The 72,089-nt window shown below is 43.3% G+C and overlaps 1 long non-coding RNA gene across 1 annotated transcript; it reads right to left on the bottom strand.

Annotated features, from left to right (window-relative positions):
• Positions 1–21,418: 21,418 nt before the first annotated feature.
• On the bottom strand, positions 21,419–63,498 carry LOC132395073 (uncharacterized). Its single transcript, XR_009512514.1, has 3 exons — positions 63,354–63,498; positions 58,169–58,227; positions 21,419–21,505 (listed from the first exon to the last, which is right to left on the bottom strand). It is a non-coding gene; the product is annotated as an uncharacterized LOC132395073 (long non-coding RNA).
• Between the last annotated feature and the right edge of the window lie 8,591 nt (positions 63,499–72,089).

The following is a 72,089-nucleotide window of genomic DNA, read 5'->3' as shown; positions in this document are numbered from 1 at the left end:
TGTTTTGAGAAAGGAGTATTAATGAGAAAGTGGAGATCGTCTACGATTTCTGCATGTAATGAATGGAAGGTTATTCACCAGATAGTAGTTCCTAAAGTTTATAGAAATAAGATTTTAACTTTAGCTCATAGTGTGCCATTGGGTGGATATCAAGGACTGAGGGAAACTGTAGATAACGTTTTTAAACATTTCTACTCTCCTGGTTTGAGAAAGGATGTGGCGAAGTTTTGCAGAAAGTGTCATACTTGCCAAATTGTTGGTAAACCTAGTCAAGTTACTCCAGTGGTCCCACTGCAATCTATTGTCGCATTCGGTGAACAGTTTCCCAAAATTATTGTAGATTTTGTAGGCCTATTACTAAAAACAAAAACTGCCCATCAACACTTGCTGGCTATCAGGAGCACTGCGTCTAGGTTTCCAGAGGCAGGACCACATATGAATGTAACGACTAAAACTGTAACAAAGTCTGTTATAAAATTTGTTACATATTTTGGGTTGCCTAAGGAAATACAATCTGATCAAGGTAGTCATTTTATGTCTGGATTGGTTCAACTGATAGTTTATAAGTTGTGAGTTAAGCAGATTACCTCGTCTGCATACCATCCAGAATCGCAAGGCGCCTTGGAAAGGTTTCATTCGACCCTCAAGACTATGAATAGGACGTATTGTGTGGAAAATGAAGATGATTGGGATGAGGGTATACACTATTTGCAGTAAGTGAGTCCGTACAGAATTAATTAGGTTTTAGTCCATTTAAACTTTTATTTGGGCATAGAGTGAAAGGACCTTTCGCCTTATTAAAAGAACAATTGATTAGTAAAGAGGTACACACTAATTTGCTGGAATATGTTTTAAAATTTAAAGACAGATTACATAATGTTTGTAGTTGAGCTAGAGAAAATTTAAAATCGGCTGAGGAGAATATTGAAACCTGGTATAATAAGGAAGCTAGGATGAGAACGTTTAAGCCTGGAGATGAGGTGCTGGTTCTTTTCTGGGTGCAAACGAATCCTTTACAAGCTAAATTGCATGGTCCTTATGAAATTATGTCTAAAATTAAATATGTGGATTATGCGATAAAAACTCCAGATTGAAGGAGGCCAACACAACGTGCCATATAAATATGATTAAACCAGATTATGAGAAAAGGTATGATACTATAACTGTTATGGCCAGCAATAATGAGTCTGATCTCACTAGGAATTTAATGGGTGATTCGTCTGAAACTCATTCTAAACCCAACATTGTTTCTGTCAGTGTACCAAGCTCAAACATTCTGGAAAATATTGATGAGAAACTAGCTCATTTACAGCCAGAGCAGAAGCAGCAGATGAAGCAAATAATTTTTAAATATAGGGATTTATTTTTAGCCTGTCCGAGAAGAACCACAGTAGCTTCACATGATGTAGATGTTGGAGTTGCCAACCCCATAAAAGGACGTCCATACAGGATGAACATGAAAAAAATGTGAACTTGCTGAGAAAGAAATTAAGTATATGTTAGGGAATAATATTATTAGATCTTCTAATTCGAATTGGAGTTCACCTTGGGTCATGGTGCCTATTCGGTTTTGTACTGACTACACAAAGGTGAATGTTGTAACAAAAAGAAATACGTATCCAATTCCTAGATTGGAGTGTTGTGTACATAAAGTTGGAAAAGCAAAGTTCCTTACAATGATTGATTTATTGAAAGGCTATTGGTGTGTTCCATTGACGGATAGAGGTAGAGCGATTTCTGCATTTGTAACCACATCTGTGTTATATGAATATAATGCTGTTCCATCTGGGATGAAAAATGCCCCAGGTAATTTCCAGCGGATGATTAACTCTGTGATTCAGGGGTTAAAAGATACCGATGCTTATATTGACGATTTAGTTACAGGAAATGATACTTGGGAAGCACATATTACTGCCGTGGAGAAACTATTTGAAAGGCTTTGAAAAGCTAACTTAACTATTAACTTAGTTGAAAGTGAATTTTATCATGCCAATGTGACTTACCTTGTTTATGTTGTAGGTTCGGGCTTGGTTAAACAAAATGGTTAACGAAATACATCAGACTCCAATTTGGCAACAAAACTCTGATGTTACAGGAGTACAATATTTGATAACTCATATTAAAGGCATAGATAATGTGATTGCTGATTGCCTATCTATCTGTTGAATGCACAATGTACTTTTTATGGAGTGATATTTTAACATTTGTAGAACTCCTGCTGTATAGTAAATTGTAAGGTTCTGTATGACAAGAGTATGTATACTGTGTATGCTGTAACTGTAGTAAGTTTGTATTTTTTGTAAATAGTTAATTGTTAAAATTTTGTTAATGACAGACCAATTTTTAGATATCCAGTCGGTATCTTGTGACTGCCACATGACCATTATGTAATTGAGTCTCTGTTGGGAATGACATCATGGTCTTCTGATGGTGGAGTAATGTAATTTTCCCGTCAGTGAGAGGTCATGTGATGGTCTTTTTCAACAGGTATATAAGAGGAAATCCTTGCTATAATGCAGGGCAGTTCGTGGTTTAATTAGTCCGTGACGCGGTTTTGCTGCATATTCGTCTCATAATGCAGCTTTGATTATAGGGTAATTATACTTTCTGTCTTAAGTCTCAAAGGTAATTGCCGGCAGTCACGCACGCCGCTGCCAGTTTAGTCCAGTCGGAGAGTAAAGAACTTATCGAAGTACGGAAAACCCGAAGTATTGATTAAAGTTGGTGTCTTCAGCGGTAATACAGGATCGACATTATTGAATCTTCATTCAGAAGAAATAGTAAACTGCATCCAAGATAGCCTCTGCTCTATGAACAGAAAGGGCTGGAGCAGGGTTATTCGCCAAGGAAATGTCAGTGCCTTTAAGCCGTTCGTACTTCCTCCGTCGTAAATCGTTCGGCAAGGCATACTTTGCCTGGAATTAGCAGTAAACGTCACGTCGTCGAGGAATTTGTTACCTCAGGAAAGTTTCTCCTACTTCACTGTGTAAATCATTTGGACTTTTGCACTTATCACTTTTAAGAACTGTGTTCGCATTTATCGCTTTAAGAACAGTTCAAATTGCCGTATTACAGTTAACTTCCGATTAAGTTAGTCGTTTGTTTACTTTTGTTTTTTTTAATGAGCAGTGTTTAATAAATATTTTATTTGTATATAAAAACAACCTGTCTCAATTCTATATTCATTGTTGCCGTATCGTAACAAGTGAAAAATGCACAACAGCACCTCAGACCGTTTAGGTATTCTGGTGTCGGCCCCAAAAGCGTAAGAAATTTCTACAGGAGCACAAGTGAGAGGACACTTACTGGCTGCATCCCTGCCTGGTGTGGGAATTGTACCTCCCTTAATCGCATGACACTGCAGAGAATGGTGCGGACAGCCCTGTGCATCTGTAGTTGTGAAACTCTCATGATTCAGGACATTTATAAGACTAGGTGTGTAAAAAGGGCCCGTAGGATCACTGGGCATCCCAGCCACAATCTATTCAAGCTGCTACCATCAGGGAAGCGGTACCGCAGGGTAAGAGCCAGGACCAATTGGCTTCGGGACATGTTCTTCTAAAAGGCCATCAGACTGATGAACTCAAGCTGTGATGAGTGTACGCTAATTTACATTGACTGTTCTATTTATTATAAGTTATTATAAATTACAATGATTGCACATTGCACATTTAGTGGGAGATGTAACGTAAAGATTTTTACTTCTCATGTATGTGATGGAAGGAAGAAATAGAGTCAATATAATTTTATTCAATTTTTCCTGCTATTTCAAAGATTATCATTGTTTGTCAGATTTACATCAATACACGTAGTAAAATTATTCTTTTTCATTACTATTCGATCCTGTCTATTTGCCTTGATCACTGGATAGTAATCCTCCGGAATCCAGAAATCCAGAAAAAGGTTGTTGTGAAGCACATGCCAAGAGATAGATACACGAGAGTTTCCAGATCATTGTATATCCCTTGGAGTATAGTTCAGTAAATCATCAAAAAACGTAAAGAATATGACACAACTGCCAATCTGCAAAGAGCAGGTTGTCCTCAAAAAACGGAGCGATCGCTCCAGAAGAAGATGAGTGAAGGAATCCTCCAGGACTCCCATGACAACTCGGGAAGAGTTACTGGCTTCAGTGGCTGAGATGGGAGAGACTGTTCAGACAACATCTTTTACTGCATGCTTCACCAATTTTCTTGCTTTTCAATAACCATTTTCATACAACTGCTTGGAGTCTTTAGTCTTCCGTGTGTAATTTTTACTAGGGCACTGACTCACCAGCAATTGTACCTGCCAGATACAGGTGTATTTTTACGCGGTCAACTGAAACATCCTAACTGCACACAGTGATCTCTATTTTTCTAATTATGTGACTTCTAAAATAAATTGACTGCACCAGTGATGATTTGATTTGTCATATTGTCATACTTATGCAATCAATTATTTTGTTTTTTATCACTCTGTAGATATTTGTTTTCAATTTGAAACAAAGGGGTCATTTTTTCTGTTATTCAGTGTCAAAAATATCAAACTAAATCCATTGTGATTCATCGTTATAAAACAATACAACATGAAATCTTCCAAGGACGGATGACTACTTTCTATGCAGTGTAACAGGGAAATAGAAGGGCTGGGAAGGGTCTTTAATTGTGTTAACAGCTTTTCTAGGGCAGAAGGTAATACAGACGGAGTCAGTGGAGAGGAGGCAATTTGTTGTGACAGACTGCGCTGTATTCAAAAAGTCCTCCTTTAACATGGGTTCACAAATTGCCACATCTCACTCATCTGGACTGAACACCATTTATCATTCCGCACCCTCTTCCCCACATTGATCAAGATTCCCTTGTATCAGAATCAAAATCAAAATCAGATTTGTTATAACTGGCATGTGTTGTGAAATTTGTTAATTGGCATCATCAAATCAATTCAATGCAAAAAAAAATAGGAAGAAAAAATAAACAAGTAATTGAATAAAGTAAGTATATATGGGTATTGAATTGATGAAAATAGTGCGAATACAGTGAGGTAGTGTTCATGGGTTCAATGCCCATTTAGGAAACGTATGACAGAGGGGAAAAGCTGTTCCTTAATCACTGTGTGTGTGCCTTCAGGCTTCTGTACTTCCTTCCTGACTATAACAATGAGAAAAGGGCATGTTCCGTGTAAAGCGGGTCCTCTATTTCGGACGTCATCTTTCTGAGGCACTGTTTCTTTAAGATGTCTTGGTTCTGACAAACTTCACGACTTGCGGTAGGTTCATTAGGTCCTGTGCAGGTTATCGACTGTTTCAGTTGAGAAACCAAATCTCTTCAAACTTCTCATGTCATGTCTTCTTTAAAGCTGTATTGTTATTTTGGGCCTAATTTCAGACATCTTGACTGGTCTATATCACGGTCTGATATAGAAACATGATGATCAGGAATTAAAAGGTCTACAAGAAATAATGGATACGTCCAAGTTCATCGTGGCAAAGCCCTCCCCATCATTCAGAACATTTACAAGAAGCATTTCTACAAGAAATCTGCATCCATCATCAACAACGTCCTTCATCTACCTCATGTTCATCAACAACATCCTTCATCTACCTTATGTTCAGCAACAACATCCTTCCTCCACCTCATGTTCATCAACAACATCCTTCATCTACCTCATGTTCATCAACAACATCCTTCATCCTCCTCATGTTCATCTTCAACATCCTTCATCCAGCTCATGTTCATCAACAACATCCTTCATCCACCTCATGTTCATCTTCAACATCCTTCATCCAGCTCATGTTCATCAACAACATCCTTCATCTACCTCATGTTCATCAACAACATCCTTCATCCACCTCATGTTCATCTTCAACATCCTTCATCCAGCTCATGTTCATCAACAACATCCTTCATCTACCTCATGTTCATCAACAACATCCTTCATCCACCTCATGTTCATCTTCAACATCCTTCATCCAGCTCATGTTCATCAACAACATCCTTCATCTAACTCATGTTCATCAACAACATCCTTCATCCACCTCATGTTCATCTTCAACATCCTTCATCCAGCTAATGTTCATCAACAACATCCTTCATCTACCTCATGTTCATCAACAACATCCTTCATCCACCTCATGTTCATCTTCAACATCCTTCATCCAGCTAATGTTCATCAACAACATCCTTCATCTACCTCATGTTCCCTTCTGACTGCTTCTTTTCGGAAGGACGTACAGAAGCCTTAGGTCCCACAGCACCAGCTTTAGGAAAAGTTACTACCCAGCACCAGTCATGCTCTTGAAACGGCGTAAGTAAATTCACTGAACTGATTCCATAATCTGCAGAGTCAATTTCAAGAATTTTACGATTGAACTTCACAATCAGCCAATGCTCTAACTATGCCAGTGACGTTCTTGTAATACCATGGGCTATTAAATTGGTAAGCAGCCTCATGTGTGGCGCCTTGTCAAAAGCTCGTTGAATGTCCAAATATATGAGATCCAGTGCATCCCTTTTATCTATCCTGCGTGTAATCTCCTTAAAATATTCCAACAAATTTATCAGATAAGATTGTCCCATGATGCCTCTGTCCATTCTTGTCCTGTGTTTCCAATACTCCGTAAACTCATCCTTATCAATTGAATCCAACATCCTCTCAAACACTGAGGTCAGGCTAACTGGTCTATAATTTCCTTCCTGCAGCCTTCCTCTTTCCTTAAAGAGTGGAATCACATTTGCAATTTTCCAGTCCCCTAGCACCATGCCAGAGTCCAATGACTTTTCAGAGATCATTACTAATGACACTACAATCTCTACTTCTACCACGGTCTGAACCCTAGCTCAACTGGTCTGGGTGACTTATGTACCCTCAGATCTTTCAGCTTTTTGAGCACCTTTTCCCTTGTAAAATAAACTGCACTCCCTTCTCTTCCCTCACGCCCTTCTGCATCTGGCAGAATGCTAGTATCTACCACTGATGCAAAATACTTATTTAGTTCATCTGCTATCTCCTTGCCTCCTCACTCCCCCCCTACTATTAATATTTCTGTGGCCTCATTTTCTATCAGTCCTATATCCAGTCTCATCTCTCTTTTGTTTTTACATACTTGAAAAAGCTTTAACTATCCACTTTAATAATGTTTGCCAGCTTGCTTGCATATTTCATTGTTTCCCTCTTGAGCTTGCTCACTGTAAGATGTTAGAAGTTTGCCAATCCTTTGTATTCCGACTATTTTTTTTATTCTGTTGTACACCCACCCTTTTAGTTTTACATTATCTTTGACTTCCTTGTCAGCCATGATTGTACTATTTTGCCATTTGAGTATTTATTTGTTTCAGGAATACATTTATCCTGCACCTTCCTCATTTTCCATAGTAACTCACACTGCTGCTATTCTGCTGCCATCCCTGACAGCATCTCCTTCCAATTTTCTTCAGCGAACTCCTCTCTCATAATTCCCTTTACTCCATTGAAACACTGTTAGGTTGGACTTTACTTTCTCCATATCCAATTTCAAGTTGAACTCTATGATACTGAGATCAATGACTCCTAAGGGCTCTTTTACCTTATGCTCCCTAATCACCTCCACTTCATTCAGTAACACACAATCCAGTGGAGTGATCACCTCATCGGGTCATCGGCATACTGCTCTAAAAAGACATCTCGTAGGCATTTAGCAAATTCACTCTCTTGAGATCTATTTCCAACCTGATTATCCTAATCGACATGTAGGTTACAATATCCCTCCCATGACTGCCATGAAAGCCCCATTGATATTGCCCTTTTGACACGCCTTTTCTAGGTCCTGTTGTAATCTGTGTTTTACATCCTAGCAGCTGTTGGGAGGCCTGTATCGAACTGTCATAAACGTCCTTTTACACTTGCATGTTTAAACTCAACTCACAAGGATTCAACACCGTCCTTTCCTAAGTCACATCTTTCTACTGATGTGATACCATTCTTTACCTGCAGAGCCATGCCATCCTCATTGCCTTCCTTCCTATCCCTCTGATGTGTCCAACTTGGACACTTTTCTCCCAACTACAAATATTCTGCAGTCATGATTCAGAGTTGGTCAGAACATTTTGACGTGATAATCTGTATTAGAGCAATAAGATTGTCCACCTTATTGCTTATACTGCGCGCATTGAGATATAACATTTTCAATACTGTATTTCCGACCCTTGTTGATTCTGCATCCTTCATACACTGATACTCATCCTGCTGGCTGCAGTTATGTCCTATTATCTGCCTGCCCTTCCTGACAGTGTGCCTGCATGCTAACTTCGTTTTTTTTTAAACCATCTGTCCTATCCGGACTCCTTTCACGCTGGTTCTCACGTCCCTGCCAAATCAGTTTAAACCATCCCTAAGTGCTGAAACAAACCTGCAGAAGAAACCAAAGCTCAGGATTGCATATGGTGACAGAAATGTATTTTGATAATACATTTACTTTCGGCTTTGAAATTTGTAAAAGAGAGCTGGGTGTTGTACTGCTCTGTATCCTCACTGGCCGGTGCTGTGCTCTTGCAGCTCAGTATGCTTGGAATACAGCCTCACTCTTTTTACAGAAGTTCATCCTTTTAAAAACAATTGATCTTGTCTACTCTGGAGCTTAGAAGATTCATTGGAGACTAGAATGATTTTTTTCTGACTGCTATTGGTCACAGTATCATTCTGGGATGGTCTAGACTATTTCACCCATCAAGTTTAAATCAACTTCTGCTGTTACATTTCCGCAGTCCCATTCCCCACTCGGTCCCCACAGCTCTGCAGGTTATTTCCCCAAAGGACCTGTCAATTTCCGCGTTGAACACTATTTTTTTCCTGCCATAATCTGGTGAGTCTCATATTTCCCAAGGCGAAACCAAGAATGACAACCTCCCTGGTGGCCCATCTTCATACTGTTTCAGGAAACTTAATGAATAATGGCATATCCAAATCTCAGGCAGTACGAGAGTCCCATTTACTCTGGGGAGATTATTCACTGCAGCTATTCTATTGTTTCTGCATCAGTCCATAAACTGCTGAAATATCTGTTCCTTTTGGGAGGCCTACAGTATAATCCTATCACAGTGATTGCACCTTTCTTATTCCTAAACTCTACCCACATTGTCTTACTGGATGAGCGTCTGGGATGACCTTGAGCTTGTGACATTCTGCCTGTTCTGCAGTGCAGCTCCATAAATTCATTCACCTCCCTCTGTACTGTCTGAATCATCTGAATTCTGGAATGTTTAGCTACCAGTCCTGCCCTTCTATCAGCCAAATCTCTGTATGGATGAATCACTGTGACATGTACTAATCCAAGCTCTTAAGTACATCTACCTTAACTGGTCTACACCCTTCACTGAAATAAACTCAGATCAGGCCTCCGGTGCCGCTGTGATCATTAACTTCGCCTAACTATGCAATTGTGTACTGGGTCAATGGCATCAACTCGGGTGATGCCATCTGACTCAATAAACTGATTAGAAAGACTGACTCTGTTATAGGAGTCAAACTGTACACACTGGATGCCGTGGTAGAACAAAGGACCTTATGGAAAATCCTGGCAATTCTGGGCAATGTTTCTCACCCTCTGCATGCCAGCTTGGCTGAGCAGAGGAGCACTTTAAGTAATATACGAAGACAACCGTGCTGCTCCAAACACTGCTGTATCAAGTCATTCTTCCACTGGACCATTAGGCTGTCTAACAAGTCAACCTATAGCCGGGGGTGTGATGACAACCTCCTTACCCCCCTATCCCCCAAGTTAGACTGTTTGAGGTAACTTACTTTTTATTCTTTCTCTTACTTCTCTTCTAATATGTGTATATCTATGCACTTGTCATGCTGCTGAGACACTAATTTATCCATATGGACTTCCTTTCTTTGTTAACCCACATCCGTCAATGCCACTTACTGACCTCTTACTCTTCCCATCACTTGTCCTGAAAGAGAGCCCAATGATCTTTCCAATTAGAACGCTTCGTCCAGCAACAGCTTGTGAACCGCAGCTAAAACTGTACCACCTTTCCATTTATTCCCTCGCTTGCAGGTGGGACTGGGATTAACAGCGCCCAACCATCACAGAGTTTCTACTTAACTTTTTCACCAACTCCCTAAGTTCTCTGCCGTCCTTTGTCTCTTTTGTTTGTGCCAATATGGATCACGACCTCTGGCTGCACACCCTGCCCTTTCAGAATGGCCTGTACTTGTTCAATTACATCCTTGGCCCTGGTACCAGGAAGGGTGTGCACCACACTGCAGTCTTCCTCATTGCTACAGATGCTCTGGTCTGTGACCCCCACTAAAGAATACCCTTTCACTGAGGCTCATAGAGAACACATAACAGTACAACACTTGAACAGGCCCTTCCTCCCCTGATGCCTGAGCTGGACGATGCCAAATGAAACTAAATCTCTTCAGCCTGCATTTAATTCATGTGCTTCAATTCTTGAATATTCATGGGCTTGTCTAAAACCCTATTAATTGTCACTATCATATCTGCTTCCACCAGTCTCCATTGCAGCCCATACACCGCCTTTACTGCTCCCTGTATGGAAACAGAAATCTTACCTGCCCTTAGCTTTAAATTCTCCCACTTTCATGTTACCGCAACGCCTCCTCATATTTGATATTTCTACCCTGGGAAAGTGATTCTGATTGTCTGCACCTTCCATAATTTTATAAACTTCGGCCATTTCTCCTGTCAGTCTCCTTCACTGCAGGGAAATCAGTCGCAGTCGGGCTAGTCTTTCTCAGTCCAGGTAACATTCCCATGAATTGTTTCTGCAACTTTCCTGCTTAATCTCATCCTTTCTCTGGTGTGGTGACCAGAACTGCACAGAGCATTGCCAGTGCGGTTTAACTATTGATTTCTACAACTCCAGTGCGATGTCCCAGCTCCTCTCAGAGCCCTTTCCGATGAAGGCAATCATGCCGTGCATCTTCTTCACCTGTTTTGGCACTTACAAGGAACTATGTACCTGCACCCCAAGTCCTTGTTTTCATCAACACTCCTCAGGACCCTACCCTACTGTGTATGCACTGAAATACTTTAACTTCCCAAAATCAATCGTTGTGCACTTCTCTGATACTGTAGCAACACTTCCCTGTTTCTCTGAACCAATGACCCAGCAATGAATGTCAAAGAACCATTCACCTCTGAACCTTGGTCATATATGGTTTTATGAATCATTCAATACACCCATCTCTATTTTGTTGTGTAGGACAAAACATCGACCCCTCTCTATTTCTCTCATTTACAGTTTATCTCCACATAAATAATAGTCAGACTTTTGATTCCTCCGGCACTCTATATTCCATCACATTTTCCCACGTTAAGCTTCATTTACCAAGTATTCTGCTCACCACCTTTCTCATATCCTGCTGTAAAGCCCAAATGTCCAATCACAACATGTCCCCTCATCACATTCCCCATAATTGACACCGTGGATTCTGCACACTCTGCCCCTCCTTCGGGTCATTAATACCAATAATAAATCATTGATTATCCAGAACTGATCACTGGAAACTTCACTAATTATATCATTCCAGTCTGAAACAGACATGTTATTCTGTCTCAGCATGATAACTAGTCTTCAGTCAATATTAACACACTTCCTTCCCAGTACTGATCTCCAGCCTGTGCACTTGCCTTACATATGGCAAATGCCCCCTGAAAATCCAAAAACACGCTTCCCCAAATTTTCCTGTAAAGTCTCAAATCTGTGGTATGTTTTTTTCAAAAAGGACATAACAATCAATAAAACAGGTTCCAGATGGACAGGGTGGTGAAGCGGCTGTGGAACACTGGCCTTCAGTCAGGGCACGGAATATAGAAGCTGGGATGAAATGTTGCAGTTGTACAACACGTTGGTTTGGCCGCATTTTGCAAGTAGTGTTTTGGTCGCCCTGCTGTATGACAGACACGTTAAACTAGAAAGAGTGCAGTGGAGGTTTACTGGGATATTACTGGATCTCGAAGGACTGATTTGTGGAAAGCGTTTTGGACAATTTTCCCTGGAATGTTGGAGAATGAGTGCTGGTATAGCAGAGGTGTATACATTCACGGGTGACCTGGGTTCGGTCAAAGAAAACAGTCTTTTTGCTCGTCTTGGGGAATCAAGAACTGGAGGACATTGGATTAAGATGAGCTTCAATAGGATCCTGAAGGGCAACCTTTCCACAAAAAGGCTTGTCAGCGTATGGAATGAGCAGGGGCAGTAGTTGTGTCAGGTACATTAAACAGGTGCTTGGACAAGTAGATGGGAAGGAAAGGATTTGCAGGACATGGTCAAATGGAGGGAAATTAAACAAGTAGGAGAAGAGACTTGTTCATAATATGGTGGTTAGGGGGTCACAGACCACAAGCTCAGATGAGAACTTTGGTCAGCGTGGACCATTTGAGCTGAAAAGCTCATTTCTGTGCTCTGTGAATCTGACTGTAAACCCTGTTGACTTTGTTCAATGACATTAAACTTTTCTAAATGACTTGTTATTTTTCATACATTATAGACTCCAGTACCTGAAGTGAAGTTAACTGGACTACATTCACCTGCATTTTATCTTCCACCCTTCTTCAACAATAGTTCTCAACTCCACTGGGAGCTTTCTGTAACACAGTGAGTTTTGACAGATTTCAATGTCTCTACTTTCTCTCCAGCCTTCCTGTGAAACCCTCCAGTGCAGGTCGATGGGACCTGGTAATGTTTGCTTTTAAACCCATTAGTTTCTTCCTTGTGAGGGTGATTGTTACACGTTACGGTACATTGTTGAAATGTTACCGTTAGATATCTGTGGGATGCTTGCTTTGTCCCCACTATGAACACTAATACAAATTATTGAGTTAACTTATCTGCTTTTATTCTTGTTAGTTTTAGCATTTGTACCATCACTAATTCCTGGAAAAATCTTCATTATTTTGCCTTACCACCAGCCCTTGCCTCTTTGTATGTTCTTTGTTTTAATATTTCCCTTGAACTCCTTTGACCACAGAAGGTTCTTTCCTCTCTGTGATCCCTCTGTCTAATTGGGATCAATGTCTGCTGAGTGCTATGGACATCTGCCACCACTATAAACATCTGCCACCGCTCATTACTCATCTGTCGCTGAGCATATTTAGCCCATCTGCCCAAAACAATTCCATTTTCACGTCTCTATTTTTTGCCTTTATTTAGGTTGAGAACAGTGGTTCTGGACACTGGTGTTCACCCTCAATCTGTGGTCTGGAGCTCTCCCTCATTTTGATCACTTCTTCAGGGATCCTTCACCACAAGATATCTCTTTAATCCCACTTCATTACACATATTACATCTGAAATGGCCTGTTCCTGGGTAAGATATATACTCTGACCTATCCACAAATTCTTCTTACACTGTATCAGTTTGATTAGTTTAATCAATACACAGGCTAAAGCCAACACTCACTGTGCTGGAGGAACTGAACAAACAGTCGACATTTCTGATGGATAACTTTCATCAGGATTAGAAAGAAAAGGACAAAAGCCAGAATAAGGTTGTGGGGAAGGAGGAGGAGGATTGGGTGAGGGAGAGTTGTGGTTGGTGGAGGGTTGGTGATGTGAGGAGCTTGATGACACGTCGAAAAGACAAAGAGATAAAGAGAAAGGAGTCCAATCGGAGACGCTGGACCACAGGATGACACAAAGGAGATGGAGAACCAGAGAGTGTTGATGGGCAGGACATGATGGTGCGTGAGGAGAAGTGAAGGGATTAAATAGCCAGCAGAATAGGGGGAAAATATCAGAAGAAACGTTGAGGTTGAGTGGGGGAAGAAACAGAGGATAGTGATTTATTGAATTTAGAGAAATCAATGTCCATGCCTTCGAGATTGGAGGCTGCACCTTCAGAATATGAGACGTTGTTCATCCAACCTATATTTGGCCTAATCGTAACAGGAGAGGAGGCCATGTATAAACATGATGGTGATCACTCTCCGCTGGTCAGGGTCGACCATGGATATTGCCCCCTAGCTGTCGAAGTCAATATGCAAACCAGGGCAGTACGAACCGCAAAGCAAACTGTTGCCTATGCAGGGGCTGCTGTTCTCCATGCCGCTGATGAATCCAGAGCAATAGCAGAGACCAATAGATTTAGGCTCCAGCGGTGTTACGGGATTAGCAGTCTGCGTTGAACATAGGACTGACAGGGAATCCAGCTCTGAATTTTTCCTCAGAGTTTGCTCCCGAATCCTTCCCCGTGAATGTGTATAGCCACAAGTCAGTTGAGGTTTCAGATCAGAATTTTCCCTCCACTAGATGAGCTGCCAAGCATGGCTGATGAGCCCCATCTGCTCGTAGCGGTTGGTTATATGATTCCAGTAAACCCATTTGCACCTTCTCCTGTCACTAGAAACAGTTCCCTCGGGATTATTAGCTAAACCATATATAAAAGCCAGGACCTGGAATTGGCTGACCGAGGCAATTTGAGGCAGCATTTAATAGAAAGTGACAACTTTTCCCCATTACAACCCTGCCACCGGTTAAGACAGTTGTGATATGTCGGTATATGTATGGGAAACAGAACTGGAATGGGTTGCCACTGGCAGATCATGGTTGTTACAGCTCACAGAGCAAAGGTACTCGATGCAGTATTACCCCTATCTGCTTCTGATTAAGTTTGTCATGACAATCACAGTTCTCTTCTCATCACACTTTGATATTTACCCTTTTGTGCTTAATCCCACGGCAAGAACACCTGGGATCTTCGACCACTCCTCCACATGTCTGGTTTCCCTACCCATTTCACCATCACTGTCCCAACATGTAAAGTGACTATGAAAAGTATTCACGACCCTTGGAAGCTTGCATGTTTTATTATTTTGCAGTCTTGAAGGACAGTGGACATAATTTGCGTTTTTTTATGATACTAATCAATGGGAAAAGGGATACCTTTGTGTCAAGGTGCTCTAAATTAATTACAGGTATAAAACACAAAATAATTGCCTGCCTACTTGTTCACCCCCTTTAATATAACTCACCAAATCATCACTGGTGCAGCCGACTGGTTTTAGCAGTTACATGATCAGTTAAATAGTGATCACTGCATGCAGTCAATGTGTTCAATTGATTATCATAAAAATACACCTGGATCTGGAAGGTCCAACTGCTGGTGAGTCAGTATCCTGGCAAACACTACACCCTGAAGACAAATTAACACTCCGAGCAACTCTGCGAAAAGGTAATTGAAAAACACAGTCAAGAGATGGGTTAAAAATAATTAAGCTACTGAATACCCTTGGAGTACAGATAACTCACTCATCCAGAAATGGAAAGAATGTGGCACAGCTGTAAATCTGCCAAGAGCAGGACATTCTCAAAAACAGAGCGACTGCACAAGAAGGGGCCAGTGAGGCAGTCCACCAGGAGACCTACGACAACTCTAAAGGAGTTACAAGCTGCAGTGGCTGAGATGGGAGAGACTGAGCATACAGCAACTGTTGCCCGGGTGTTTCACCTGTCAGAACTTTATGTGAGAGTGACGAAGAGAAAGGCACAGTTAGAAAAATAAAACACTCTCATGAAATCTCACCTGGAGTTTGTCAGAAGCCTTGGGAGGACTCTGAAGCCAGCTGGAAACAGTTTCTAATGCCTGATTATACCAAAATAGAACTTTCTGGCAATCAGACTAAACACTAAATTTGGTGTAGGCCAATCACCGCACATCATCAAAATCACGCCATCCCTACCGTGAAGTACACCTGGGGCTTCAACATGCTGTAGGAATGCACACTGCAGCAGACCCTGGAAGGCTCATAGAGTAGAGGGTAAAATGAATGCAGAAAAATACAGGGACATCTTGAAGGAAAACTTAATACAGTCTGCAAGTGAGCTGCGAGTTAGGAGGAGGTTTGTTTTCCAGCAAGACAATCACCACAGGCATAAAACCAAAGCTACACAGGAATGCCTTATAAGAAAGTTAATGTCCAGGAGTGGCCGAGTCAGAGTCCAGACCTCAGTCCAGTTGAAAATTTGTGACTGGATTTGAAAAGATCTGTTCATTCATGAACCGCGTGCAATCTAACAGAGCTACAGCAGTTTTGTAAAGAAGAATGGGGAAAACTTGCAAACCAGATAGAGACCTATCCACACAGAGTCAACTGTAATTACTGCCAAAGGTGCATCAACTAATTACTGACTTGAAGGAGGTGAATACTAATGCACTGAATTATTTTGAGTTGTATATTTTCAATTAATTTGGATCACTCTGTAGAGATATGTTTTCACGTTGGCACAATAGAGTCTTTTATGTTGATCAGTGTCGAAAAAGCCAAATTAAATCTACTGTGATTCAACGTTCAAAACAATAAACATGAAAACTTCTAAGGAGAGAGAATACTTTTTATAGGCACCCCCTTCACCAGCACATAATGAACAAATCCACCCTGCTCCTTTCCATTTCGCAGATTCTGTGTGGAACATTGAATTTACTGGAATGTTGAATTCCCAGTCGCAGTCTCTGTAACCATGTCCCTGCAATAGTTGTTAGATAAAACATATTCGTCAGTATACAACATGGAACAGATGGCAATCTGCCCTTCGGGCCCACAATATCTGCGCCAATTATAATAATGTTGAGACTTTATAAAGTGATGGGGAGGTATCAAATGGAGTATTCTGAGCAATTTTGGGACATTGAACTTAAAAAGTGTTGATGTGTTTTAAAGGAGGTTAAAGGTGCCAGATTAAACAGCTTGGCATATGAAGTGAGTTTAATGGCTCAGGGCCTGTATTCACTGGAATTTAGAACAAGGAGGGGTGATCTAATTGAAGCCTATCGAATGGGGTAAAGCCTTGATAAAGTGGATGGGGAGAGGATGTGAGTGTCTAAGACAGAGGACACCGCCTCAGAATAGAGCATCATCCTTGTAGAATGTGAAGTTGAGGAAGTTCTTTGGCCATAGAGTGGTTAATCTGTGGAATTTGTTGCCTCAGGCAGCTGTGGAACTATAATTTTATGTATATTTGAGGCAGAACTTGATTGGTCAGAGCATAAAGTGATAACAAGGAAAGGCAGGAGATTGGCGCTGGGAGGGAAAATGGATCAGCCATGATGAAATTACAGAACATACTCGTTGGGCCAAATGGCCTAATCCTGCTCTTGTATCTTCTAGCCGATATCACCACCACAGAAACCTCGATCAGCTTTGTCAAGCGTGATCTGCTCACACAAAACCATGCTGATTGTCCCTAAGGAGCCCATGCCTTTCCAAATGTGCATAAATCCTGTACCTCAATATCCTCCCCAGTAGCTTCTCTACCATTGACATGAGGCTGCCTTGCCTATAGATTCCCGGATTCTTGTTATTTCTCTTCTTGATCAAAGCTGCAACATTTGCCACATTCCAGTCCTGTGGGACCTCACATGATCGAGGACACATAGATCCTTGTCAAATCGCCGGCAATCCGCTCACTTCCTTCTTTCTCTATTGTAGGACATATGCCTTCAGCCCCTGGAGTCTTATCCATCTTATTGCTTTTCACACCATCCCAGTACCATCCCCTCCTTAATCTCAATACTTCTCTGCACATTAGCATGCCCTACTCTATTTTCATTGCCATTCAGTTCCTTCTCCTCGGTAAATATTGACACAATATACTCATTTCGTACCACAGCCACTTGGTCTGACTTCAACCACATTCCTCCTTTAATCTTGAGTTGACCTTTCCATTATCTGGTTATCCTCATCTTATTAATACAAATCAAAAGGACTGTGGATTATATGTGTGTCTGCATTACAAGGACAGTGTGTGGCCCCATTTGGGCTGTCCTATCACCTGCTTTAGCATTTCACAGCTATCTTTATATTACAAAGGTTCCGAGTCTGATTTTAGCTTCATAAAGCTTACATATCCTTCTGACTAAATGTAGGATCTCTCCAATCATCCAAAGTTCCCTTACCTTACTAACCTTGTCCTTCGTCCTTTCTGGAACATGCTGATACTGAACTCTGATCTGCTGGTCTTTAAACAACTCCAACATGTCAGACGTGGACTTGTCTGACAGTGGCTGTTCCCAATCAATGCCCCTTGGCTTCTGTCTTACTCAGCTCTAACTTGCCTTCCTTCAATTTCATAACTTCATACAAGATCTAATTTTATTCTTACTCATAACAAGAAAAAAATATGTTGCGATCACTGTTCCCAAAATGTTCACTCACACTTAGCTGTTACCTGGGCTGGATCGTTTGTCAAAACCAATTCCCGCATATTCTCTCCTCTGGTTGGGCTCTGTACATAATCTTTCAAACACTTCTCGGATTCACTGAAGAAATCTTGCGCAACTTAGTGTTAAGAAACATCTAATTAATTCTAGGGAAAATAAAGTCCCCCACTATGACAACCCTGTTCTGCATCTTTCCATAAACATAAACCTCTACGTTACTCAATCACCCCGTGGTTATTGGGGGCCAATACATTTGTCTCCTCAGTGTAGCTAAAGATTGCCTCTGCAAATAAGTCCTCCAGTTCGCTGTGACATTCCCAGTGTAGTAAACTCTGCATCTTTTAACCACCCTCCCAACCCATCCACATGTAAAAATGTTGAGGAATGTCGAGCTTCCAGCCCTGTTTGTCCGACAACATAATACTTTTAATATTGAAATAAACACATTTCAACCCACCACTCCCACAATGTTTACAAACGTGACATTTGCTCTCTTTCTTTTCGGACAATCTTGTCATACATACATTCTTCCACCTACTACTCCAGTTCAAACTGTTCCAAGAGGCACGATCAAACTTCCTGGCGAAGATATTGGTTCCCCATCCAGTTCAGATGAAGATGGCCTTGTTTGTCCCATGAATCTGAAGACCTCCCTCATTCATCACTTCCTCAGCAACATATTAAACTGCACGAAATACGATTTATCACCACACTGGCACATGGTTTGGGACATAATTCTGTATCTACAATCCTGGAAGTCCTTTTTTTTCAGACTTAGTTCCCAAAAATCACTGTGTAGCACCTCATACTTGCTCGTTTGAACACTTCCGTGTCGCACAAGGAAAGCTCCCCATAAACTTATTGGCTTCCCTCGTCCTTGCTCCGGTCCAACCTTGCCTTAGAGAGCACAATGATCGTTGTACCTGAAGCCCCACCCACCACATACCAGCTCCTCAGCTACCCCTTTACCTGGGATTTTGATAGCGCCAGAAGAGCGGTCTACATATACTGCTCCTTTATGTGGCTAAACTTTCATTCCCCTCGCGAACCAAAGGGACAATTGTTCTAATGAATTAATACTCTCATCACTGGAAGTGATTGCACCACGCCCACCATCTGCTCTGTGAGGAGGGCGCTCTCACTGGTCATGAGGCCGAATAGGGACAGACCGAGGACCTCGGGCATTTGCAGAATGGAAAAGTACTTCCTATAATTTAAAGCAGGATAATCAGCAAATTCTCAGAAATTGTTCAGTAAGTACGTGGCGTGTGAGGGACCCTTTTTTTCGATAAAGCGCTTTGTGTCTGATAAGTCGTTGGAAATTGGTGGGTGTAGTAAGTGAAGGCGGAGCTGGACGATGAGAGGCCGCTCTCAGCTCTGTCCGTCAATCTGACACTGTCTCCTCTCCTCCCCGCCTCTGTTTGTCTGCGCGGTTCTTTGGCAGGTCGGGCGCTGTGTATAAAAGGAAATAGTTTGTCACTGAACAGCGATCTGAGTGAAACAGCGTTATGTCTGGAAGAGGAAAGGAGGCAAAGGACTGGGCAAAGGAGGAGCCAAGCGGCATTGTAAAATGTTCCGTGATAATATCCAGGGTATCACCAAACCGGTCATGCGCCGTCTGGCTCGCCGTGGCGGCGGCAAGCGGATCTCGGGCCTGATCTACGAGGAGACCCGCGGCGTGCTGAAGGTTTTCCTGGAGAATGTGATCCGGGATGCGATCACCTACACTGAACACGCCAAGCGCAACATGGTCACTGCAATGGATGTGGTGTAGGCTCTGAAACGCCAGGGCCGCACTCTCTATGCTTCGGCGGCTGAAAAGCTCCCACGACCTCCGGAGCACAAAACAAAGGCTCTTCTAAGAGCCACCCACCGTCTCACAGACGGAGCCGTACCCACAATATTTTAATTACTTTTATCGATATATTTGGTTGAATCACATTTGAAACAGATTAATCCATTCCGCTTGAGATATACCAGCGATACTGCCTTCCAGTCGGGGATTACGACAGAACCTCTGAATGCATTAAGATCTATTTTAATCCTCTTGTTCGTCTCGGACAGAAATCAGCTCACTCGTTTTGAGAAACGATTCCGTAATCATGCACTTAAACCTTAACTGATGGATTTAGATATTAAATTTATTAAATTAATCTGAAATTATACAATCCATGATACAATTAATGATAAATATTTTTAAAATGTAATCAAGCAACGTTCCTGGGTACTCTGAAATGGGCGGGCGATTAATTAATTAATCCTGCGCCAATCACACTGCATTCTGATTGGATGAAGTCCGACCGCCAGTAAATTCTTAGAAATCCTTCAGTCTGTACATGGTGTGTGAGATTTTTTTTTTCTCTCTCTCTGGAACACTGTGCTTCTGATAAACCGTTGAAAATTGGCGGGAGAAGTAAAGTGAAGACGGACCTGGAAGATGAGTGGCCGGTCTCGGCTCTGTCTGTCACTCCGACTCTATCTCCTCCCGTCCCCGCCTCAGTCTCTCTGCGCGTTTCTCGAGTAGGAGAAGTGGCAGAGGATTGGATGATGGGTTATGTTATGCAGTAACTTAGAAAAGGTTCGAAGGAAAACAAAACACAAGCCATTGTTCAGAAGCTGATGAATGGTCTTGGCCTGAAACGTTGCGTATTTACTGTTCCTCATAGATATTGCCTGGCTGGCTGAGTTTCTCCAGCACTGCGCGTGTATTGCTGGAAGGAAATGCCTGGGAGCTGAGTCACGTCTGCTGCTACTGTTCATTTATTAAATGTTCGGCTGATAATGTCAATGCCCGGCTCAGCAAATTTGAAGATATCAATAACGTTTGTAATATCATGGAGTGTGAAAAAATGTAACTAATATTACAACAGCACAGTGATCAATGAGGTCAGTGATTTGAGAAACGACACATAAATGTGAGATGTTCCATTGTCATTGACGAACCAGGGCAGAAATGCCGTGGATATTGGTCATTCCTTTGTAGTGTAAAACAGAGATATCGGGGTCATCCGTTCCCAGGAACAAACTGTAAGAGTCAGTCACACATGTGGATGTTCAGAGGGACCTGTGCGTTCTTGTATACAAATCACTTGAGTTCACAAGCAGATATAACAGATAAGGAGAGATGCATACAGTAAATTTTCCGGGGATTCTGGGGGAGTGCAGATGTTTCACCACTTATATAGGGCGTTGTTGAGAGCACACCTTGAGGATCGTGTTAACGTTTGGTCACTCTTCCTCAGGAAGGATATCCCTACCATAGGGGGAGTGTAGTGACTGTTCTTCACGCTGACTGGGCAGTTCCAGGGATGGAAGTTTGGCTATTTGTGCGGAGTTTGAGTGGACTGGGGTTGTATTTCCTGCAGTTAATGAGAAAACAAGGAAATATGTTAGCTTCTTTCAGGATGGGACAGACAGTAGGCAAAGAGGTTCTTTCTCCTGAATGAGAGCACAATAACTGAGGAAAATACCTTCAGAATGAGGGGCAAATCACAAACACGAGAGGATCTGCTAATGCTGGAAATCGAAAGCAACACACACAAACTGCTGGAAGAACTCAGCAGGACAGGCAGCCTTTATGGAAAAGAGTAAACAGTTGACAATTTGAGCCGAGATCCTTCATCAGATCCTGCCTTGTTGAAGGTTCTCAAACTGAAGCATGAACTCATTACCCTTTTCTATAGATGCTGCCCGGCCTGCTGACTTCCTGCAGCATTTTGTGTGTGTTGCTCTGAATCAGGTGACCAGTATGGAAATGAGATGATTTTTTAAAACCAGAGAACAAAAAAGTTCTGTATTCCTTATATAAGTAATCTGGAGCCTCAGCTGCTGGGTTGACTGAAAGCTGAGATCAACAGTCTCTGAAAGAGTTTTAGTCACTAAATAAGTTCATAAAACATAGGAGCAGAATTCGACCATCTTTTATGTTTCAGCCAATCCTGCCATCAAACCTTACAACTCCTCCTTCGGAATGTCAGACACCCTGAGCCAATAGGCTGGTCCTTGACTTACCTCCACGGCATCATTTACCTATGATTATTTAATTATTTATGTTTTTATATTGCTATATTTCTACACTATTCTTGGTTGGTGCGACTGTAATGAAACCCAATTTCCCTTGGGATAAATAAAGTATGTCTGTCTGTCTGTCTGTCTGTCTGTTGTCTGCAATCTTGCCCTACCATCAACATCCCTTACCAGGACTCTCACTATACCTTGCTTATGTTTGTAAATCAGCTACCTCATCTTCTGCACTCTCACTCCATTTCCCATCCTACTACAAAATTAGCTTAAATCCACCTGAAATGTATCTCTGGTTATTGTACAAGTTGGTGCTGAGGAAAAAGACTAACCATGACCTTATTGAACCATGGAGTAGGCATCAAGGTTTGAATATGAGAAGGGTCAGGACCCGAAACAGTGGAGGACAGAGACATATTAGGGGGAAGAAATATTGTTCAGCATCTTTACAAACATATAATTCACCTGGCCCTGATAAACACATCCAGGCCTGTTCAGAGGAGGATGGATGGAAACAGCAGAGGTTCTGCAAATCATTTCCCAGCCTCTCTGACTGCAGGTGTGGTGCTGGAGGATTGAAGGCTGCTGACATTGTGTCAATGTTTACAAAGGCAATTAGGGATGTGATCAATAATTACAAGCCAGTCAACTTCCAGGCAATGCTCAGGGGATTATCAGAGAAAATTCTGCGTGACACCAGGAATCATTGCTGAGAAAAGAAGATTTATTTTCAAAGGGAGTCTCCATCGGCAGATTGGATATTGTTTGATAATTTGTCAGGAGAGATGGTGAAGAGAGTGAAGCTTAATCCTGGGAAGTGTGAAGATAAATGTGAAGGTAACATACGCATTAAATGGCAGGAGCCTTACTAGCATTAATCTACAGATTGCTCAGGGGGTCTATGTTGCAACACAGATAGACGGAGTGGTTCAGAAAATGTTTATCTGGACACAGCCTGGACTGGGGTGGATGTGCTGTGAGGACCAGTCGTACAAAATTGGATTGTTTCCTCTGGAGCATTGGACCTGAGGAGAGACCTCACAGAATTTCATAAAACTCTGAAAGGCATTGAGAGACTCAACAGTGTGTATCTTTTACTGAGAGTTGACACATTACATACTTGAGGACACAGCTTTAAGGGGACAGGAGTAAAATTTAAAGTATACATTTTACAGAGTGGGAGGTGCATGGAACACTCTGCCTGGGATGGGAGTGGTAGCAAAATTGTCAACTTTTTAATACCAGATCAATTTGCAGGAACTGGGGGTTATGGATCCTGTGCAGGCAGTAGGGATCAGTTTGATTTGACGTCATTGTAGACTGAATGCCCTGTTCCGATGCTTAACCGTTGGATGTCTGTACAGTTTGCTTAATGTAGTCCAAATGGATGTGAGCAACGTGTTGGACAAATCCCAGAGGGCAGTGATCCCACAGGAACTAAAGCAAAGTAACAAGTTAGATCCCACTCTGTCGCAGTGAGAAGTACTGAGGGGGACTGTTGACAAGTATTTTAGTGCCTCTTTGCCGAGGCCTTGGATCGGATGGGAAGGGAAACTGTGCTGTCATTGTGGGCACCTGATGAAAGAGTCTGCAGATGTGACAATACTTCTCCGTGTGGGTGACAGTGAGGCGGGAAGCTGAAGACTGCAGGGAGGGTCCGTGGATTGAGCAGTTGGGCAGGCAGGAGGCACATGGAATTTAATCTGGGAAAGTGTGGAGATGTAGATGGGGAAGTCAAACAAGACCGGGACACACAGTACATGGGAGAATAAGGAGAAGTGTGCAGGGCCAGAAGGCCCCTGGAGATCATGAGGGCAGGTCACTGAGGCGGTCGATAAGTCGGTCGTTGGGTGAAGAAGGCAGATGGCAGACTTGCATTTGTTGCCTGAAGGCACCGAGAGCCAGATCATGGAGAACTCTGCTGGAACTGTGTAAACAGAATTGAGCTGCCAGATGTAAGCCCGTTCACCACACCACAGGGAAATACAGACACACCCACATCTGAATTATAAACAGGAACCCCAGTCAGCCCCTCCCGACTGCTCTGTTATTTAATGTCAAGTCTGGTCCCAATTCAATGTTACACTCATCGTTTCTGACTGCCTGTAGGAACATTTCATCCCCAGATCATAATTATCCCTAACATGCGTTCTTAAACAGATTCACAGACTGCTCCTTACACCCTGTGAGTAAACTGAATTCGAATGCCTGTGGACAAACTAAGATTCAGAAAATGATTGCAAGCTCAAACTGGACACCAAAAATAACGGGAATAGCAGGCCTCCCCCATCAGAGATATGTTGTTGTTCTGAGCCACTTACGGAGCTGTCACAGGAACCTGTGGGTGAGTTAGGAACGGAGATATCAGCGTTCAGCTGGAAGGAGACGCCGGTGCACGAGCTGGAGAGTATTAGGTGGAGCTGACCTGGGTGCAGACTGTGCTGCTGCCTGGTACTCGAAGGCATCAGAGTTGTTGCGCGAAAGCAGCGTGACTGACTGTCTTGGATGTTTCACTTAAGTTTGAAACCCCCCATTGAACATTAATAATGTGAGATTCCAGGTTTGTTTCCCTTGCTTGCTGGTGAGACGGACAATGAGGGAACAACGTGGTCTCGGTTGCAGTGAGGACTAGGCCTCAAGCTGCGGGCTTGCCTGCAGCTGCAGTTCAGGGGAGAACACGCTACAGGTGGTGTCGTGTGGAGCCCGTGCTTGGTTGGCTTCTCCCATCAGTGCTGCCCTCCGGTGTTCAATTGTTGGAATGACAGGCTGGCTTGCCAGGAACTATATCAGCAATTTGCATGTTGCTCAGGGACTTGGACTATACATGTGATACTTATTTAACATACCAATCTGCTTTTATTTCTCTCTTTCGCTGTTTTAAATGTATATTATGCACCTTGGCCTCAGAGGAACTATGTCTCCTTCGACTGTATCCACGTATGATTTAAATGATGAGTAAAAGATTGGATTGGATTTGGTTTGATTTTAGCTTTCATGCAAAACATTAAACTTTGGCACCCAGTTATCGTTGTTCCACAGATGGAAACTTCCTCTGCCACATGCTCTGTAAAGACCATTCAGGAATATGCATGTTTTACAAGGTTATAGATTTATTGCTGATTTACTTCCCAAGGTGGAGGAAGTGCTTGTTGACAATAGACAATAGACACTAGGTGCAGAAGTAGGCCATTCGGCCCCTCGAGTCTGCACCGCCATTCTGAGATCATGGCTGATCTTTCACTATCAATACCCAGTCCCTGCCTTGTCACCATATCCCTTGATTCCCCTATCCATCAGATATCTATCTAGCTCCTTCTTGAAAGCATCCAGAGAATTGGCCTCCACCGTCTTCCGAGGCAGTGCATTCCACACCTCCACAACTCTCTGGGAGAAGAAGTTTTTCCTCAACTCTGTTTTAAATAACTGACCTCTTATTCTCAATCCATGCCCTCTGGTACTGGACTCTCGCAACATCTGGAAGATATTTCCCGCCTCAATCCTATCAATTCCTTTAATTATCTTAAACGTTTCAATCAGATTCCCTCTCAATCTCCTCGATTCCAACGTGTACAAGCCCAATCTCTCTAATCTCTCTGCGTAAGACAGCCCTGCCATCCCAGGAATCAACCTAGTGAATCTACGCTGCACATCCTCAATTGCCAGAATGTCCTTCCTTAAACCTGGAGACCAAAACTGTACACAATATTCCAGGTGTGGTCTCATCAGGGCCCTGTACAAATGCAAAAGGACATCCTTGCTCTTGTACTCAATTCCCTTTGTAATAAAGGCCACCATTCCATTTGCCCTCTTCACTGCCTGATGCACTTGCTCATTCACATTCATTGACTGATGAACTAGGACTCCTAGGTCTCTTTGCATTTCTCCCTTACCTAACTCTACACCGTTCAGACAACACTATGCCCTCTTGTTCCTGCTTCCAAAGTGGATAAGTTCACATTTATTCACATTGAATGACATCTGCCAAGTATCTGCCCACTCATCCAGCCTATCCAAGTCTCCCTGTGTTCTCCTAACGTTCTCCTCGCATGTCATACTGCCACCCAGTTTAGTATCGTCAGCAAACTTGCTGATATAGTTTTTAATGCCCTCATCTAAATCGTTGACATAAATCGTAAAGAGCTGTGGTCCCAATACAGATCCCTGTGGTACCCCACTAGTCAGCTGCAGCCAGTCCGAGAAACACCCATTCACTGCTACGCTTTGCTTTCTATCTGCCAACCAGTTTCCTATCCATGTTGAAATCCTGCTCCCAATGCTATGAGCTCTGCTTTTACTCACCAATCTCCTATGTGGCACCTTATCGAATGCCTTCTGAAAATCTAGGTACACTACATCAACTGGCAGACCATTCCACACACAAGTACGTGGAGGTAAAGCAAAAGGAAAATACCAACAGAATGCAGAAAATGTAACAAAATACAAAACTCCAATCAGTCTTTTAAATTCCAGATACAAGCCCAGACTGTCCAACCTCTTCTCATCAGACAGCTGGCCCATTGCCTGTATCTGTCCAGAAAATATTCTCTGAACTGTTTCAGATACAGCAACATCATTAACTTCAAGTATCGGACAGGAAGTATCAGATTTCAAGCAAAGTGTTGACAGGTCTGATGATATTGTTAGTTTGAAAGGCGTGTATTTGAATGGGTAAAGATGACGAAGATAGAAATGGATCAGTGCATGGAACTATAATGTTGTGGCTATTACAGAGAGTTGGTTGATAGATGGGCAGGGATATGTGATTAATGTGCCAGACTTTCAATGTTTTAGAAAAGATGGAGAAGGAGATCAAAGTGGAGGTGTTTGCACTACTAATCGTGGGCAATAGCTGCACTCAGGGCGGACGTATTTTGGGGGTCAATCAACAAATATATTTTGGTAAAACTCAGGAACAGGAAGGGTGTAATCAAAGAGCTGGAATTTTACTACTACCTGGGTAAGAGTCTGTTCAGGTGACCACCCTCTCAATGGATGAGCAGTTAGGTGATTGAGACCACAACTCCCTGACTTTCAAGATAGCTGTAGATAAGGATTGGAGAATTGGAGAAGGGCAATGTATAAGGACATTATGCAGGAACTAAGAAGGGTTCATTGGTAATAACTTTTTTAAAGCAAAACCACATCAGACTTTGCGATAGTGTTTAAAGACCAATTGCACAGTACAGCAAAGTTAAGTTTATGTTTAGAAGAAAGGACTGAGATGGAAAAATTAGTAACCGTTGATGTCCTGACAAACTATGAATTTAGTCAAGAAGAAATGGGAAAGGAATGCCATGCTTTGGAAGTTAGTATCTCATGCAGGACAGAAGTCAGCAAATAACTAAAAAAAAGATTTACGAAAGTCAAGTGGGGCCAAGAATTGTCCTTGGCAATTAGAGTTAAGGTGAAACCCAAGGTACTCTATGCATAGAGAATAACGAGGGAGAAGGTAGGAACACTCACTCAAGGATAAAAAGGTGATCATTTTCTTTGATTTGGAGAATGTGAGTGAAAAACTTAACAAGTACATTACTTCAGTATTTACCAAGGAAAGGATTTTGAGAACTAACGGACAGTTCTGCACACGTAAGTATGTTAGGCAGTTTGTAGGTGAAGAAGAAGAAAGTACTGGGACTCCTAATAAGTATGGCTTGATAACATTCTGGGAACTAATGGAATTACCGTAGTTTTTTGAGCGAAGCAAGCTATGAAATAGTTGGGGTCTTGACCAATATATTCGTATCTTTTCCAGGCACAGACAAGTCCCCAGAGGACTGATGAGTACTGAATGTTAAGAAGGGAAAACATAAAAATCAAGCAAAACTGTAGAGAAAGGCAACATGGATTTGTGTCAGCAGGTCCTGTGTTAACGACTTGATTGTGTCTTCTGAATAAGTGACAAAAAAGCTTGATAACGGTAGAGCAGAGGATGTTGTCTGCATTGATTTTACTAAACTATTCAACAAAGTCCCTCTCAGGAGGCTAACCCGGAAAATTAGGATGCATGGGGTCCCCAGAGAACTAGCTGTTTAGATTCGGAACTTGCTTGCGCATAAAAAACAAACACTAATGGCTGCAGACACTTATTCGAAATGGATGTCTGGAATTAGAGGCGTTCTGAAGGGAATTGTTCTGGGACCTGTGCTGTTTGTGAAATTTTAAAATGACCGGGAAGAAAATGTAGATGGGAATTTTGTAAGTTTGTGAATGATACCTAGAATGGTGCAGTTGTGGATAGTGAAGAAGACTGGCAGATAATACAGCGCGATTTAGATCATTCACAAATGTGCAGATAAATGGCAGATGGACAGTAACTGATTAATGTGAGGTGTGGCAAGAAAAGAAAGAAAACAGTAAAAGATAAAGGAAAAGACAGTTTTGCTAAGCAGAGACATTCTGAGGTCCAAATGTATAGCTCCTTCAAAGTGGATACACAGTTCGATGATGTGGTTAAGAAAGTTTATTAAATGCTTCCTCTTATTAGTCAGGGCAATGACTTCAAAGTTCAAAAAGCGGTGTTGTAACTTTAAAATGACTAGCTGGGCCACATCTGGAGTATTGTATATAGTTCTTGTCACCCCACTATAGGAAGTATATTGAGGCATTGTAGAAGGAGTAGAAGACGTTTACCAGGATGTGGAGTGGCTTAGAGGGCATGAGCTATCAAGAGGGGCTGGAAAAACTTTGGGTGCTTTCCTTGGAGCAGCAGAGGCTGAGAGATCAGATCGAGGTTTATGAGTTATGTGAAGCACAGACTCAGTAGACATGGAGTACCTTTATCGCAGGGTAAAAATTGGTGAGATGGGTTACTTTCAAAGGAGATGTGACAGGTAGGATTTTTTTACTGGGTAGTGCTGGATGCGGGTTATAGTGGTGGAGGTAAATGCATAAGTGGCTTTTAAGGGATTTTTAGATTGGTACATGAATATGAGGAGGAGGGAGGGGGATGGACTTTGTGTACGGCAGGGGGATTAGTTTCTGGGGGTTTATTCATTCTCTTTCAAAATGGCTTGGCACGACATTATGGGCCGAACTATTTGTTCCTGTCCTACTCTGTTGTGTGTTTTGTTCTATGTACTGGGAACCAGTTTCACAGAGTTGTTGATGACCCAGCAGGTTAACAAGTAGATGATGGGTGAATGTGACTGTATGGAAGAACAAGCCAAAGGCAAAGAGAGCAAAGAGTTAATTGGTACCACAGATCCAACTTCTAAAAGGACAAAGTATGCAGGCCTTAAGGTGGTGTACTTAATTGCATGTAGCATTCGGAAGAATATGGAGGAACTCATGGCACAGTTAGAGATGTGGCAGTATGATGTTGTGGGCATCACTAAGTCATGAATCAAAGAAGGACATTGTTGGGAATTTAACATCAAAGGATATACTTTGTATGAAACGGACAGGCAGGATGGCATAAGCGGTAGTGTGGATCTGTTGGTAACAGGTGAAATCACATCCTCAAAAAGAGGTGAGATAGGGTGATAGAATGTTGAATCTTTGTGGGTGGAGTTAGAAAATGAAAATGGAAAAATATTATAGTAATCATATTCGGACTTCCGAATAGTAGCCAAGATGTGGGTTTGAAATTGCAAAGGCATATAAAAAGGGTAAGGACACAATTTTAATAGGAGACTTCAGTTTGCACGAGGATTGGGATAATCAGGTTGGTGCCGGATCGCAAGAGAGGAAGTTTGTTGACTGTCTATGAAATGGCACTTTCGAACAACTTGAGCTTGAACCTACATGAGGTAAGTCTGTTTTACATCGGGTGTTGTTTAATATCCCCAATCTCACAAGGGAGCTTAACGTAAAGCATCACTTAGGAAGGAATGATCATAATATGACTGAATTCATACTGCATTTACAGAGAGAGGATAAATCATCTGTATCAGTATCCCAATTGAGTAAACATAATTACAGAGACATGAGAGAGAACCTTGTCCAGGTGGATTGGAAGAGGTTACTGGCAGGGATTACAGCAGAGCAGAGATGACATAAATTTCAGGGAATAATTCACAAGGCCGAAGATAGAGATGTCCCACAGAGGAAGAAATGCTCAAATTCACAGGCGTTCCCAATCATGGATGACAAAGGAAGTTAATGGCGGCATAATGCCAAGGCTTATAAGAGAGCAAAAGTGAGTGGCAAGTTGCATGGTTCGTAGTAATATTAAGATTGACTATGAGATTTTGTCAATACTTTAGTCATAAAATAGATGTTAAGTGGAAAGGTTAAATGTAATAGGAATAATAGTGGTGTGTTAAATTATGCAGAGGAGGACATAGCAGATACACATCTCTTGTTTTGCTGAAGTGTTCACCTGCAAAGATATTAAATAGACAATAGACAATAGGTGCAGAAGTAGACCATTGGGCCCCTCGAGTCTGCACCGCCATGCAGACATCATTGCTGATCATTCACTATCAATACCCAGTCTCTGCCTTGTCCCCATATCCCTTGATTCTCCTATCCATCAGATATCCATCTTGCTCCTTCTTGAAAGCATCCAGAGAATTGGCCTCCACCGTCTTCCGAAGCAGTGCATTCCACACCTCCACAACTCTCTGGGAGAAGAAGTTCTTCCTCAACTCTGTTTTAAATAACCGACCTCTTATTCTCAATCCATGCCCTCTGGTACTGGACCCTCGAAAACATCTGGAACATATTTCCTGCCTCAATCCTATTAAAATCCTTTAATTATCTTAAACGTTTCAATCAGATCCCCTCTCAATCTCCTCAATTCCATTGTGTACAAGCCCAATCTCTCCAATTTCTCTGCGTAAGACAGCCCTGCCATCCCAGGAATCAACCTAATGAATCTACGCTGCACATCCTCAATTGCCAGAATGTCCTTCCTTAAACCTGGAGACCAAAACTGTACACAATATTCCAGGTGTGGTCTCATCAGGGCCCTGTACAAATGCAAAAGGATATCTTTGCTCTCGTACTCAATTCCCTTTGTAATAAAGGCCACCATTCCATTTGCCCTCTTCACTGCCTGTTACACTTGCTCATTCACCTTCATTGACTGATGAACTAGGACTCCTAGGTCTCTTTGCATTTCTCCCTTACCTAACGCTACACCGTTCAGACAATACTCTGCCCTCTTGTTCCTGCTTCCAAAGTGGATAAGTTCACATTTATTCACATTGAATGACATCTGCCAAGTATCTGCCCACTCACCCAGCCTATCCAAGTCTCCCTGTATTCTCCTAACGTCCTCTTCGCATGTCACACTGCCACCCAGTTTAGGATCGTCAGCAAACTTGCTGATATAGTTTTCAATGCCCTCATCTAAATCGTTGACATAAATCGTAAAGAGCTGTAGTCCCAATACAGATCCCTGTGGTACCCCACTAGTCACCTCCAGCCAGTCCGAGAAACACCCATTCACTGCTACCCTTTGCTTTCTATCTGCCAACCAGTTTTCTATCCATGTTGAAATCCTGCCCCCAATACCATGAGCTCTGATTTTACTCACCAATCTCCTATGTGGCACCTTATCGAATGCCTTCTGAAAATCTAGGTACACTACATCCACTGGCTTACCCTCGTCTAACATCCTTGTTACACCGTCAAAAAACTCCAACAGATTAGTCAAGCATGATTTGCCCTTGGTAAATCCATGCTGGCTCGGCCTAATCCTATTACTGCCATCAAGATGTGCCACTATTTCATCCTTAATAATGGACTCAAGCATCTTCCCCACGACTGACGTTAGGCTAACAGGGCGATAGTTCTCCGGTTTCTCCTTCCCTCCCTTCTTGAAAAGTGGGATAACATTAGCCACTCTCCAATCTTCAGGAACTGATCCTGAATCTAAGGAACATTGGAAAATGATTACCAATGCATCAGCAATTTCCTGAGCCTCCTCTTTTAGAACCCTCGGAAGCAGACCATCTGGACCCGGGGATTTATTAGCCTTCAGTCCTACCAGTCTACTCATCACAGTTTTTTTCCTAATGTCAATCTGTCTCAATTCCTCTGATATCTTATGACCCTGGCCCATCCATACACCTGGGAGATTGCTTGTATCCTCCCTGGTGAAGACAGATCTGAAGTACGCATTAAATTATGTTGCCATTTCCCTGTTTCCCATAACAATTTCTCCCAATTCATTCTTCAAGGGGCCACCATTGTTCTTAACTATCTTCTTCCTCTTCACATAGCTAAAAATGCTTTTGCTATCCCCGTTTATACTCCTGGCTAGACTGAGCTCATACCTGATTTTTTCTCTCCGTATTGCTTTTTTAGTTAAGATCTGCTGTTCCTTAAAATTTTCCCAATCATCTAGTTACTTAATTACTTTACAAAAATAAAGATTGTTCAGCTGATTCAGATATCTTAGTGAGTAAGGTCCTGCGTCAGCTGAAAAGGCTACATATATGCATGGGTACATAAAGGAGTCTATGATTAGAAATACAAACACACAACAAGATTGTTTCAAAACTGTGTGAAGATTGGTGAAGTCTTTAAGTACTAGAAATTAGCTAAAAAGTTCCTGATATACAAGAGGGGTCACAGCACTGACTCTTTTAACTACTTACCAGTAAGCTTAACGTGTATCCTGGGTTAGATAAGAGTATCATTAATAAACACCGAGTTGGGAAAGCACCTGATAAGAACAAAGATGCAGCAAGTGGGAATAAAAAGATCCTTGTCCGGATTACTGCCACTGACCAGTGGTGATCCTCAGGGATTGGTGTTGGGACCACTACTTTTTGCTGTAAATAACTAATTTAGATCAGTGGTGTCAATCTCATTTCAGGTCACGGGCCGGATTGGGCAAAATGTGACTTCATCAGTTGTTCACGCGTTCGTGCTCCCGCAGCTTTCGTTGCGTCTGTTATTTTCAACCTGTTCTCACGTTTCACAGTCTCTGCTAAAACCACAAAGTATTTCACTTTCCGAATTTCGTTTCTTATGAAGATGATTGCCCAGAAAGCATTATTTTTATGATTGGTATTAACTTACAGTCGTAGTCGACAAGAAAGTTGTGATGAGAATGGGTTGCCTTAAGGCATTTGTTTAGCTTTATTAAATTTTCGCTTTGGTAATTCGTTTGAGATTATTTTCCAGTTAAAGTTAAGGTTGTTGAAAGTAAATTCGTTGTCTGTGGAGTATCACGGCTTGTGATGACGTCACACCCGGTTTCGACGCGTCTTGTGGGAAAATACCAGTTTGGAGAAACGGGAAGGAGGGGGCAGGTGTGTGCAGGATCAGCGCGAGAAAAGTTTTCATTCTACGCACTAAGAAACATCATAGAAGTTACGCCCTAAGTTCATAAGATAATCGATATGTTGAAGTAGAAATGTTAACGCTAATTCTGTTAAAAGTAATGACGTTTGATAAAGTTTATGTTCTTTGCTATTGAAAGAGTTGCTGATATTTTGTGTTGCAGTGTATTTATAGCCAATTGATGGCGTAGGTAGAATCTGACTGTATGTTGTACTGTAATGTAATATAGTTTGTTGTAGTTTTGCTTTTACAAGTACTTATGATGTAAATGCGATGTCAAGGAGGAAGCAAATACTGTATCTATTTTGTATTGTTTTATCAACAGTTTTCACCATACGTTAGTATGGAAGAGTGAACAGAAAACGGTTAATCTTACTGGGATCCTGCATCATTGACTATGGTTTACCTCGGTGTTTGTTTCAGAGATTTTACACCTGAATGAGAACATTACAGTGATAAGGCGGCATTACCAGGTGTTTCAACAAGTGGTACGATGGCATCGCGATTCAGCGTTAAGTCGTTGCCATCCAGTACCAGGAGCAGTAGGGCTTCAACAAATAAGACTGCCCATGCAAGATCTAAAGCAGAAACCACCAAGGTGCCAGCGTCATATGCTAAACAGGAAGGAAAACTGAAAATGGAAAGGGTAGGGATAGAAGCAGAGTTAGAAGCGCTGACGTTACGCCGAGAAGACAAAGCTGCCAAGGTGGAAGCAGAAATATTAAAAAGCGCTGAAGAAATGCACGTTCTAGATTAAGTAAAATGTATTTCAGAAAGGACCAGCGTGGAACGCACTAGCGACTACGTCCGACCTCAAATGGACTTGAAGAGTAGTTCTTCCTTTCCATACTTATCCGTTAATGTCCCATTTCATGAGGAGTCAAAGAGAAGTCCAATTGCATCACATCCATCGGAGGAAGACAATTTACCCTTGCAACATTGCGACAAACTCAAGAATGAAAGGGCTAACGACATATACTTCTTGACACCAAACTTACCAGATTTGGCAAGAGAAGAGCCAAAGGCTGAATTCAGAACAGCCAATTACATAACAAACGTATACCCGCAATCATATGCCCGCCGACATATTTCCCCAGCCAGTGTGCCTCATGCAGTCGAACACATGGCACAGTATTTAGCATGACGAGATCTAGTCACTTCAGGACTATATCAGTTTGATGATAAGCCTGAAAATTATCGTGCATGGTACTCCTCATTCGCCAGCGTTATCCGTCGAGTCCAGCTCGAAGCAACGCAAGAGTTGGATCTTATGACAAAATGGCTGGGAAAAGAATCATGCGAACAGGTGAGACGCATACGTTCAGTGTACATCAACAACCCCAAGCTAGCCTTACGCAAAGCATGGGAGAGAATTCGGGAGTGCTATGCGGCCACTGAAATAATTGAAACGGCACTATTTCGACGGCTGGAAACTTTTCCTAAGGTATCAGCCAAGGACCACTCGAAGCTAAGAGAGCTCAGAGATCTACTCATGGAGATAGTAGGCGCTAAAGAAGATGGCTATTTAATTGGCCTGTCATATCTAGATACTTGATACAGAATTAGACCAATCATGGACAAACTTCCATTTGGGCTGCAGGAAAGGTGGGTGTCTGTTGGTTCAGAGTTCAAGGAGGAGAATGGTGGTCTATTTCCTCGCTTTAAGCATTTCACTAGGTTTGTGTGCAAGGAGGCGAAGAAGCAAAACGACCCTAGCTTCATGAGTCAAGGTAGCAGTACAATTCACACCAAGCCAGTCAAATCGACTTTGAATAATTTTATCATCAATAAACCTGTCTCAGTGCGTAAAACTGAAGTTTCTACAACTACTAATGACGCTAGCAAGAATTGTAAATTGCGCAACAAACCCCACCCACTCAAAAAATGCAGAACGTTTAGGAAAAACCTTTTGACGATAGAATGGCCCTTCTCAAGGAGTAAAAAAAAATATGCTTTAAACGCTGTTCCCTTACCTCTCACCTCGCGAGAGAGTGTAAGAACCCCGTGAGGTGCTCTGAATGTAATAGCACTAATCACGATGGGGCTCTGAACCCCGGCCCGTTACCGCAAACCGAGAAAGCTCCTTCAGCCTCAAAAGATGACGGCGAGGGGGGAGAGGATCACTCCAAGACAACTGTTGTCAGCTCGAGCTGCACAGAAGTTTGCGGTCAAGGTCAGTCAAAGTCAGTCTTGCTCAAAGAACTGCCTCACTAAGGTATACCTTAGGGGAGCCAAAGACAAGGCCATTTAAGCCTATGTAATTATGGACGACCAGAGCAATCACTCACTACTCAGACTAGAGTTCTTTCATTTGTTCGAAGTAGAGAGTAATCAGTTCCCATACTAACTTAGAACTTGCTCAGTCAGCGTAGAAACATATGGCAGGAAGGCAGAAGGCTTCCAGCTCGAGTCGCTGGATGGAGATTTTGTCATCTGTCTCTCTCCGCTCTCAGAGTGCAATGAAATTTTGAAAAACCGCACCGAGATTCCGACGCCAAGCGCTGTACGACACCAGGCGCATCTCCACCACATTGCCAAGCACATCCCAGAACTGAATCCAAAAGCAGAAATACTTGGAAGAGACGTTCTGCAGGTGCACAAGTTCAGGCAGCAGGTCAATAGACCACTCGACGCCCCCTTTGCCCAACGTCCAGATCTGAGCTGGGTGGTGATAGGAGAGGTGTGCCTTGGCAATGTACACAAACCGACAGTTAACACACTCAAGACCAACGTGCTAGAGAGTGGCTGCTATTCAATTTTTCTTCCCTGCACAAGCTTCATGTGTATCAAGGAAGCACGACAAGGCTTCAACAAGTGTAATAAAGTAACTGACAAGACACTGGGACAGTCATTCTTCGTTCAAACTGAGCATAATAATAAACTTGCTCCATCAGCACAAGACGCCATCTTCTTAAAAATAACGGACACCAAGGTCTTCAGAGACGAAGCAAATAACTGCGTCGCCCGACTACCTTTCAGATAACCACGCCAGCGCTTGCCAAACAACAAAGAGCAGACAGTGAAGCGGTTCACGTCTTTTCAACGAACCCTGGAAAGGGAACTTGAGATGCAGCAACAATACGTAGCATTCATGGAGAAGATCTTCGCTAATGGGCAGGCTGAAGTAGCTCCGCCACTGAGAGAAGGTGAAGAGCCCTGGTACCTCCCAACGTTTAGGGTTTACCACCCACAAAAACACAATCAGATCAGGGTGGTCTTTGACTCCAGTGCTCAGTGCGCTGACATCTCCCTCAATCACGTGCTCCTCACAGGTCCCGACCTTAATAATACCATTCTCAGGGTCCTGCTGCGCTTCCGGAAAGAAAAGACCACAATCCTAGCGGACATCCAGCAGATGTTCCATTGCTTCTTACTACAGGAAGACCATCGCAACTTCCTCCGTTTCTTATGGCACAAGGACAATGTCATCAACAAGGAAGTCATTGAGTACTGGATGAAAGTCCATTTTTTCGACAACAGTCCATCGCCTGCCATGGCCAGATATGGGCTACGAAGAGCCATCAGAGGGAGCACAGGAGGACGGCGAAGACACCATTAAGTTTTTGGAAAGAAATTTCTTCGTCGATGACGGCTTGATATCGCTACAGAAAGAAGACGAAGCAATCGATCTGCTCTGACGAACTCAAGTTCACTCACCGAGTCAAACCTCCGCTTGCACAAGTTCGCAGCGAACTGCCAGGCAGTCATGGATGCCTTTCCACAGGATGACTGTGCTCCGGCAATCAAGGACCTAGATCTAGATGGATAAACCATACCTACACGAAGGAGTTTCGGCCTCCTTTGCGAGATTACAACTGACACATTCATGTTCTCCATGCTGACCGTGATCAAGCCATTCACCCGCTTGGAGTTCTCTCCACTGTCGACAGTGTTTTCGATCCCGTGGGTCAATTGGCGCCAGTTATGATCCGGGGAAGAGCCCTTCTTAAGGAACTTACCTCTGAGATCTCCGACTAGGACACTCCTCTACCAGAAGACAAGCTAAGCAGATGAGAGGCTTGGAGAGTTTCACCTCATGATCTAAAACAGCTTCATATCCGACGAAGGTACACTGAGACCTCACTCACCGAGGCTGCGCACAGAGAATTGTGCGTGTTTTCGATGCTTCGACCAAGGCCATTGGTGTTGTGGTTTACTTGAAAGTAGTTGGGAAAGATGGTCAAGTTGAAGTAGGATTTGTAACTAGTCAGGCGAAGCTAGCTCCTCAGTCCGAGCCTACAGTTACAAAGCTTAAACCGTGCGCAGCTGTCCTGGCTGCGGAAATGGCGGATCTTATCCAGGAGGAGCTAGACCTAGAGCTTGATGACATCAAGTTCTACTCGGATAGGAAAGTAGTGTTTTGTTACATTTATAATGAATCAAAACGTTTCTACGTGTACGTTCATAATGGAGTTCAACGTATCTGCCTGTCTTCAAAGCCTGAACAATGGCATTATGTACGTACAGAGGATAGCTATGCAGACCATGCATCGAGATCCTTACCTGCATCCCTTCTGGCGCAGACTTCCTGGTTCACCGGACCCCCTTCCTGTATCAGCCACCAACGGAAAAAAACTTAAGCGAGTGAGACAATTGAGCTGATCGAACCCGAATGAGACTCGGAAATTCCCCCTCAAATACAAACAGGAGTCATCTACCTGGAAGAATAAATACGTATCACCAAACGCTTTCAGCGGTTCTCCACTTTGAATTCCTTAGTGAGAGAACTTGCGTTCACATGGCCAGTTCCCACATACACTCATCCCGAAATGGTAAAAGAAAGGGATGGCACAAGTGTAACTTACCCCGCACTGCGGACGAATTGGCCCAGGCAAAGGACGTCATCCTTAAAGCAACTCAAAGAGCAGCGTTTGCAAGGGAGTTTTCGGCCCTCAAGCTAAGAAACCAATACTAAAGGACAGCCCTTTGAGGAAACTCAGCCCGATCCTGAAGAACGATCTCATTTGCACTGGAGGCCGGTTAATACACTCTCAACTTCCAGCAGCAGAAAAGAGCTCAGTAATCCTGCCCAAAGACAGCCATGTCTCCTTACTGCTTACTCGCCATCACCATGAACAGGTAAGGCATCAGGGCTGTCACCTGACAAAGGGAGCAATCGGGGCAGCGGGACTGTGGATCTTGAGAGGCAAAAACTGTTCAGTACTTCACAGATGTGTAACCTGCAGGAAACTGCGAGGGAAGCCCAACGTATGGCGGACCTCCCACCAGAACTCCTCAATGCCTGCCCTCCTTTTACATATGTGGGGCTCGATGTATTTGGTCCCTGGACTATCACCACTAGACGCACTAGAGGAGGACAAGCAGAGAGCAAACGTTGGGCCATCATGTTCAGCTGCATGAGTCCAAGAGCGATGCACATTTAGGTCATCGAACCTTTGGATACATCCAGCTGTATTAACGCTCTCAGGCGCTTCTTTGCACTAAGAGGCCATGCAAAATAGTTAAGGTCAGATTGCGGCACGAACGTTGTTGGAGCGTCCAAGCAGCTCGGGATGGACAACACGGTGAAAAGGTACCTCAGCGAGCAGGGATGCAACTGGTAGTTCAACACACCATAGGCCTCTCACTTGGGAGGCTCATGGGAGCGGATGATTGGTATCGCGATAAGAATCTTTGATTCAATGTTTCTGAAGCAACGCACCCGAATGACCCACGAAGTATTGTGCACACTAATGGCAGAGGTGACAGCCATTATAAATGCACGACCACTCCTACCTGTCTCTTCTGACCCGGAAAGCCCCTTCATACTCTCGCCATCAATGCTCCTTACGCAGAAGGCAGGAGTTCTCCCAGCACCTGGGGACTTCTCCGTACACAAGGCAATGGAGCCAGGTTCAGGCTCTCGCAGATCAGTTCTTGTCTCGTTGGAGAGATGAATATCTACCTGTGTTGCAACACAGACATAAGTGGACAGAACCTCGCAGGTATCTTCAAGTTGGAGATTTAGTCCTGCTCAGTGACTAGCAGATCGCCCGGAACTGCTGGCTAATGGCCAGAATCACACTGCCACATTCTGTGGTAGGGATGGACATGTCAGGAAGGTTGAGTTGAAAACTTCTGACCAAGATGATGTGAAAACTTGCCAAAGGTCAGTTGCAGAAGTCGGTCTATTTCTACCTAAGGACTGATTTAGAGACTGAAGTTTTGTATTATGTTCATAGTGACCTGACAAAGGTCAGGCGGGAGTGTGTTGCCCTAAAGCATTTGTTTAGTTTTATTGCATTTTCACTTTAGTAATTCGTTTGAAATCATCTTCTAGTTAAAGTTAAGGTTGTCGAAAGTAAATTTGTTGTCTGTGGTGGACTGCGGCATATGATGACGTCACACCCGGTTTCGCCGCGACCTGTGGGAAAATACCGGTTTGGAGAAACGGCAAGGAAGGGGCTTGTGTGTGCAGGATCAGCACAAGGAAAGTTTTCATTCTACGCACAAAGAAACAGCATAAAAGCAACGCCGTTTCATAAGATATTCGATATGTTGAAGTAGAAATGTAAACGCTGATTCTGTTAAAAGTAATGACGGCTGATAAAGTATATGTTCTTTTTTATTGAAAGGGTTGCTGATATTTTGTGTTGAAGTGTATTTAAAGCCAGTTGATGGCGTAGGTATATTCTGACTGTATGCTGTACTTTAATGTAACCTAGTTTGTTGTAGTTTTACTTTTGCAAGTATTTATGATGTAAATGCGATGCCAAGAAGGAAACAATTACTGTATATATTTTGCATTGTTTTATCAACAGTTTTCACCATGCGTTAATGTGGAAGAGTGAATAGTAAACGGTTAATGTCACTGGGATCCTGCTTCATTGACTACGGTTTAACTCGGTGTTTGGTTCAGAGTTCTTACTCCTGAATGAGAACACTACAGAGAGAGAGAGAAAAAAAATGATGCTATTTTGGCTAAGATTGTTTTGGGAACAAAACCCTTTACACTAATAAACCATTTGAAATCGAACATTAGCAGACACAAATGTAGACCTAACGAAACTAATTTTAAATTTACGCTACACAACTGCACCTAATTTTTATTAGCTAGCTTCCAGCAATCAATCTCAGACAATGAAGACAGTCAGCCTCTATTTTGTTATTGAAGTGATCACACTTACAATAATAGAATAGTCAAAAAATGAATGAATCACAGTATTATGACACTCAATATTTCCAAATGCACTCATATCCAATTGCATCGAACAGTGTCACTCATTTTTCACTTGTTGCTTCCAGACACCTGACATCTCTTGGCATTAACCAGCCTGTCAACATCAGGGACCAGTTTCTGAGCAGTTGTGATTTTCATAATGTCATTTAGATGTCTGTGTGTCATTATGTTCATTATGGAGAACGCCTTCTCACAGAGATATGTTGTCCCGAATATGCAAAGGATATTTGAGGCAAATTCTGTCATCTTGGGGTACATCGGTCCCAGGTATTCACAGGATGAGTCTAGACCCACAGTTTCAAATTTATATTTCAAAGCTGAGTTACACTGAAATTAAGTTAGTTCCATTTGAAGTTCCTCCAGCACATCAGATGCTGCGTTGATGGCAAGCGGCAAAAAAGAAAAAAAAAAAAAAAAAATAGTGAGAATTCCTTCTCGAGCTGCATGAAGTCTTGGAAACGATTCTGAAACACATTTTTCAGCCGTGCTAGTTTGTACTTGTACCTTTCCATGTTTTCGTTATTCCCATGACTGACATGCACAAATTGCAAAGAGGGGAAATGAGCTGTGTTGCTCCGGGATAGTTGCATCTCCCAAAGGCATAATTTAATTTGAAAGGCACGAATGCTGTCGTAGTATTCCGTAACAAGCTTGTTATGGCCTTGCATCTTAACATTAAGCACATTTAAATGTTCTGTTATATCCACCAAAAATTCAAGATCATGAAGCCAGTCTGGGTCATCCAACTCTGCCATTGGTTTCCCTTGCTCGTTCGTGATAGTCCAATTCCCATACGTAATTGAAAAAAAATGTTTGAGCACAAAGGAGTATCACATAGCCAATGGTTGAATCCCTTGGCTCAAATAAAATTAACCGTTTTGATTACTACATCCATGACATTGTCCATTTGCAGGCTCCTGCTACATAATGCCCCTTGGTGTATAATACAACCAAATTCCAGACTTACTGCTCTGGATTTTCTGCCTGAACGTTCTCTCTCAGTTTTGCAACAAAACTTGCCTTTTTCCCGTCGATGGATGGTGCGCCAGCTGTTGACACACTGACAGCGTGACTGCAGTTAACCCCAGTCTGTCCAAGACTTCGACGCGGCTGGACAAAACGTCGTTCGCCGTTGTGGTGTTTGTCATGGGCACCATCTCCACAAACTCCTTGGTGAAGGTCAAAGATGCATCAACACCACAAATAAATATTCCCAATTGATCTACGTCAGTCATGTCGGTGCTCTCAGCAATTGCAATAGAGATGGCAATAAATGACTTCACTCTGTCTTTTAGTTGACTGTTGAAATCTCCTGCAAGGTCCCGGATCCACTATGCCACAGTATTTCTTGACAAGCTGATTTTACCAAAAGCCTGTCACTTCTCAGGGCACACCAGCTTATCCGCCGTCAGCACGCATGCTTTGATGAATTCGCCGTCTGAATATGGCTTCAACGTTTTAAACATTACTTCTAATTATTACCCGTTACCCGTTGCAAGAACATACAGTGTTAGGGAAAGTAACGGAACAGCCTTTTTATTAGTATCTCGCTTCTAGAGAGAGTGAGAATTTCTCGGGCACACACGGGTCCTACCAGTGGTCTCTTTCCCTGCACGCAGATACAGAGTCGTTTTTATACCCTTTCTGTCATGTAGCAGGAAACAATTTTTTAGCTACCCCCACAGTCACATGCCCAGCAATAGTGGTATTTTAAGACAAAGGCCCTTTGGTTGCCTTATTAAGTTACATGTGTACAGTTTTGCCACATCCCGTTCTGCAGGTGCACAAGCCAGCAGAGATCATCTTTCTGTCTATATTCTTACATGTCAGCAGGACAAATTAATCCTTTACTATCTCCAATGTAGCAGCTATTTTGTAGGCAATAATATAGCTGGCCTTGACAGCTCCATCATGTGTCTCTCGAATTTTGGTGAACAGTGATTGCTGTTTTTTTTTCCAGAGCTGCTTCAAGCTCTTTTTCCTTTTGCATTCTGAGTCGACAGTCGTACTTGTCATATTTTTCTCCGCGTGTCTTTTCATATTGTATACTTTTGGTGCAGACACTTGTTGCAAGCATATCAGACACACAGGTTTGCCGTTGACCCTACAGAAGAAAGAACGACCTTTCCAATTATCGTTGAATATCCGACATTCGATGTCAACTTTCCTTTTCTTGGAAAACATTTTGAACCACAGCAGCAAACACTCTCAGCCTTGCTAAGAGGTGTTACTTACCTGAGTACTCTCTGTGTTTATACTGTGTCTGACTACGTAAGTGGTCTTCAGTGCAGGGTGGTAAGTGCATATGCATAGCGGGTGGTTAACTGCCGGCTATTGTTTTCTAAGTACTGTACACACAACAAGCTGCCGGCGCAGCAGGCGGCACAGCCAGCGGTGTGAGAGAGAGCGGCGAGGGAGAGAGAACGGCTGACGTACAGATACATAATAAATGGTCCTGAATATACATTATTTTTCCCCAAAACAACCCGCCGGCGGATTGGACCCCTTCGCGGGCTGGTTACACCCCGCAGGCCAGTAGTTTGACCCCTTGATGAAGGAAATGCACTGAAGCAAATAGGAAGGCTAATATAATGTTGGGCTATATAATGCGCTCAGAGGAGTTCAGAGACAGAGATGTCTACTTAAGCTGTTTCAGGCACCTGTGGAACCACGCCTTGAGGACTGTGTACAATTCTGATCTCCATATTTAGTCAGGGATGTGAAAGCACTGGAAAGCGATCAGAGAAGGGAGACTACTCTCATTGTTGGACTGCAGTTTATGAGCTATGCAGAAAATAGAGATAATTAAATCTATTTGAGAGGAGATATGACAGAAGTGTTCAGATTCACTAAAGATACAGATAAATAGGATGCCAACTGCTACTTCAAAATTAATCCATGAACAAGGAAACGTGGAGACTGGTTAAAGGGAGATTTGAGACTAACATCAGGAAGCAATTCTTTACAGAGTGATTTAACAAATACAAAGACACAAGACAAAGGAACAGAAGTAGGCCTTTCGGCCCATCGAGTGCTCCGCCACTCCCCCATGAGCTAAACTATTCTCTCATCTTGTTCCAATTTCCGGTTTTCCCCATATCCTTTGATACCCTGACTAATTAGATACCTATCAATCTCCTCCTTAAACACCCTCAATGATCGGGTCTCCACAGCTGCATGTAGCAACGAATTGCATAAATCCACGATCCTCGGCTGAAAAAAAAATCCCATCTCTGTTTTAAATTTGTACCCTCTAATTCTAAGACTGTGGCCCCTTGTCCTGGACTCACCCACCAAGGGAAACAGTTTTTACACATCTACTCTGTCCACCCCTTTCAACTTTCGAAATGTTTCTATTGAATTCACTCTCATTTTTCTATACCCTAATGAATACAATCCAAGAGCCGACAAACGCTCCTCATATGTTAGACGCTGCATTCCTGGAATCATTCTCATAAATCTTCTCTGAACTTTCTCCAACATCAATACATCTCTTCTCAGATAGGGGGGCCAAAACTGCACACAGTGTTCCAAATGCGGTCTCACCGGTGCCCAATAGAGCCTCATCAACACCTCCTTACTCTTATGCACTATTCCTCTTGAAATGAATGCCAACTTAGCATTCACTTTCCTTACTGCCGATCCAACCGGGTGGTTAACCTTTTGGGTATCCTGCACGAGGACCCTTAAGTCGCTTTGCACTTCCGATTGTTGAATTTTCTCCCCATCTAAATAATAACCTGCGTGATTATTTCTTCTTCTAAAATGTACAACTGTACATTTCTCAACATTGTATCTCATCTGCCATTTTTCACCACTCTCCTAAACTGATCAAGTCTCTATAACCTTTTTGTTTCTTCAACACTTCCTGCTACTTCACCTATCTTGGTGTCATCTGCAAGCTTAGCCGCAAAAATATTTAATCCATAATCTAAATCATCAGTACACCAACCAGAAAAGGATCCCTTTATTCCCACCCTTTGCTTTCTGTCTATCAGCCAATGTTCCCCCCATTCCAATATCTTCCCTGTAATTCCATGTGCTCTCACATTATTAAGGAGCCTCTTATGTGGCACCTTATCGAAGGCCTTTTGAAAATCCAAATACATAACATCCACAGCCTCTCCCTTGACAAACTTATTCGAGATTGCCTCAAAAAATTCCAATAGGTTGGTGAGACAGGATCTTCTCTTCTTGAAACCATGCTGGCTTGGGCCTATCTTGTCATGCACCTCGAAGTATTTCATAACCTCATCCTTGAGGAACCACTCCAATAACTTTCGAACTATCGATGTCAGACTAATAGGTCTGTGATTTTATTTTTGCTGCATCCCTCCTTTCTTAAACAGCGGAACTACTTTTGCAACCTTCCAGTCCTCTGGAACCATGCCAGAGTCTATAGATTCCTGGAAAATCATTTCTAATGCTTCCACAATCTCCAAAGCCACCTCCTTCAAAACACGTGGGTGCACCTCATCCGGTCCGGGAGACTTATCTATCATTAGTTCCTTTTGCTTCCCAAACACTTTCTCTCTTGTAAACTTGACTGTACCTAATTCTATTCCCTGAGACCTCTGGCTATCAGGTATGTTGCTAAAGTCATCCACTGTGAAGACTGCTGAAAAATACTCATTTAGTTCCACTGTCATCTCTTTGTTTCTCATTATAATTATACCGGTATCATTTTTAGACAGTCCTGTATCTACACGTGTCACTCTTTTATTTTTCATATATTTAAAAAAAAAACTCCTTGTATCCTTTTTTATCTTAATTGCCAACTTCCTTTCATAATCCATCTTTTCTTTCCTAATGACTTTCTTAGTTTCCTTTTGTATATTTTTAGAAGTCGTCCAGTCCTCAGTTTTCCGATCTATTTTTGCTTCCTTGTACGCCGTCTCTTCTGCTTTTATTTTAGCCTTAGCCTCTCTCGTTAGCCACGTGTGTGCCATTTTTCCAATCATGATCTTCTTTTTTCTTGGAATATATTTTTCCTGCGCTTTATTTCTTGTAGGAATTCAATCCTATTATCCTCTACCGCCCCTCCATCGAACTTACTTTTTTAATCAACTTGGGCCAGTTCCCCTCTCATGCCACTGTAATTTCCTTAGTTCCACTGAAATATCAATACACCTGATACCAGCTTTCCCTTTTCAAATTTGAAACTGAACTCAATCATATTATGATCACTGCTTCCAAGGGATTCCATTACCTCTAGCTCCCGAATCGCCTCAGGTAATTTGCACTGCTCCCAATCCAAAACAGCTAATCCCCTGGTGGGCCTATGAATAAGCTGCTCCAAAAATCCATTCCGTAGGCATTCCACAAACTCCCTGTCCTGAGATACAGTACCGTCCCGACTTTCCCAATCCACTTCCATATTAAAATCCTCCGTAATTATCTTGACATTATCATCCTGACACCTTTCTTCTTTTTCCTCCTGTAACTTGTAGTCCACATCCCAGCTGCTGTTTGGAGGCCTGTATATAACTGCTATTAGTGTATTTTAACCATTGCCATTTCTTAACACGACCCATAAGAAATCTATCTTTTCTGATCTTATGTCCCTTCTTTTTATTGTTTTGATACCGTTGCTTACCATCAAGGCCACGCTACGCACTTCCTATCGTTCCTGTACACAGTGTATCCTTGAACTTTAAGCTCCCAATCACATCCATCATTTAGCCATGACTCGGTGATGGCCACTATCTCATATCTTTTAACCTGTAGCTGTACTTCAAGGTTATCCACTTTATTTTTAATGCTGTGTGCACTTAAGTACAGCACATTTAGTTCAGTATCTGTTACCGATTTTGCTATATTTCTATTGCACAGCAAATTACCATGTCCGTTCACCTGCCTGTCCTTCTTGCCACCTTTGCTGCACAGTATCTTTGATTTATTTCTATTTTCCTCTTCCTCGACACTAACACCGTGGTGCCCTTCCCCTTGCCAACTTAGTTTAAACCCTCCCTAACAGCTATATTAAACAATCCAGCCAGGTTATTAGTACCCTTTGAGTTCAGGTGTAACCTATCTGTTTTTGTATAAGTTATATATCCCCCTAAAGAGATCCCAAAGATCCAAGACTTTGAAGCCCTGCCCCCTGCAGCAGTTACTCATCCACACATTCATCTGCTTAATTCTGCTCTTCTTACCATCATTACCACGCGATTCCTGAGATTATTACTATTGAGGTCCGGCTTTTCAATTTTGTTCCTAGCTCCCAGTTATCTTCCTTCAGGACCTCCTCTCTTGTTCTGTCTATGTCATTGGTATCAACATGTGCCAAGAGTTCTGTCTGCTCGCCCTCTCTCCTCAGAATACTCTGGACCCGATCTGAGACATGCCGTACGCTAGCACCAGGGAGGCAACACACCATCCGGATATCCTTGTCCAGCTCGCAGAATCTCTTGTCTGTTCCCCTCACTATGGAATCCCTATAACTACTGCATGTCTCCTGGCTCTCTTGATCACGGCACTGGGCAGAGTGCCAGAATCCCGTTCGCTGTGGTCTTTCTCTGTCAGGTCAACCTCTCCAACAGCATCGAAAACAATATATCGACTTCTGAGCGGGACTGTCACAGAGGTGCTTTCCACTATCTCTCTATAGGTATTATCAATCACCTCCTCACTTTCCCTAATTAGCTGACGGTCTTCAATTTGCAGCTCCAGATCCCTAACATTGTCCATAAGGAGCCTCCTCTCAATGCACCTGGTGCAGATGTAATCCTTGGAGAGGCTGGGAGTCTCCCAGGGTCCCCCACATCTGACACTCCAAGCACAGCACTAATCCTAGATGCATACATCTAATCTACTGTGAACACGAAATACATAAACCTGCAACCTACCCCTTTACTATAAGACTCAACGGTTGCAGGAAGCCTCTTCCCGTTTCCGCTTAAGCCCGTTGAGCCAAAGCACTGTCACTCTGCACCCTCTCACTGCGCTGCCCGCTGGATATGGCGGTGTTCTTTTTAAGCCTTCTGCGCTCAGAGGTCACACGCCTGCGCAGTCATGTCTCTTTTATCCCAAGCAGTTAAAACAATGTAGGAATCAAGTTGGAACAAATGAGCTACTTATGGAGTAAGAAATGAAATAGAACACTCAAAAAAGTAATCAGGGCTAACGGAAAGCCTAAAGGTGCCCTAGATGACAAGGTGAAGGAGAATCTTGAGGGATTCTGTCGAAATGTTGAGAGCAAAAAGATTGCAAGGGACATAATTGGTCCTCTCAAAGATCAGAGTGGTAAGCTATGCATTGTGCATAAATACATGGGGGAGATATTAAATTGATTTTTTGCATCTGTATTTACTCGAGAGAGCCCTTTGAAGTGAGGCAAAGCAGCAGCGAGGTCGTGGACCTTATCCAGCTTACAGACGAGGTGGTGTTTGTTGCCTTGAAGCAAATTCGGTTGGATAAGTCCCAGGGCCTGATAAGGTGTTCCTTCAAACCTTGTGAAAGGCAAGTGCTGAAATTGCAGGTGCTCCAGCCTAGATTTTTAAATCATCCTTGGTTGACAGGTAAGGTACCGGATGGGTGGTGAATAGCAAATATTGAAAAGACTCTAGTGCTTTCCCAGCTGATAGAGCTAAGTATGAGGCAGTAAGTTTACAAGTAGATGATAGGTGTAAAATGAATGCAAGGAAGGGCAGGCCAATGATTGTGTCCAAGTGCAAGCAGAGTAAGGAAATAAATTGTACCACAGAGGCAAAATTCTAAAGAGTAAAGAATGCAGGACTGAATGTGCTATATTTAAAAATGCATAGCATTTGAAATAAGGTGGATGTACTTGTGGCGCATTTTGGGATTGGTCAGTACTACGTTGTGGGCATCACTGAGTCATGGATTAAAGAAGGCCATAGTTGGGAGCACAAATTCAATGGATGTACTTTGAATCGAGAGAACAGGCCAGAAGCCATAGGCAGTGTGTGGCTCCATTGGTAAGAGTTAGAATAGCATTTCCAGTCAGAGAATGTTGAACCTTTCTGGGTACAATTAAGAGACTGCAAGAGGAAAAAGGCTTTTATGGGAATCATATATAGAAATCGTATACATGGAACCATGCCAGAATCAATTGATTCTTGAAAGATCATTACTAATGCCACCATAATCTAGTCAACCACCTCTCTTACTATACTGTGGCTTAGACCATCTGATCCAGGTGACGTATTTACCTTCCAGCTTTCAATTTCCCAACAACATTATCCCTGGTAATGTCATCTTCACACATTTCCTTCCATGACACTCTCAAACTTCCAGCACATTGCTATTATCTTCCACAATGAAGAGTGTAGCCGAATATATACTCCGCTTGTCTGTCATTTCCTTGATTTCCTTGACCCCATTAATACCTCTCCAGCATAGTTTTCAATATTTCCAGTATCTAGAATCGCCTCTCTTTACCTTTGTACTCCATATTTTCTTTCTTAATAACAAGTTGCCTTCTGTTGGTTTTGAAAAGATTCCCAATTCTGAAGGTCCTACTGTTTTTTCCACTATTGTATAGTGGGAAATCCCTCTGTTTGACTTTTATGTTGGCTTTGACTTCTCTTGTTTGCCATGTTTGTGTCATCTTGACTTTAAAATAATTATTCCTATTTGGGATGTATATATCCTGCACGTTCTGAATTACTTTAAGAAATTCCAGCCATTGCTGCTCTGCCGTCATCCTTGCCTGTGTTCGTTCCAAATCAATTTTGGCCAGCTCCTTTCTCATTCCCTGTAAAGCTCTTTACGATATTATGCACTGTGATGGATTCAGAGAGAGGTTAAAGCAGGTCTGGACATACACAGTGAATGGCGGGATCATGAGGAGTGCGAATGAACTGGGGAACTTTGGGAGACAGGTGTATAGTTCCTGAAAGTGCCAACACAGGCAGACAATGTTGAAGAAATGAACGGCATGATTACCTAAGTGTCCAGGGCTGAAAGGAGTTGGGACATCACATTCATTAATTAGGACACAGCAGCTGGACCCTGTCCGGATTTGGTCACCATACTGTAGGAAGCATGTTATTAAGCTGGAAAGATGCATAAAAGTTTCATAGGAATGTTGTCTAAACTGTGGGTTTGAGTTACAAGGAAGAACTTGTCGAAGTTTATGAAACTATTGCATGAGTAGAGCATAAAGACACATGGACTCATGGAAATTTGGTTGAATATATTCAAGATATGACTAACCACGTGATGAAAATGGAACTGGAGATGGATGGACCCAGGATCAACCAGAGCTTCAGTGAATTGATCGCTCCAGAGGTGCAGCCGGCAGATTGTTAGGTAACCACGACTGGAACGGAAAAAAGACAGACAGTGCAATGTCTCCTTGTGGCCGTGACCCTCAGCAACAAGTATACCACTGGGAGGATGATAAACCAGAGACAGCAGCCCATTAAGTCAGTGTCATTGACACCCCGGTCCGATGATCTGCAGGAGGACACGTCAATCACAGCAGTAATGACAGCAGAGTCACAGTTCAGGGGATGTGCAGGAGATTCTCTGGCAGCAAGAGAGATGCCAGGATAACGTGTCGCCTCCTGGCTATCACGGTTAGAGACGTCTCAGATGTGCAGGATATCCTAACAATAAACATGTCTGCTGAGCTGGTAGTAAGGAAGCCAAATGTAATGTTTGCAATGATTTTGATAGGGGAACTACAAAGAAGCAAGGATGTAAAACTGAGGGTTGATAAGGCATTGGTCAAATCACACTTGGAGTATTGTGAGCAGTTTTGGGTTCCTTATCAAAATAGAAGTATGTGCCAGCACAGGAGAAGGTCCAGAGGTGCTTCACAAGAATGATCCCAGCAAGGAAAAGGTTAATGTACGAGGATTGTTTAACAGCTCTGAGCCTGGATTCAATGGAGTTCAGAAAAACAAGGGATAATCTCATTGAAACCTCTCGAATATTGAAATACGTAGACAGAGTGGGGAGGATGTGTCTTATGGTGGGGGAGTTTAGGACAACAGGGCTCACCCTCCAAAAACTAGTACATTACTTTAGGACAGATATAAGGAGAAACTTCTTTAGTTATTGGTAGTCAGTCTGTGCAATTCACTGCCGCAGACACATGTGGACAAGCCATTGAAGGCAGAGGTTCTTGATTCTGGAGTTATGGACAAAAGAGAGAAGGATGGTGTTGAGAAGGTAAGAGATCTGTCATGATCACTTGTTTTCGGCAGACTGAATAGGCCAAACAGCCTAATTCTGCTCATGTGTCTTATGGTCCAATGGTCTCTGAGCAGCTGCAGGACATTTCAGTGGGAAGTTTGAGCAGCCAGACATTGTGGGAGATGGTGCATGTTGGTACTAACAACAAAGGGAGGGGGTGTGGTCCTGCCCGGTGAATTTACAGAAGTAAGACAGAAAATAAAAGGCAGAACCTCCAGGGAAGTAAGATCTGTATCAATCCACGTGACACTTGTTAGTGCAGGGAAATATAGAACGATACCACTGATGTATGTGTCACTGAGGAGCTGGTGCAGGAGACGGAATGTCAGTTTCATAAATCAAAGGGACATCTTCCAGCGACAGGTAGGGAGAAAACCGCACCTCCAAGGTCTTCTATGGAAGGAACCGCTCTCTCCTTCCTAAAACACAAAGGGATAGTTTTAATGTGACAGGGAGGCGTTGTATCGGGGATCCGAAGGCAGAGGCGCTGGAAGCAGATGAAATTATCTGAAGCATACAGAGGTTAAAGAGACACAGAGTGTTTCCCTTGGTGTGGGTGTCCAAAACTAAAAGGATTAGTTTTAAAACGAAAGGAGGGAGATTTCAAGAGAATCTAATGGGTAAACATTTATTTGACGCAGAGATCAGCTGGTATCCGAAATGAGCTGCCAGAGGAGTTGATGGAGGCAGAAACAAGGGAAGTCTCTGTTCATGAACACTTCCCAGGAAGCTGTCATTCACTGTGTTCATCCTGCACTGGTTTAATTTCACGGTGCTGGGTCCATTTGTAGCGGTGTGCTGCACGCAGCGCTAAAATTACGACACGGAGTCGGTAATTGCAGTCGAAGGAAAAAAAATATTCGAAATCCTCAGCCTCATTTTTAAGCCTCCCTCAACCTGCCCCCCGTGGCACAGAGGCTCCAAAGCTCTGTGCTCGCAAACCCCCGTAGGTTACATAATTGTGAGCCGGTTCAGATGTGCCAGGAAATGGGTCGCCACATAACCCTCCCCCCCAGAACCGGCGATACACCCCCCAATGTCCACAGTCTGGGCCAGAACCTGCTTGGGAGGGCGGTCTATGCACCGAGGTGCCGGAAACTCGGCCGGTTGTGCCAGGTCCACATGGGCCGGTTTGAGGCGGTCCACCGTGAAAACCGTCTCGCGTAGTCTGCCCAGGACTGCTGCGGGATCTTCCTCTTGCCCCTGTGGGTCTGGTAGGAACTCCCCGGGGACGACCAGGGGCGCGCCGTATACCAACTCGGCCGACGAGGCGTGCAGGTCGTCTTTGGGCGCTGTGCGGATGCTGAGTAGGACCCAGGGAAGCTCATCCGCCCAGTTGGCTCCTCGCCGGCGGGCCATGAGGGCCGACTTCAGGTGATGGTGGAAACGCTCCACTAGCCCGTTCGACTGTGGGTGGTAGGCAGTGGTGTGGTGCAGCTGAGTCCCCAAAAGGCTGGCCATAGCTGACCACAGGCTGGAGGTGAACTGGGCGCCTATGTCGGAGGCAATGTGAGCCGGTATACCAAAGCGAGATATCCAGGTGGTGATCAGGGCTCAGGCGCAAGATTCGGAGGTTGTGTCGGTGAGCGGGACCGCCTCTGGCCATCTTGTGAACCGGTCCACGATAGTCAGGAGGTGCCGCGCTCCGCGCGACACTGGCAGGGGGCCCACGATATCCACATGAATGTGGTCGAAACGCCGGAGGGCGGGATGGAACTGCTGCGGTGGGGCTTTGGTGTGCCGCTGCACCTTGGCCGTCTGGCAGTGCATGCACATTTTGGCCCATTCACTGACCTGTTTGCGGAGTCCGTGCCAAACGAACCTGCTGGAAACCATCCGGACAGTTGTCCGGATGGAGGGATGCGCCAAGTTCTGAATGGAGTCGGAAACACGGCGCCGCCAGGCTGTCGGGACGATGGGACGGGGCTGGCCGGTGGCGACGTCACAGAGTAGGGTCCTCTCACCCGTGTCTACGGGGAGGTCCTGGGGCTGCAAACCGGAGACTGCGGTTCTGTAACTCGGAATCTCCTCATACGCCTGCTGCGCCTCTGCCAGTGCCTCAAAGTCTACCCCTCGGGAAAGGGCATAAACGGTAGGGCGAGAGAGCGCATCCGCCACGACATTGTCCTTACCTGAGACGTGCCGGACATCCGTCGTGTATTCAGAGGTGTAGGACAGGTGGCGTTGCTGGCGGGACGACCAGGGGTCGGACGCTTTCGTAAACTCAAAGGTAAGCGTTTTGTGGTCCGTGAACGCGGTGAAGGGCCTACCTTCTGGGAAGTACCTGAAATGCCGGATTGCCAGGTAGAGCGCCAACACTTCCCGGTCGAAAGCACTGTACATGAGCTCGGGTGGTCGCAGGTGTTTGCTGAAAAACGCCAGGGGTTGCCAGCGACCTGCGATGAGTTGCTCCAGCACCCCACCGACTGCCGTGTTAGATGCGTCCACTGTGAGGGCAGTAGGGGCGTCCATTCTGGGGTGCACTAGCATTGCTGCGTTCGCCAATGCTTCCTTCGTTTGAACGAAAGCGGCGGCGGACTCCTCGTCCCAGGTAATGTCTTTGCTCGGACCCGACATCAGGGCGAACAGGGGGCGCATGATCGGGGCTGCTGAAGGGAGGAAGCGGTGGTAGAAATTGACCATACCTACGAATTCCTGAAGGCCTTTGATCGTGGTGGGTCGGGGGATGTGGCGGACCGCATCTACCTTAACGGGTAGAGGGGTTGCCCCGTCTTTAGTAATCCTGTGGCCCAGGAAGTCAATGGTATCGATTCCGAACTGGCATTTGGCGGGGTAAGACCGTACTCACTCAGTCGGGCGCAGAGTTGACGGAGGAGGGACAGATGCTCCTGACGACTGCTGCTGGCTATGAGGATGTCGTCCAAATAGATGAACGCGAAGTCCAGGTCCCGTCCCACCACGTCCATTAACCGCTGGAACGTCTGTGCGGCATTCTTCGGGCCGAACGGCATGCGGAGGAACTCGAAAAGGCCAAACGGGGTGATGAGAGCCGTTTTGGGGACGTCGTCAGGATGCATCGGGATTTGATGGTACCCTCGGACGGGGTCTACCTTGGAGAAGATCCGTGCGCCGTGCAGGTTTGCTGCAAAGTCCTGAATGCGCGGCACAAGGTAGCGGTCCGGTGTGGTAGCCTCGTTCAGCCTGCGGTAGTCGCCGCACGGTCTCCAGCCTCCCGTCGCTTTGGGCACCATGTGCAGGGGGGAGGCCCATGGGCTGTCGGACCGCCGGATGATCCCCAATTCCTCCATCCTCTGGAACTCCTCCTTCGGCTGTCGGAGCTTGTCCGGGGGAAGCCACCGAGCGCGGGCGTGGAGGGGTGGTCCCTGGGTCGGGATGTGGTGCTGTACGCCGTGCCTGGGCATGGCCGCTGTGAACTGCGGTGCCAGAACCGATGGGAAATCCGCCAGAACCCTGGTGAAGTCGTTGTCGGACAGCGTGATGAAGCCGAGGTGAGGGGCTGGCAACTGGGCTGCACCCAGGGAGAACGTCTGAAAGGTCTCGGCGTGTACCAGCCTCTTCCTGGGCAGGTCGACAAGTAGGCTGTGAGCCCTCAAAAAATCCCCACCCAGAAGCGGTTGGGCTACGGCGGCCAGTGTAAAGTTACACGTGAACTGGCTGGAGCCGAACTGTAGCTGCATCTTACGGGTGCCATAGGTCCTTACTGTGCTGCCGTTCACGGCCCTCAGGGGGGGACCCGGTGCCCTGCTGCGGGTGTCGTAACTCGTCGGAGGTAAAACGCTGATCTCGACACCAGTATCGACCAAAAACCCGCGTCCCGACCTTCTATCCCACACATACAGGAGGCTATCCCGATGGCCAGCCGCCGTAGCCATCAGCGGCGCCGGGAACTTGCAGGGCGGGCGACAACGGCGGGCTTCTGCGCCCCACCGCTGGTGGTAGAAGCACCAGTGTTCCTTGGGCCGGGGGTTGGCGGGCTCTGCGGCCGGGCCTGGACTGGTTTGCTGCTGGGAGCGTGGCTGGGAGATCTGTGCGATGGATGCCCCGCTCACTTTTTTGGCGTTCCACAGCAAGTCCGCCCGGGCTGCCACCTTCCGGGGGTCACTGAAATCCGCGTCTGACAGCAGCAGGCGTATGTCCTCGGGCAGCTGCTCCAGGAATGCCTGCTCAAACATGAGGCAGGGTGTGTGTCCGTCGGCTAGAGACAACATGTCATTCATTAAAGCCGAAGGAGGTCTGTCGCCCAAGCCATCCAGGTGCAGTAAACGGGCAGCCCGCTCGCGCCGTGAGAGTCCGAAAGTCCTGAGGAGCAGGGCTTTGAATTCCGTGTACTTGCCTTCTGCCGGGGGCGACTGTACGAACTCCGCGACCTGGGCCGCTGTGTCCTGGTCGAGGGAGCTCACCACGTAGTAGTAGCGGGTGTCTTCTGAGGTGATCTGGCGAACGTGGAATTGGGCTTCGGCTTGTTGGAACCATAGGTCCGGGCGCTGTGTCCAGAAACCCGGCAGTTTCAACGAAACCGCATGAACAGAGGCAGCGTCGGTTATTTCTGGTCCAAAAATCGTTTGGAGCGTCGGGGTCACCAATTGTAGCGATGTGCTACACGCAGCGCTAAAATTACGACACGGAGTTGGTAACTGCAGTCGAAGGAAAAAAAATTATTCGAAATCCTCAGCATCACTTTTAAGCCTCCCTCAGCCTGCCCCCCGTGGCGCAGAGGCTCCAAAGCTCTGTGCTCGCAAACCCCCGTAGGCTATCTAATTGTGAGCCGGTTTGGATGTGACAGGAAATGGGTCGCCACACATTGTTGTTTTCCATCTGTATTAATGTTCTGGATGAGAATGTGGTAAACAGAATCAGCATGTTGGCAGATGACACCAAGATTAGGGATGTAGTTGGCGGAGAGGAAAGCTAGCAAATCTTGATGTGGGATGCGGACCAGTTGGAAAAATGGTCTGAAAAGTGGCAGCTGGAATTTAGAACATAGAATACAGAAAACCAGCATTTACAGGCCTTTCGGCCCACAACATTGTGCTGAACATGTCCCCAACTTAGAAATCATTAGCTTACCCAGAGCCTTCTATTTTTCTAAGCTTAATGTACCTATCCAAAGGTCTATTAGAAGACCCAATCGTATCCGCCACCACCACCGTTGCCGGCAACGCAATCCACACAGTCACCGCTCTGAGTGAAAAAGCTACCCCTGACTTCTCCTCTGTACCTAATCCCCAGAACCTTAAACCTGTGTCCTCTTGTGGCAACCTTTACAGCCCTGGGAAAAGGCCTCTGATTATCCACATGATCAAAGCCTCTCATCATCTTATATACCTCTATTAGGTCACCTGTCATCCACCGTCGCTCTAAGTAGAAAAGGCCGAGTTCACTCAATCTCTTCTCATAAGACATGTTCCCCAATCCTGGCAACATCCTTGTAAATCTCCTCTGCACTCTTTCTATTGTTTTCACATCCTTCCTGTAGTGAGCCGAACAGAACTGAGCACAGTACTCCAATTGAGGTCTGACCAGGGTCCTAAATAGCTGCAACATTACCTCTCTGCTCCTAAATTCAATTCCACGATTGAAGAACGATAATGCACTATAGTATTCTTAACCACGGAGTCAACCTGCACAGTTGCTTTGAGCGTCCTATAGACTCGGCCCCTAAGACCTCTCTGATCCCCCGCACTGCCTAGCGTCTTAACATTAATATTATTTTCTACCGTCATATTTGACTTACCAAAATGAACCACTTCACACTTATCTGGGTTGAACTCCATCTGCCACTTCCCAGCCCAGAACTTAATGCACACAAGTATTAGCTGTGTACAACATGAACTTTAAGAAGAGTGTGATTAAATTGGATTTGAGGAAAACCTTCCTCTCTCACCCAGGAGGTTACAATATAGATCATACTGCCTGAAGGGGTGGGGCAAGCAGGTATTTAAGGAGCATCTGGAGCAGCATTTGAATCACCAAGCTTGAGACAGAGCAAGTGCTGAGTTATTGGAAACAGATTCTGGATTGTCGGTATGGACATGCAGAAGCCACTGACTGTGAAAGTGCAGTGGGAACCTGGAACACAGAACTTCAGTTCAATGTCTCTGTTGATCAAAACTCACCAGGAACCTGCCGTTCGCTGTGTACCTCCTGCCCTGGTTTAACTTCCCAAAACAGAGTCAGTGATTTATACAGAACTGAAACAGTACCCTCGGTACAACTCATCCACGCCGACCAAATTGTCGACCTGAACTCGTCCCATGTGCCTGCAATAGGCCCGTATCGCTTTCAACCTTTCCTATCATGTAACTGTGCAAATATGTTTCAATTAATGTAACTGAGTCAGAGAGCCGGTATAGTGAGGGACTGACAGACACTCACTGTTCCGTGGGACGGAACAGGAGGCCGATTTACACAGGGGAGTTGAAACCCGAACAAGTAGAGACAGATTCCACTTCACCGCAGTCCCGGACCATTCCCCAGGAAACGACGTCGATGAAGGAATGCCCTCTCTGACGTCAGCGCTCCAAGAGTCGGCATCACGTATGTCAGGTGACGGTGATTCCAGCGCGAAGGAGCCGGGGAAGACGGAGCTGTCAATCAGTGCAGCCTATGGGAAAGTTGCGAACATTTCAAATGGAATGTGTACTGCTATGGTACATCTCATTCAGCAATGAATATAGAATTAAGTCAGTTTTTTTAAAAAACAAATAAACATTTATTAAACTTTGCTAAACAAAATTGAAAAGTAAAGACAAGACTAACTTATTGACATATTGTGATATTGTAATGTCATAAAATACCATAATTTGTCATTTATCAATATTTTCAATATTTATCAATATCAATTTGACAATATCATAATTTTGTTATTTCATAAAATGGAATTTCATAATATCATAAAATGATATTGTCCTTTAAAGTAAAATTGGATAGGTATTTGGACAGGAAAGGAATGGAGGGTTATGGACTGAGTGCAGGTCGGTGGGACCAGGTGAGAGTAAGCTTTCGGCACGGACCAGAAGGGACGAGATGGCCTGTTTCCGTGCTGTAATTGTTATATGTTTATATGGATATAACTTAACATGAAGTGAACAGCAATACGGCAATTCTGGAACAATTCGTAAAGTGATAAATGCGAACAAAGCCTTAAAATGGTAAATACGAAAGTCCAAGAGATTTATACAGTCAAGTAGAAGAGACCTTCGTGAAATAACGAATTCCTCGACGCCGTCACGTTACTGCTGATCCCAGCTGAAATATGGATTGTCCGAAGGATTCACAACGAAGGAAATAAAGACGGTTTAAAATAACTGACCTTCTTCTTGGCGAATGAACACTGCACAACGATTTCTACTCTTACAGGTAGGCGTTATCTCAGATCTAGATCACTATTTCTTAAACGAAGATCCAATTGTAGTAAACTGCCGACAATACCAACCTTACTCGATCCTTCGGGTCCCCGTACTTCGATAAAGTCTTCACTCTCCAATACTTAGACTTAAAAATAAATCAAAGATACATCTAACAACAGGCAGCAATTAGCAAAACTGCCGACACAACGATTCTGTACTTTACAGTAGAAAGTAAAACTCCCTTTCAAAACGTAACTGCGTCATGAGACAAATACGCAGCATAACAGAGTAAATGACGAATTGAACGACGACTCAGCACAAAACTCCTGCGTCACAGCATGCTTTACCCGTTTTAGACCCGTTAAAACATGTCATCACGTGACCTCACACTGGCGGGAAATTACATCACCCCACCACACAAGACAATTACCTCATGCTCACGAGATACTCAAATTACATCATGGTCATAATACAGTCACAAGATACCCAAGGGGTATGTAACACCTCCCTCCAAAAGAATAAACTTGTCTGTCATGAGCAAAATTTTAACAATTAAGTAATTACAAAAAACAAATGTATAAAATCTACAACATACACAATACGCATAGTATTATCATAAAGCAGCTTGTAAGTTACTATAAAGTAGTATTACACATGCTGACATACTACTCCATAAAAAAATTACATTGTACATTCCACATCCAGATAGGCAGTCAGCAATCACATTATTTTTGCCTTTAATATGAATTGTCTAAATATTATACTCCTGTAACATAAAACACTAATTTAGTAAACTTTTTTTGTTTTTCATCTTACTCAAAAACACTAACGGATTATGATCAGTGTAAACTATCAGTGGTTTCCGAGTTGTACCAACTTACACATCAAAATGTTGTAAAGCCAAAACAAGGGATAATAATTCCTTTTCTATCGTTGAATAGTTCATTTGGTGCTCATTAAATTTCTTAGAAAAGTAAGCTACTGGATGATCAACCTCGTTATCTTCATTCCTTTGCAGTAATACTGCTCCTGCAGCCTCATCGCTGGCGCCTACAGCTAATGAAAGTGGTTTTCCAATGTCAGTTGCCCTGAGCACAGGTTGGTGACATAGCATAGATTTCAATTTCTCATATGCCTCCTGACAACTGGTGTGCGCATACAACCTGTTCCAGCCGCTCCGACTAGTCTGTGGTGACCAGTGCTATCATATTTTCTGTTGTGTGCTGGGGCAGCAGGCTGAGGGTAGCAGATACCAGCAGAATCAACAAACTCATTCGTAAGGCCAGTGATGTTGTGGGGGTGGAACTGGACTCTCTGACGGTGGTGTCTGAAAAGATGATGCTGTCCAAGTTGCATGCCATCTTGGACAATGTCTCCCATCCACTCTATCATGTACTGGTTAGACACAGGAGCACATTCAGCCAGAGACAAACTCCACCAAGATGCAACACTGAGCGTCATAGGAAGTCATTCCTGCCTGTGGCCATCAAACTTTGCAACTCCTCCCTCGGAGTGTGAGACACCCTGAGCCAATAGGCTGGTCCTGGACTTACTTCTACTTGGCATGATTAACTAATTATTATTATTTAATTATTTATGGTTTTATATTGCTATATTTCTACACTATTCTTGGTTGGTGCGACTGTAGCGAAACCCAATTTCCCTCGGGATCAATAAAATATGTCTGTCTGTCTCTCTTTCAAAGTACTGTCCACAGAAACTTTTCATTTTTCTTCACCAAGTTAGTTAATGGGTGGGCAATATTAGAAATTATTTTACATAGTTTTCGGTTATACCCTACAATTCCCAAGAATCATCGGAGAGTTTTATTTTACCAGTTGGAATGGGGACCTCTAAAATTGCCCGAACTTTCGCCTGGACGGGAGCTACATAACCTTGACCGACAACATAACGAAGGTAAGTCACAGTGGCATGACCACATTCACTTTTAGCTAAGTTTATAGTTAAGCTAGCTTTTGAAATCATTTCAAATAGTTTCTCCAGCGCAGTAATATGTGCTTCCCAAGTATCATATCCTGAAGCTAAATCATCAAAATAGGCATTTGTATCCTTTAACGCACGAATCACAGAGCTAATGATCCGCTGGAAAGTACCTGGGGCATTCTTCATTCCAAATGGAAGAACATTATATTCATACAGCCCAAATGGCGTTACAAATGCAGATATCTCTCCACCTCTATCTGCCAATGGAGCACACCAATACCCTTTTAAGAAATCAGTCTTTGTAAGCTACTTTCCTTTTCCGACTTTATCCAAACAATCATCCACTGCAGGGATTAGATGTGCATCTGGTTTCGTTACAGCATTCAACCTCCTGGAGTCAGTACAAAACCGAATACTACGGTCTGACCTAGGCACCATAACACGAGGTGAACTCCAATTCCAATTAGAAGGAATTATTATTCCCTAACATATACTTAATTTGTTCAACAGCAAGTTCACATTTTTCCATGTTCATCCGATATGAATGTTCTTTATGGGTTTGGCATCTCCAACATTTACATCACGTGAAGCTACTTCGGTTATTTTAGGAAATTCTGGAAATAAATCCCTTTATTAAAAAAAAATAATTGCTACAATTGCTGCTTCTGCTCTGGCTGTAAATGAGCTCATTTCCCATCAATATTTTCCAGAATTGTTGAGTTTGGTAATCTGGCAGAAATAATATTGGGTTTAAAATGAGTTTCACATGAATCATCCATTAAGTTCTTAGTGGGATCAGATTCATTATTATTAATAATAATAATATTACCTTTATTATTAAACAGTCATAGTAGCTGACAGTTTCTCATAATATGGTTTTATCTTATTTACATGAGAATACTATGTTGGCCTTCTTCGATCCGGTATTTTTATGACATAATCCACATCATTAACTTTAGACATAATTTCATAAGAACCGTGAATTTTAGCTTCTAAAGAATTCGTTTGCACCAGGAAAAGAACCAACACTTTATCCCCAGGCATAAATTACCTCATTCTGGCTTCCTTATCGTACCAGGTTTTCATTTTCTCCTGAGCCATTTTTAAATGTTCCCTAGTTAAACTACAAGCTTTATGTAATCAATCCTTAAATTTTAAAACATAATCTAATCAAATTAATATGTACAGCTTCATTAAGCCATTGTGCTTTTAAAAAGGCCAAAGGTCCTCTCCCACTATGCCCAAATACAAGTTCAAATGGACTAAAACCTAATGATGCCTGCAGTGCCTCCCGTACTGCAAAGAGAATTAAGTATATGCCCTCATTCGAATCATTTAAGTTTCCATAGAATACGTACTAATCATACTCTTGAGGGTAGAATGGGACGGGAGGCCTCAAGAGAAAGAAAGGAGGGGGTGAGAGCACCAGAGGGAGATGGTGAACAGGCAAACAACTAAATATGTCAGGGATGGGGTAAGAAGAGGATGAGGGGCGTTAACGGAAGTTAGAGAAGTCAATGTACATGCCATCAGGTTGCAGACTACCCAGCCGGTATATAAGGTGTTGTTCCTCCAACCTGAGTTTGGATTCATTTTGACAACAGAGGAGCCATGGATAGACATATCAGAATGGGAATGGGACTTGGAATTACAATGTGTGGGCACTGGGAGATCCTGCTTTTTCTGGCGGATCGAGCGTAGGTGGTCAGCGAAACGGTCTCCAAGTCTGCGTCGGGTCTCACCAATATATAAAAGGCCACACCGGGAGCCCAGGACGCAGTATACCACACCGGCCGACTCACAGGTAAAGTGACACCTCACCTGGTAGGACTGTCTGGGGCCCTGAATGGTGGTGAGGGAGGAAGTGCAAGGGCAAGTGTAGCACTTGTTCCGGTTGTTCCTTACATTTAAGAATGTCCTTATTGCATCAGGGATGCTCCTTCTAAATTCCTCCATTAAAATCAACTCTTTCAATTTATTATACTCCCCACTCACATTTTTTAGAGGAAGCTCATTGCTCAAAACATATTCATTTATCGCAGGAAAATTCCACGTGTTTTTTCCCCGGGATTTCTTAAAAATTCTGAATCTTTCTCTGTCAGCTTCTGGAACCAGTTCATGCGCTTTCAGTAAATGCAGCTTCACAATATTTTAATCAAGTGTTTGCTCAGCAGTTAATGCTGTATAAACTTGTTTTGCCTTGCCTTTAATTAAACTCTGTAGTATCAATGGGCATTTCTATTTCGGCCACTCAAATCAGAGCAGCAGTTTCAAAATGTTGGAAACATTTATCCGCTGCTGTTTCATTAAATGCAGGAGCTAATATAACTTAGCGACTAGCAACAAACTGTTCCCTAAAACTAGAGAACTGATTCTCGGACTTTAATTTCTCCATCGCTAGCTCAAACTCCCTCTTTCTCTCTGCTTTTTTAGCTTCAAATTCTCTCTTTTATTTTCATCTTCTAACGGACATCGTTCCAAGTCGGCTTGGCATTGCTCTAACTTCATTTGTTCAATTTGTAACTGCACCTCTAGATCACTTATTGGAAACACATATAACACTTCTTCACCAAAATCACCCGACTCTACATAGCGTGACGAGATTGTTATAGCCTTCGAAATAGCTTTAAGGTCCAACCTGTTCGCAATCTCAGATGTATCACTCTTTTTCGCTTTCGCTAATAAATCCGGGTCTGGCAGTGCCAGAACGTCGTCAATATTCATTGTTGCCGAATACCACCCACAAACCAATCAAAACAAAAGAATCGGGTATTTCCTTTTTCCAAATTAGACTGATAATTAAACAAGCAATAAAGCTCAAAACCGGAACGTATCCTGGACAAGAGCCCCCAATTGGTACAGTAGGTCTCTGGCAACACTGAATATAGAATTGTGACAGATTATTTATAAACAAATAAGCATTTATTAAACTCTGCTAAACAAAAATGAAAAGTAAACAAACGAGTAACTTAAACGGAAGTTAACTGCTGTTCGGCAATTCTGGAACAATTCTTAAAGTGATAAATGCGAACACAGCCTTAAAATGGTAAATACGAAAGTCCCAGTGATTTATACAGTCAAATAGGAGCGACTTTCCTGAAATAATGAATTCCTCGATGACGTGCCGTTACTGCTGATGCCTTGCCCGAAGGATTCACGATGAAGGGAATAAAAACGGCTTAAAGGAACTGACATTTTTCTTGGCGAATGAACACTGCACAACCCTTTCTATTCTTACAGGTAGGGGTTATCTCAGATACAAGTCATTATTTCTTGAACTAAGATCTAATAACGTCGATCCTGTAGTAAACCGCCGACAATACCAACCTTACTCGATCCTTCGGGTCCCCGTACTTTGATAAAGTCTTCACTCTCCAATACTTAGACTTTAAAATTAAGTCAAAGATACATCAAACAACAGGCAGCAGTTCGCAAAACTGCCGACAAAACGATTCTGTACCTGACAATAGAAAGTAAAACTCCATTTTAAAACGTAACTGCGTCATGAGACAAATACGCAGCATCACGGAGTAAATGAGGAATTGAACGACGATTCAGCACAAAACTCTTGGGTCACAGCAGGCTTTACTCATTTTATACCTGTTAAAACATGTCATCTCGTGACTTCACACTGGCAGGAAATTACATCACCCCACCACACAAGACCATTAAATCATGCTCACCAGATACTCAAATTACATCATGGTCATAAGACAGTCACAAGATACACTCGGGGTATGTAAGTGTACATTGCTGGATTTCCGGGAACGGTGACTCCCTGTGACGGACATGGACTGTGCCCTTAAAGGGAGAGAGAGAGAGAAACTGACTGCAGTATTGCTGCCTTCTTCTAGGTTGCTATGGTAAGAGAGAGGTGGAATATATGATGTACAGTTTGACGTTTACCGGTGCTTACAGCGTGTTTGGACAAGAACACTTTCGCACACAGTCAGAGTCGCAGCCGGCATTGACCATGGAACGACACCAGTGACAGAAGACTCATTGGATCGAACTTTTCAGTACCCACAAGGGTGGGTTGTGGTTTGATCAGGACAACCGATCAGTGGCTATCACTGTGTGTAGAAAGGCTGACCCTGTGGAGGCTTCCGGTCTGTTTACCCTTGCCTGGATGGTAGTTTTCCGTCGAAGACGCTACCCTTTGTGTTAAGCTACAATTGGCTAACTCGAAAGTAGATTTGGTGTCCGACGACGGAAGACCAACGACACCTGGTTATTTGTCCTTCTTCCGTTGTGGATTTCACCTTGGATTACAAACATTTCTCCCCACCCCCCATCAACTCCGTGCATTGAACGGAGTTTCTTCCAGTACCATTGTACGTCTTTAAACCTTGCCGACTGAGCTTGAACGAGTTTGGAAATTTTATATATATACATACACACACATATATAACACTGCCACATTTTGATTTTTAAGTCTTAAGTTACTTTTTTCAGTTGCTACTAATAAACAGTGGTTTTTAACATCAAACCCAGAGCCTTAGTGTATTCCATTGCTGCAGTTTCTTTCAAACCATTGTGTGTACATAACTCCCCCACCCAACACATGGGAATTGACTGTGTTATAGACTGTAATATTCATATTTTAATTTCACTCTCCACCGTCTTGTAAATACTTGATGTCTGAATTTCGTATATTTTAGTCTGAATAATCTTTTGTGGTTTTGGGGTAAACATTGTACAAACGTAAATAGATCACAAACCCCTCATGAAAGTCCAGGGTCACAGAAGAGATTGTCAAAGTATGTTGGCTATCAATGTACATATATGTCACCATATGCTACCTTCAGGTTCATTTTCTTTCAGGGATGTACAGGAAAATAAATACAATGAAGTTTATGAAAACTAAAAGCAACAAAGACTGACAGACAACAAATGTGAACAAGAAAACAAATTGTGCAAATAATACAAAATACTGAGAAGATGAGTTGTGGAATACTTGAAAGTGAGTCTGTAGGTTATGGGATCAGTTCTGTAAAGTTGTTCTCGCTGTTTCAAGAGCAGAACTAATAACTTTTGAACATGGTGGTGTGGGACTTAAGGCTCCTATACGTCCTTCCCAATGGCAGCAGCAAGAAGAGAGCATGGCGTATTTGAACGATGTCCTTGATAATAAATGCTGCTTTCCTATGGAAGGGCTCTTTGTAAACGTACTCAATGATGGGGCGGGCTCTGCCTGTGATGAACTGGGCTGTATCCATTATTTTATGTAGTCATTTCCGTTACTGGGCTTTGGTATTTCCATATCAAGACGTGATGCAGCCAGTCAGTACACGGCCCACTGGGCATTCAAATAAGTATGTCAAAGTTTTAGATGTGATGTAGATTATACAGAAACTTCTAAGTAGAGTCGGTGCCGTGCTTTCTTTATAATGGACTTACTGCTCGTCCCAGGGCGGACCCTCTGAAATAATAAAGACAAGGAATTTAAAGACTCTCTTTATAATGACACTCTCTGCTAGTCCCAGCACAGTTCCTCTAAAATGATAACAACAAGGAATCTAATTTTACAAACTCTGCACCTTCACTTCCCCGATGAGGACTGGCTCATGAACCTGCTGTTTTCTTCTCCTGTGGTCAATAATCGCCTCTTTGGTTTTGTTGCTGTTGAGTGAGAGGTTGTTATTGTGGCACCATTCAACCAGATCCTCCATCTCCCTCCTAATGGAAAATTTGTCACCACCTTTGATTCCTCCAACAACAGCGGTGTCATCTGCAAACTTTAATATGGCATTGGAGTTGTACTTAGCCATACAATCACAGGTATAAGGTGAGCAGAGTAGGGGCCAAGCACACAGACTTGTAGTGTGACTGTGCTTATGGTGATTGTGGAGATGTTGATGTTGAATGCAAAGTCTTTAAACATGGACAGAAAATAGAAGTTACAACTGAGGGAGAAGATTACATTAAAATAAGCAAAATATAAGAATAAAAGTTAGTTACATTTATCTAATAAATGTGAAAACAAGGGACCCACTTGTCCAAGCACACCAAGATACTCGAAGCTGGTGCCATCTGGCTGCATTTGTCTCACATCACTCTCACCCTTCACTATCCACATCCGTGTCCATGTGTCATTTTACATTCTGTTATTGTACAAGCCTCAACCAATTCCCCTGTCAGCTTGTTTCATATCCCTGCCACCCTGTGAGTGAAAATGTGTGTCTTTCATGTTTTAAATCTTTCCTCTCTCACCTAAAAATACATCATATCAATAACCTTCATGAATTCATGAATTTATGTACCTCAAATTTTAAAACCAACAAAAGACTTTGTAAGACATTTGTCAGTCCAAAAGCCATCCTGTGAGCAAAGCTGGGCCCTTTATCCAAGGAATGATGTGTTTTCATCGGAGAGAGTCCAGAGCAGATTACTAAGAATGATCCCGAGAATGTAAAGGTCAATATATGCGCAGCATTTTTTTGGCTCTGGGCTTGTCCTTACTGGAGTTCAGAAGAATGAGGAGAAAATTGCATTATAACCTCGAGTGAATGTGGAGAGGATTTTTCCTGCAGTGGGTCACTCCAGCACAAGATGGCATACACTCAGAATAGAAGGATGTCTCTTCAGAACAGAGATGAAACGAAATTTCTTTAGCCAGAGGGCCATGAATCTGAGGAATTCATTGTCAAGAGTGGACGAGACCACACAGTTCGCAATGGATAGAGTCAATTGACATGTTAATCCATGGTCTCCTCCACCTTTGAGACGAGGCTACACTCAGGCTGAAGGAGCCACACCTTATATTCCGTCAGTTTAACGTACAACCTGATGACATGAACTTCGATTACTCTATCTTCTGGTAATGCCCAACGTCTCCTCAACCACTCCCCATTCCCTTTTCCATCTCACATTATCTTCCTAACTGCCCATCACATCTCTCTGGTGTTCGTCCCCGTCTTCATTCTTCCATGGCTTTCTGTCCTCTCCAACCAGTTTCCCACTTGTCTAGCCCTGTACCTCTTTCACTAATAAACTTCCTAGCAATTTACTTCATCAAATCCCCATCCGAGTTTCACCTATCACCTTGTGTCGCCCCCCGCCCCCACCGTCCCCTCACCCTCTTACACTGACTGCTCATCCTTTTTTCTTCAGTCCTGATGAAGGGTCTTGGCCCTAAATGTCGACTATACTCTTCCATAGATGCTGACTGGCCTGATAAATCACTTTATCAGTTTCTTTGTGCTGTCTAAATACAGGTGATGATCTTAGAAGGCTTGCAGTTGAAGTGATGCTTTTCCTGGAAGGCTTATTTGGGGTCCTCAATGGAGATGCAGGAGCAGGTCTAGCTTATTTTCCGATTTCAGGGATGCGCCAGCAGTGATATCAGTGGGGAGGGATGATTGGACAAGGGAATGACAGAGAGAGTGATCCCTGCTGAAATGTAGAGTGGGGAGGGGGGATGTATCTGTTTAGTGCTAGAATCCCTTTGAAGATGGTGGACTTTACATAGAATGTTATGCTGAATACGGTCATTCATGGGGTAGTAGGAAAGGACAAGGGGAACTGTGACCGTGTTATGGCAGTGAGAAGATTGGGCAAGGTCCAATGTCTGAGAAATGGAGGGGGTATATGAAGGTAAAAGCAGCAGCAAAGAGAGAGGAAGGGCAACTCCGTTCTTTAAAGAAGGAAAACGCTGCTGAAATTCTGGCAAGGAATGCTTCACCCTGGGAACAGACGTCATTTTGTATAGCAGACTGGGTGGGAAGGGTAATAGTCAAGATAGCTGTGAGAGTCAGTATGTTTAGAGAATGAGATGGAGACAGAGGTACTGATAAATCAGAGAGAGGTGTCAAAATTATGCCATTGAATTTAAGAGCACGGTGCAAACCAGGTGAACGTGGTTCAGATTTGCAGAACCACTCTGCCTGGAAATGGGACTTTAGACCCATCTGGTCCAGGACAAGAAAAACTCTCATCCAGGTTGCACCCATATCGGTGTGAACCTTCTCTATCCACGGCCCTGTCCAATAGCTTTTCAATCTTGTTGTTGTCCCTGCCTCAATAACTTTCTCTGGCAGCTGTCTCCATATCCTGACACCACCTGGATGAAATAAATAGCCCATCGTGTTTCTAATTGATATCTGTCCCCTCGCCATCTAGTACCCACTAATTCTTGATTCCACATCCTTGTTAAAAAGTAATTGTGTATTCACCCAATCTATGACACTCATTATTTCACACACATCTATAATATTGCACCTCATTTTCCTAAATTCCAAGAAAAATAGTCCTAATCTGCTCAACCTCTCTTCATAACTCAACCATTCAAGTCCTTGCAAGATCCGTATAAATCTCCCATGCATTCTTTCAGGTTTATTGATTTTTTTTCTTGGAGCACAGTGAGCAAAACTAAACATAATATTTCGATGTGGCCTCAGCAACATATTGTACAACAGTAACACAACATCCCAACATCTGTACCCAGTGCACGGACCCACGAAGGCTAGTGTGCCAGAGTCAGAATCAGGTTTAATATCACCGGCATATGTTGTGAAATTTATTGTTAGACGGCAGCAGTACATCACAATACATAGTAATAAAAATGTATAAATTAGGGTAGATACATATACATTAAAAAGTGAAAATAAGTAAATCAAGCAAAAAGAGAAAACAAAGAGCAGTGCGGTAGTGATATGGGTTCAATGTCCATTCAGAAATCTTAGTCAGTCCCTGACTAAGCCTTTTTATTTTACAACATTCCATAACCTGCCTATATGTTTGTTTATCTTTCCGTCGGTGGCAGTTCAATAAACGTTGGAAATTGAAACAACTATCATTCAATGTTCTGGAGTGGACGTCCAAAGAAATTTTCGCAAGATGGAAGTGGGTAAAACAAGGAGCCATAATTTTAAGGTGATTGGAAGGAATTATTGGGGGCTGATGCTTGAGATTATTTTTTAAAGACAGAAAAAGTGTGGAATTTGCTGCTAGGGATGGCAGTAAAGGTAGATGCATTCGGGACACACAAGAGACTTTGTAATGGGTCATGAGCCTTGCAACTGATGAAATTCGTTTTGATATGTCAACCCCAAAAAAGGGCACAATCCTGGGGGGATTTGATGAACAAACGTCAAGCTAATAATCTGGGACAAGGGAGAGGGCATCAGGAACACAGATTATTGGGCTCTTTTCCAGGATATGTCGGACTGGTGTAAGGAGGATGGGTTACATTGAAAGGGAGCTAATATTCTCACAGCGAAACTTGCAGGTGCCACCCTGATGATTCCTATCATGTGGTATGTAGAGGGGGTGTAGGGATTCAGAGTAGCATTGAGTGGAAGGTAGAGATACGGTCACAGAGCCCCAAAAGGAATAAATATTGGGCCACGTTAGTGAGCGCAGTGGCACCGAAGGGTAGAAGTCAGTTTATGTCAGAGCTGGGTGTAGAACAGTTCATGCAGTTGTACTTTAAGCCTGGATTAGTACATGACACGTTGATTCAGTGATTAGAGACCTGGTTGAGAGAAGGGCAGGACTGGTATCTAAACATTCCAGGATTCAGATGATTCAGACAGTACAGAGGGAACTAAAAGAGGCTGGGGAGCTCCACTGCTGATCAGGCCGAACGTTACAAGGTTGAGATCACCCCGGTGACTCATCCAGTAAGAACGTGGGCAGAACTCAGGAATACGAATTTCACCCGGTGCGGTTATAGCCCATGAGCGGAGTGAGAGACACTGAAGCAGATCGATAGATCACAGACATTAATGTGAAACGTGTTAAAAGGAAAAGAAGACAATAAACGCTAGGCGAAGCAGGGCAGTTAACTAAAACTCAAATTTGAAAACGAAGCATATATTGTGGCTGAAAAGAACAACCAAGAACAAAATGGATGCCGCTAGTCTTCAGAGTCATTTGATTCTACAGTCCAATTCCTTAGGTAACGCGGAATGTAAGCAGGCAGTGAAGCATTGCTGTGTTCAAGACTTCATAAATATTATGACGGAATGAATGGAGTTAAATACTCTCACAATGAAATAATAATCAGCTGACACGTGCATATTCAGGAGCGCATTTGCCATAGCTGCTGCGATTCTGAATCTGTGGTTGTGACAAAGATAGGTACAATCATTGTGATGGGATTATATGGTAGGCCTCCCAATAACCAATAAGGGAGAGGAACAGAAAGCTCAGCAGGGTGTTTCCTGTAGTGCAGGCGTCCAGGACCTGTGTGAACAGTCTTAGAGTAGAACAACATCCATCCAGATATGAAATGAAGAAAAATTTCTTCAGGAAGTGGGTAGTGAATCCGGAATTCATTGCCACAGATAATTGGAGTGGTCACGTCATTCAGAATAAAAGGAAGATTTTTGGGTTTTTGATTAATTAGTGTATCGAAGGGTTGTGAGGAACAGGTTAGAGAATGATGTTAAAAGAGATTAGAAAAAAAAAAATCATCCATTGCGGAATGGTGGAGCAGACTGGATTTGGCAGAATGGCCTAATTTTGCCCCTTTGTCTGATTGTCCGTACATAATCATAAGAGAAACATGTCTGAGGGAAGGGCAGAATGGGCAGTTCAGTGTTCCAGGATACAAATATGCAGGCAAGAGGGGAGGAGGAGTTAACCTCCAAAGGACAATGAACATAATAATGATCTGCAGTGAGGGAATCATTCATATCTGAATGATCTGGTGAGGCCATATCGTTACCACTTAGAAATAAGAATATGGTATTAGAGAAAACACAACAGTCAGAAGGAAGTGGATTCAAATATATGCAGAGGGACTGCAGTTGTTGTAAACATAATAAGGCAGTATTAGTAACAGATTTTCACCGTAATATTCTTTGGGCCAATTATAGTGTAAAAGGCATGAAATTAAAATATTGAAACGTGCCTGAGAAAGCTGACTTCATCAAGGTAGAGAGGACACTGCTTGAGAGGATACAACATTGAGCATCCTTCTGAGAAATGATGTCGGGTAAGTGACAGAATTGTATGTTGGTGAGCACTTTGGCTGCAATAACCAGAATTCACATAGCCCTTAAATAGTTTTGGTGAATAATGCAATCAATTAACAAGTTAAGTTGCTGAACAGGACCAGAGCAAAGTTGGGAGCCATTAAGTGGGATCTTACAGTGGTTAACTGGGCAAGTTTGTTTACAGGAAAGATGCATTTGCCTTGTAGGAGTCATTTAACAGTGTGATGTCAGAAGTTCAGGACCTGCATGATCCTTTTAGGGTAAAAGAGAAAGCTGTCAGATTTGAGAGATACTGAGGCCTGGATTGATAAATTGGAAGTCATACACTGCGTATAAATGATTTTGAAACAGGTAATCTCTTGAACCGTACAAAGGTATTACAGTTAAGACGGTAAAAGATAGATATAAGAAGGGCGTGAAATGCCTCGGAGATTCAATCACTATATGAACAGATAAAGGGACGTTGAGGAATACTAGATGCAGTTAAATATCATTATGGCCACCTGTGTGTGGAACAAAGGAAATAGAAAGATGTTTAATGAATCATTACTTATTTTCTCTTTATTTTTTATTGCGTATAAACGGAAGGAAGTGAAGTAATTGCAGGTAATGAGTGATGATGTTTTGGACCACATATGAATTCGCAGGCATGAGGTAAAACAGTCTTTCAGTGTAAGAAAGATGTGGCTACTACAGAGTGCAGAGGAGATTTACAAGGATGTTTCCTTGATTGGTGGGCGTACTTATGAGAATAGGTTGAGTGTACAAGGCCTTTACTCCTTGGAGCAACGGAGGATGAGAGGCAATCCGACAGGTGCATAAAATGATGAAGGGCATTGATCATGGAGATAGCCAGAGGCTTTGTCCCAGGGCTAACACAAGGGGGCATAATTTTAAGGTGCTTGGAATTAGGCATTGAGGGAACGTCAGGAGTAGGCTTTTCACACAGAGACTGGTGGGTGCGTGAAATGAACTGCTGGCGACAGTAGCGGAAGTGGATATAAATAGAGTCTTTCAAGAGCTCTTAGATAGTTACATGAAGCGAAGAAAAATGGAGGGCTATGCGCTAAGGAAATTCTAGGCAGCCTCTGGAGTAGGTTACATGGTTCGTACAGCATTG

Source organism: Hypanus sabinus, chromosome 6 (assembly GCF_030144855.1).
Source record: "Hypanus sabinus isolate sHypSab1 chromosome 6, sHypSab1.hap1, whole genome shotgun sequence".
NCBI classification, from domain to species: domain Eukaryota; kingdom Metazoa; phylum Chordata; class Chondrichthyes; order Myliobatiformes; family Dasyatidae; genus Hypanus; species Hypanus sabinus.
The sequence above is the reverse complement of the archived record's forward strand: the minus strand, read 5'-3'. Positions and strand labels throughout refer to the sequence as shown.